At 33.9% G+C, this 72,089-nt stretch overlaps 3 protein-coding genes across 7 annotated transcripts in view; all 3 read left to right on the top strand.

Moving 5' to 3' along the window:
• The first annotated feature begins 12,544 nt into the window (after positions 1-12,544).
• Positions 12,545-36,362, top strand: LOC136202403 (pleiotropic drug resistance protein 1-like). 3 transcript variants are annotated; one of them, XM_065993001.1, is made up of 24 exons: positions 12,545-12,732; positions 14,963-15,083; positions 15,192-15,280; positions 15,404-15,488; positions 16,181-16,340; positions 16,501-16,577; positions 18,596-18,649; positions 18,730-18,820; positions 30,884-31,185; positions 31,261-31,542; positions 31,744-32,060; positions 32,150-32,310; positions 32,478-32,581; positions 32,691-32,847; positions 32,919-33,026; positions 33,101-33,264; positions 33,562-33,894; positions 33,991-34,281; positions 34,368-34,451; positions 34,527-34,660; positions 34,886-35,113; positions 35,201-35,372; positions 35,553-35,807; positions 35,904-36,362. In XM_065993001.1, the coding sequence occupies exons 1-24, from the start codon at positions 12,560-12,562 to the stop codon at positions 36,159-36,161; spliced, it is 4,200 nt and encodes a 1,399-aa protein (XP_065849073.1). In that variant the 5' UTR covers positions 12,545-12,559; the 3' UTR covers positions 36,162-36,362. The 3 variants fall into 3 exon arrangements, with proteins under 3 accessions (XP_065849073.1, XP_065849072.1, XP_065849074.1); XM_065993000.1 differs by having other exon boundaries at positions 35,553-36,362; XM_065993002.1 differs by lacking the exons at positions 12,545-12,732; positions 14,963-15,083; positions 15,192-15,280; ... (3 more) ...; positions 18,596-18,649; positions 18,730-18,820 and adding an exon at positions 30,463-30,618 and having other exon boundaries at positions 35,553-36,362.
• Positions 36,363-40,114: 3,752 nt separating this feature from the next.
• Positions 40,115-57,743, top strand: LOC136202404 (pleiotropic drug resistance protein 1-like). 3 transcript variants are annotated; one of them, XM_065993005.1, is made up of 17 exons: positions 40,115-40,201; positions 52,265-52,566; positions 52,642-52,923; positions 53,125-53,441; positions 53,531-53,691; positions 53,859-53,962; positions 54,072-54,228; positions 54,300-54,407; positions 54,482-54,645; positions 54,943-55,275; positions 55,372-55,662; positions 55,749-55,832; positions 55,908-56,041; positions 56,267-56,494; positions 56,582-56,753; positions 56,934-57,188; positions 57,285-57,743. In XM_065993005.1, the coding sequence occupies exons 1-17, from the start codon at positions 40,141-40,143 to the stop codon at positions 57,540-57,542; spliced, it is 3,411 nt and encodes a 1,136-aa protein (XP_065849077.1). In that variant the 5' UTR covers positions 40,115-40,140; the 3' UTR covers positions 57,543-57,743. The 3 variants fall into 3 exon arrangements, with proteins under 3 accessions (XP_065849077.1, XP_065849075.1, XP_065849076.1); XM_065993003.1 differs by having other exon boundaries at positions 56,934-57,743; XM_065993004.1 differs by lacking the exon at positions 40,115-40,201 and adding an exon at positions 51,844-51,999 and having other exon boundaries at positions 56,934-57,743.
• Positions 57,744-71,456: 13,713 nt separating this feature from the next.
• The window catches only part of LOC136203306 (V-type proton ATPase subunit c''1), a 2,345-nt gene continuing 1,712 nt past the window's right edge, over positions 71,457-72,089 (top strand). Inside the window, exons 1-2 of the mRNA XM_065994427.1 lie at positions 71,457-71,708; positions 71,817-71,894. Of these exons, the coding sequence (XP_065850499.1) occupies positions 71,581-71,708; positions 71,817-71,894 (206 nt within the window). The 5' untranslated portion in view covers positions 71,457-71,580. The remainder of the gene's footprint in view (positions 71,709-71,816; positions 71,895-72,089) is intronic.

Below are 72,089 nucleotides of genomic sequence, written 5' to 3'. Positions count from 1 at the left end.
CCAGATGAAACAAGAATTCTTTGATATGAAATGCTGCTCTTTGAAGAAAAAAGATCTAGACTTTCATTATCAAAGAATGGTGAAGAGGTACTACATGCTAAATGGGTATAATGATCCGAATCTTCGATACACCTACATTGCCTCTCTACCAACCGAACTCCAACCAGAGTTACAACGTCTCATCACAGCTACAGGCAGAAATTTCGCTGACATCAGCATTGGGGAAATTCACCAATTCACTCTTCTTGCTCTAGAGAAATTGTGTGAGCAACAACGCCTCTTCAGCAATATCATGTCCCAAAGAAATCTTGCTCAGAAATTTTGCAACAAATCTTACCTGCATATCAAGTGCAAGGATAGCAAATGTGACTGTCGTCCCTCAAAGAAGAAACACCACAAGAAGATCTCTAGATTATCTAAATTCCCTAATTCATATCAAGGGTCCAGACGGCAGAAACGATTCAAGTTTTTCAAGAAAAAGACCAACAGGAATAAGCGGACTGATCGGTGTTACATTTGTGGTCAAAAGGGGCATTACGCTCGTAAATGTCCAAATCAGCCACAAAAGGCTCAAAAATTGGTCCAACAACTTTCCTACAGTCTTGAAGATGCAGATGTTGAATCCTTGTACTCAGAGCAAGATGAAGCAACACCAGAAACCATCTTCGCCCTTGAAGATTATACAGATTCTTCTTCTTCAGAAGATTCTGATGATGATTTTCCAGTTTCTGATGATTTGCTTCCCATCTATTCCCTACAATCATGCTCATCAGAGAGTCTTACTCCCACTTACCCCCTGGTAAATATTCATCTACTGCCGTCCAAATATGACAGACCCATTTCTGTTATTGGTCTTATGGATACTGGGGCTCAAAAGACGATGGTTAATCCATCAATTTTGCCTAATACCTCATGGGAAACCCACTATGAGTATTTCAAGGCTGTAGATGGCAAGGTATTTTCCACTACACTCAGATCCAAAAAACCCATTGGGATTCAGTTTTTCCCTAACTGTATTATTTGGGTCAAAGTCCTCGGGTCGGCACTTCCACACAAAGGCATCTTAGTTGGATTTGATGTCTACCAGAAAGCTAAAGGGTTACAAATTCTTCCTGAAGGGATTCGTTTCAAACGACAATTAAAATTGTACACATGTGTCCCTAAGATGTACTCCCTAGCTGAAGTCTCACCAGATTTTCAACAAATTACAAAACTTCTCTTGAAGTCATGTGCTGATTCCCACTCGCAATTCTCGCATCCCTCACCACTTTAGAAAAATAAAGATTTCTTCATCAAATTGCCTTTCAAGCTTAATGAAGATGTCAATCCTACAAAGGCAACTCATCCGGGCATGACACCTGCTGACCTTCTCCTGGCAAAAGAAGAATGTGCTCAATTGTTGCAACAAGGCTTGATAGAGCCAACCACATCTCCTTGGGCTTGTCAAGCATTTTATGTCGAGAAGCGGTCAGAAATAGTTCGTGCAAAGAAAAGGCTTGTGATTGACTACAAGCCTCTCAATGGATTTCTAAGAGATGACAAATTTCCCCTTCCAATGATTAATTCCTTATTTGTCCATCTTAATGAAGCCCATATCTTTTCAAAATTTGATCTCAAAGCAGGTTTTTGGCAGATTGGGATTCATCCAGAAGACCGTTACAAGACGACATTTTGCATTCCTACAGCCCAATATCAATGGAGAGTTATGCCTTTTGGGCTAAACACAGCCCCATCTCTGTTTCAAAAGGCCATGATCAAGATTTTTGAGCCCATCCTTCATAGTGCTCTTATCTACATTGATGATATCTTACTCTTCTCAAAAGACGTCCAAGCCCATAATAGTCTTTTGGTCCAATTCCAGCACATTGTAGATCAACATGACATAATGCTTTCTGAAAAGAAGAGCACTATTGGACAAGACTCAGTGGAGTTTTTAGGCATGAGATTCCATGATGGCCAATATCAGCCTGGACCCCACATTTCTCAAGAATTATTGAGATTCCCTAATGAGAATCTTTCTGTAAAGCAAATTCAGCAATTCTTGGGAATCATCAATTACATCCGGGAATTCATCCCTCATGTCTCTGAGCACACTAGCCAATTATCAAAGATGCTGAAAAAGAATGCCCTATCGTGGAGTCATGTCCAAACTAAAGCTGTTCAGCAACTTAAAGTTGTGGCTCAAAATCCTCCAGCATTAAAGATACCTGGCACTGGAAATCGTGTTTTACAAACAGATGCTAGTGATGAACATTGGGGGTGCATTGCTTATTGAAGAAGTTGATGGAACTTCTCATTACTGTGGACATGCTAGTGGACAATTCAAAGCTGCAGAGCAACATTATCACACCACGATCAAAGAGATTCTTGCGGTAAAAAATGGTATAAAGAAATTTGAATTCCATCTCATCGGCCATCATTTCACTGTCAGAATGGATAATTCATCTTTTCCGAAAATCCTTGAATTTAAAAATAAGTCTCTCCCTAGCCAACAATTATTGAGACTTAAGGACTGGTTTGAAAAATATGACTTCTATGTGGAGCATATAAAAGGAAATCAGAACCTCATCCCAGACTTACTTTCCAGACCACAACCTTCACTTATTACCTCTATAGCCTCCCTACCTTTCATCTTCATGGCATCCTCTACTCCTAAGAATCCTGTAGCCCTTCACCCCTTTCCTCCTAGAACTAATTTCAAAAATATTTTTGAAATTCAGTGCTATGCCAAAACCCACCTGTTTGTTCACTTCAAAGACTTCCTCACTGCAAGGAACCTCCCTAAACCTGATGAATTTTACCAAGATTGCCCTTTCCTTATCCTTTTCCGTCTGAAACCCACACAAGATCTCCTCTCTTCCCAATATGGTGCATTTGGTGCTTAATGGTTCTCTATTCTATTACCATGGAAATACCAGTCTTGAAAATGTTTCATCATCTCCATGAAGAACAGTAATGTGATTCTCTGTTATGGACTTTAATGGACTGGTATGCCCCCCTTTCGTGGTGGCGAAAGGAACTCCAGAAAATAATTGAAAGACTCAAGCTCTGGGATAGTGCAACGTCCCATTTATCAACCAGTGCAGTCTTTATCATCCACAGTCCATACTTCCAAGATATGCAAGGGAAATTTTGGACTCAAAATGAAGCTTATGAGTGGAATACTTTTTTAACTCCAATACAGGAAACCAAAGGCAATGAAAAAATGGCACTCAAAAATTATCTTTGTTGCCTTAATGGTTATGATCTCAATGCTAACCAAATTCTTAGTACAACTCTGTACCCTGCCAAGCCAGTCAACATTCACTTAGTGTCAAATCGGACTCCATTTATGGCTTCACAACGACAACCAGAACCAGGACAAGCATCTTCTTCCAGATCAAGACCACCTCAAGCAACTCAAGTGCCACCTCAAGCAACTCAAGTGCCACCTCGAGCAACTCAAGCAACTCAAGTGCCACCTCAAGAACCTCAACTTCCACCTCATTACTTCCAAGATTCCCAAGACCCTTATCCGGACCCACGGGAAAGGAGAGGACCATGGTATGAATCGATGTATGGCGACATTGATTCGGACGATAAAGACTTGAAGAACTTTAATCTCTCTCCTAGTCATTATATATGAAAATATCCAAAAGACATAAGTGCCACTTGTCCAAAAATTGTGGTTTAAGAATTATGTTTGTGCTTTTCTTGTATTGTAATAATAATATTGTAGGGCTGTGCGCGGATCCTGGAAATACTGGACCGGACTGAATATCCGAGGAAAAAACTCCGGAATTGGACCGGACCGTTGACTTTTTTTGGAGAACCGAACTAGATTGGACCGTTGACTTTTTGTCAAAGAACTGGGCCGAACTGGACCAAAATTTATCCAGGACCGGACTGATAACCGGATTGGATTGGACCGAACTGAAATAACCGAAAGTTTAGCAATAATAAATTTATATTTCATACATTAACTTTATATAAAGAGAAATATGATATAATATATAGTTATATATTTTGTAAGGTTTGGTAAACTAATTACAATAATATAAATTTATAATTTATTAATAAGGTATAACATTATTATATAGTCATAAAAATTATCCCGATTAATTCCCGTTTATAAAATAAAATAAAAAATATTTACCTAATAAAATATAGACATGGAGAATCAAACACCTAACCAAATGGAACATTGTTAATCGCCTTAACCATTTGAGCCAATTCTACTTCTTGTTAACCATTTAATTAAGTAACAAATATTAGAAGTTTTAAATATTAAAATTTTTAAACATTTTATTAAATAGAAGGGTTAATTACAAAAATGGGTCAAATGGAAGGCCAATTTACATATTTAACTCATTTACTCAACCTACTACATATCTAGACTGATTTTGTGTGACTTTCCCTAAATACCCTTAATATTTACGCGAGTCTCGTTCCCTCCCGTCTGACTTCGCAGATTCCATATTATGCGAAGCCTGCGAAGCTAATGTTTGGGTTTATATGCGAAGCCTGCGAAGGCTGCGAATCTAATGTTTGGTTTACTTGATAAATTTACACGCAATATGCGACAATAGATACTTACATTTTTCGCGCTCTTCACCCTTAAAATCGACAATAACAATATGAACTGGGAAAAACGAAGGAAATAACGTAGAATAACCATTTCTTTGATGGTAACAAGAACAATGAAACCAAGTATCGAATAGGAAGATTAAGAACCATGGCTTCGTTTTCTAGGATTAGGAAGTTGCAGAATCAAGAGATGAAGAGAGGAAAAAGAGAAATTCATTGTGATTTGGCGAAATGGTGCAGATTTCGTGGAATTTAAATGAAGAAAGGAAGATCAAAAGTCTTGAAATCATTAATGGAGGAGCCAACTTTTTGCGTAACCAAGGAGATAGGGGGAGCGGTCGTTCGCGTTGTGGTGGAAAGTGGGAAGGTTAAGGGTATTATGGGAAAGTCCCACAAAAACAGTCTAGATATGTAGTAGGTTGAGTAAATGGGTTAAATATGTAAATGGGCATTTGACCTAGTTTTGTAATTTTCCCGAAATAGAATCGCGTGCTTCTTTTACCCATTCTCTCTGCTTCGATTTTTTTTAGGGTTCTATTTCCTCCACTGCACTCCATCGCGGCTACCACCTCGCACACCGCTGCTACCACCTCGCACGCCGCCACCTCCACCTTGCACAGTGCCACCTCCACCTTTTACCGATCTAAACTCTGGTAAGTTTTCTAAACTCTGAACTTTTATATTTCAATTTCTAAACTCTGTGTTGTGTACATTGTGTAGATTTGAAGTTTTATATGTTCTGTGTTATATTTGAAGTTTTATATGTTAGGGTATTAGATATAGTTCTTAATTAATTCAGAGAAGCTTCCTCTCATGGAAAATCAATTAGGAAAATTTTCTTCACCTGGTTTTTCCTCCATAGAAAATTTTCTAGACAGCCACTCCCACCTTTCCAATCTCATCACCTCTTGTTCAATCGGATATTATAAGGTCTTATAGCTAAAAAAGCTTTGCTTAATCTGCCAAGGGAGGACAACATCAATCTGTGACTGAGATACCGACATCAATCTTTGCCTACCTCATCCGCCCTTAGTTAGATAACCAAGAATCAAAGAAATTTGATCATCCAAATCTTCTGTGAATAATTAGAAAGTGGACAACTTCTCTATTAAAAGCAGATTGTTGATCACTTGTTAAGAATTCATAATTGTCAATGACATCTTGTTCTTCAAGTGATTGTGAAATATCACTGAAGAAAAGAATAGAGATTACAATAAATATCATGAAAATCCTCATAAGAGATACTATTTTGTGTGTTTATATTATGTTGAAATAATGGGAATGGAGAAAAGAGATGCAGAAAAGGTTGGTATTTATAGGGAAGATATTTGTGAATAATATTTATTTTAATTGAAGTTGGTATTTTAATTAAAGGTTGTTTGTTTTTATAGATTTGTTATTTTGTAACTTTGATTTTGTGGGTTTTTTTACCCTTGTTTTCTACCGTAACTTTTAATACTTTGATTTTGTGGTTTTTTTTAGCCTTGTTGTCTACTGTAATTTTTAATGAATGTTGTTTACTTTCTAAAAAATATCATTCATTTCAAGTTATGTAAGATAATAAAATTTTATATTCTATTATCTTGTAAATTAAATTTTTAATTTATTTTTTAGGACCACTATTAGATATTTATCCGAATCACCGAAAAATTATATTGGATTGGACCGGAACCGAATCTCCGAATCCCCGAACTGGATTGGACTGAAATTTTGGGGCAATTCAATTCTGGAGATTTATTCTTTCAATCCAATCCTGGAGATTTCCTTTTATTAATCTCCGAATTTCAATCCAATACTGGAGATTCATGAATCCCCGACCTGGACCGAACTATGCCTTATAATATTGTATAATGGTGTAAGAAAGATAAGATTCTATTCTTATCTTTCAAAAAGATAATGGTGTGGTGAGTGGTGTGTAAGCAAGATAAGATGTTATTCTTATCTTTTCTTTTTTATTTTGTCTTGTTCCTAAGGTTTTTCCTATATAAGGAAACCTTGGCTCATTTGTAAGATCATCATTTGCTTCCATTGTAAAATACTCTTTGTGTAATAAAAGTTATGGCTTTCTAAATCCTTCTCTTTATTTAGGATTTTTTTTATATCCAAATAGTAAAGTTCTTAATTTATTTTAGGGTAAATTACAATCATAGTACCTGTATAAGAGTGAAATTTGACCTTAATGGTTTTCGGAAAATGTGAATTTGGCCCTAACATAAGAAATGTATAAATTTAACTCTAATAGTTTTGAAGTAAAATTAATTTTAGTCATATGTAATCGAAAATTTGAAAAAGTTGATTTGATTGTTATTTAAATATCACGTCGAACCTTCCAAACAAATTTATCGACAAACTGAAGAAGTTTTATACATTTTTTTTTGGTTATTTGCAACTATATGAATAAAACAGTAAATATTTTAGACATTTTAACAAAAAAAAATGGTTAACTTATATGTCGGTGGATTTATCTATTAGCATTTTAACAGGTTTTTTTTTAGTAATAGCGTTAATAACATACTAAATTCTTAGACATGAATCATGATTGATGTTTGGAATGTCCGATATGACAGTTAAATAAGAGACAAACCATCATTTTCAAATTTTCTTGTTTGAAAATGTTATAATTAAATTGGTACCATTTATACGTTACAGTTAAATCTGCATTTTCGGAGAAAAAAAGAAAATGTTATCCCTAAAATAATTATTTTGAGACCATCTCCAACCCAACATCAAATTGATATTTGGAAGGAGATTTGATGATGGTTGGCTCTCCAACTATCATCAAACCATATTCTCATTTTGATGAATACGGTTTTTCTTCCACAAATTTGATGTTGTATCAAAAAATTTGATGCAATATCAAATAATATTTTATTATTTTTTTATTTACTTTTTTATATATAAATATAGGGTGTAAGCTATGGTTACTTTGTTTATGATAAAATAACTATTACTTTGTTTTTTTCACCATTGGATGAGAGATAGAAAATTAATCCAATGGTGGAAAAAAAGTCATCATCCAATGGTGGAAAAAACAAAGTAAACAAAATAGTCACAGTGTCTATATAAATATAGTATTATACATTTTGTTATATAAATATTATATCTGAAATGAATCTTTTGCTCAGAGAGGGAGAGATGAAGATGAAATGAGAAAATGTGTTAGAGTAGAAACATCGTAGTTGGTTCAGTTGCGTTCATATTGACCCTGATGACCACGTAAATTTGATCTTTCACCGTTAGATCTAGGCGGATTAAAATCCTAAGATGGAGATTCAAAACATCATCTATGTCCATGTGAACGCAACTGATAGTTAGTAATATCAAAATTGACAAAGAAAATAATATATATATATATATTTTGGTGTAAGAAAAACAATGAAATGGATTGGAAATATTCTAATAGTATTTTATATATATAAAAACTTAGGACTATGGCCCCCCGAAACAAAAGGCAAAAATTGAGAGGATGTTTCCAAACAAAAAAAAAAAATTGAGACGAAGTCCTTTTTGCCAAAAACAGAAAAATCATAATAGCCTACTTCTTTAGGGCATGGGGGTACCATGCCCTACGAAAATGAATTATATATATATATATATATAGAAAAGTTAATGGGTAAATTACACCCATGGTCATTGAACTTTACCTATTTTCATATTATGGCCACTGAACTTCATTTCTTCCCGTATGGTCATTGAACTTTACACTTTTTAACATTGGTGGCCACTTAACACCTCAAAACGCCCATTGACAGCTAAAAATAAAAAATTCAAAGCGTTAATGATATTCCAAGGAACTTTAACTCTTGAAAATTTTCGTTTTGAAGTTATTTAGAAGTTGTTTGGTTAGGAGAGAGAAAGTGAATTTTTAGAGAGAGAAAGCTTAAAAAATGTGATTTTCAAAAATAAAAATGTGGTTTCATGGTAAATGTCGTTCTGAACAACTTTAATTCTGGAATATTTTCATTTTGAGGTCGTTAACGATTATTAACGGTCATTTTGAGAAGTTAGTTAAAATTGGGTGGTCACCGGTGTTAAAAAGTGTAAACTTCAGTGGCCATACCGGGAAAAAATGAAGTTGAGTGGCCATAATATGAAAATGGGTAAAGTTCAGTGGCCCTGGGTGTAATTTACCCAAAAGTTAATTATTAAAAATTGGCCTAATACACAACTAACCCCCTGAACTTGTCCAAATGTTGCAACTTCCCCCTCCAACTTTCAATTGTAATAACTTACTCCTTAAACTTGTCCAATTGTAACAACTTACCCCTTAAACTTGTCCTATTGTAAAACACAACCTCAAATTGCTGACATGGACTGCAATTGAAGAAACACGTAAAATACAAAATCTGCAACGCTCATGAAGTATGATAATCAGATCTTTGGCGTGATACGAATCTGGGGAAACTTTTTTACGGTTGCTTCAAATACGGGGTAAAAAAATTCTCAATTTGGGGTTATGTTTTACAATTGGACAAGTTTAAGGGGTAAGTTGTTACAATTGAAAGTTGAGGGGGGCAGTTGTAACATTTGGACAAGTTTAGGGGGTTATTTATTTGTATATTAAGCCTTAAAAATTTAAAGGCGTAATATCTAGGCTTAATACACAAATAACCCCCTGAACTTGTCCAAATGTTGCAACTGCCCCCTCCAACTTTCAATTGTAACAACTTACCCCTCGAACTTATCTAATTATAACAATTTACCTCTTAAACTTGTCCAATTGTAAAATATAACCCCAAATTGCCGACATGGACTGCAATTGAAGAAACACGTGAAATGCAAAATTTGCAACGTTCGTGGAGTGTGATAATCAAATCTTTGGCATGATACGAATCTGGCGAAACGTTTTTACGATTGCTTCAAGTACGGAGTAAAAAAATTCCCAATTTGGGGTTATGTTTTACAATTGAACAAGTTTAAGGGGTAAGTTGTTACAATTGAAAGTTGAGGGGGGCAGTTGCAATATTTGGACAAGTTTAGGAGGTTATTTGTGTATTAGGCCTAATATCTATTTAGGTTCTAAAATAAAGCTTAAAGGCAATTAGAATTTTAAACTATCAAATTATCGATCAGGTCCTTAAATTAAGTATAAATCGTTAATTGAGTCCTTATCAAAAACAATTTGATTGAACAGTTTTAGACCTTTTTCCTAAAATACATTTTGAGCCAACAGATAGATTTTAAAGCATGGTTTAGGATATAATAATGACTCAACTGATAATTTTTACTTAGTTAGAGACTTAATGGATGATTTTAATATTTTAAGATTCTAATTGATTTTAAAATGTTAGTTTGAGTAAAATGAGTGTTATGAAAAATTAATAAAACTTCTTCCAACACACTTTCTTCTTCTTTTTTTTGTTGTTGTCCTCATAGCTAATTAAGCTCACAAAACAAAAAAAGACTTATCATCTAACCCAAACAAAATTAGCTGTTCAGATGACTTCCTAAATAAATTTTGATTTTGATACAATCATTAGGAAATATATGTTTTTGATATTTCATTTAGGGTTAATTACAAATAACTATCCTGTGATTTGACCGATTTGTAAATCTTTATCTGTGGTTTTTTTTTTTTTTTTTTTTGCAAACGTAACCCTATGGTTTGCAAAATTTTGCATTTGAGTTCATTTTGTCGGAATTTGATCGATAACGACTTCGAAATGAATTTTTTCAAGAGTTAAATGATATTTTAAGCAACTTTAATTCTTCAACTTTTTAGGTTTGAAGTTATTTAGGTATTGTTTTTTTATGAGAGAGAAAGATAATGTTTAGAGAGAGAAAACTCCAAAAATTATGATTTTGAAAAATTAAGAATATGGTTCCATAGTAAATATGATACCAAACAAGTTTAATTCTTGAAAATTTTCATTTTGAGGTCGTTATCGGCCAAATTTGGCCAAGTAAAAAACATGTAAAATTTTGCAACCATAAGGTTGTGTTTGCAAAAAAATACCACAGGTATCACATCGCAAATCAGCTAAACCACATGATAGTTATTTGTAATTAACCCTTTCATTTATACATTAAGTTTTTTTGGTTACATATATGTCTCTAATCAACGGGGAACACATGATTGGTCGGTTGGGCCGATTTTATACGTGCATGCATAAAAAAAAATTTACTAAATCGAATTTGTTCAAATTTTTTTCATATATATACGTGTTATAATCTAAGTGGTCAATAACTAATTTTTAAATACCAATGTAAAACTTCTAAAAAAAATGGATTTAGAGAGTGCCTAATAGTAATACGCCAAAAAAATTAGAAGTTTAGATTTATGGAGCCTCACGGGTAAAAAAAAATTAGAAAATTGGATTTTGGGGAGGGCTTAACAGGCAAAAAAAAAAAGAAATTTGGATTTAAAGAGGGCTTAACATGCTGGACCAATTTTGAGGATGCTAATTCAGCAACCCATCAATATTTCTTGGAGACAGGGGTCTGAACCACCCCTGGTCGTGGTGACCGGAGGGGCCTGGCCCACTGTCTCTAATGATTAGAAAAGTTATCTTTTAATAAAAAACTCGATTAAGCGTTTTTCAACTTTTCGGATCAACATTTAACGTTCCACTCTAAATTGCAGAGAATATAATGTTTGGTTAGGTTTATACAACAACCATATTTAGGTTTTTTTATGGAAATAACAACGTTTTAAAGCGTTTCACGAAAATCTTCGAAAAGAAACTTTTCGTGAAAAGATGTTTGTATATATTTAATGTTGACAAAATTATCCTTCTAATTTCGGAACATAGTTTATATTATGCTTATTTCTATAACAGTATTTGCCCGAAAAAAAAACAAGGTTTTGCCCCATTAAATAAAATTTTATTTTAAATTTAGTTATTTAGATTATTTCTATTAATTTGGATTGTATTTTTAAGTGGGCAAATTTCAAAAATAATTATGTGATTTTATCGATTTACGAATTGATGTATGTGGTTTTTTTTGTTACTAAAAGAGGATATGTCTCGCCATTAGCAAACTTTAGGAACTTTAAAGTTGATACTGCTGATAACTTCAAATTGGAAAATTCTAATAAATAAATTTGTTTAGAGCCATATCTATACCATGAAACTAAGGTTTTAATTTTCCAAAAATCATAATTTTCGGATCTCTTTAAACATGCACTTTCTCTTTCCTTAAAAAAAAACATGAATGATTTCAAAATTAAAAAAATTGAAGGATCAAAGATACTTATAATATAATTAATTTTTGAAATTTTCTATTTTGAATTTGTTAACCGTCAAAATTGAGAATGTCAACCTAAAAATCACTAGTTTTGTTAATAAGACCTCAATACTCTTTTTGCAATAAAAAAACATAGATATCAATTTGCAAATCAGCTACAACACATGCATTATATTTAAAAATTTGTGCTTTTTATTTTTTTATTCGTTTATTGATTATTTTAAAATATGTCTAAATTAGTCATTTTACATATTAGCTCATTATAATTTTACCAAACACCAACAATTAACCAGTTAACAATAAACGGCTAACAACAACAACTATCAGCTAACAGTTCAACCAAAAAGACCAAAAGTGTTATTTTTGGGGCTTAATATATACATTATTTGCCTCTTGAACTTGTCCAAAAAGCTTGATTGACCACCTGAACTTTCAAAAGGTCTCAATTTGTATAAATTGTTCAAATAGCCCATCAACTTGCGTAAAATATAATAATTAATCATTCGTTTATAAAAATAAAAAAAAGTAAGCTGTGTATGTGAAATATGTATTGAATCCACCTTGAGTTTTAATAGTTAAAAAGTAACTTCAGAATACATACTCAATGCACCAAAATCCAAATATTCACTGACTTCATAAATGTTCTTTTTCCCCTTTAATTTAACATATGTAAAATATACATCACATCTCAATTATAGAGAGCAAACGTGCATATATATATATATATATATAAAAGACTTAACATTATGATTGTTCTTTTTGATCGAAACCAGAAGTTGGAGAAAATAAATACTAAAGAGAAGTTATGGATCATTCAGACACATCATCTCGGCAAAAAGATGATGATGAAGAACAAAATGAGATTAATGTTAATAAACTTGGATTAGCAGAGAGGAAGAATGTAGTTGAAAGGTTACTTAAGATTCCTGAAGAAGATCATGAGATTTTCTTGCTCAAGCTCAGAGACAGAATCCACAGGTATATATTCTTCATATTTCTTTTCATTTCTTTAATCTCAATATAGCAGGATCATTTGTTTTTCGTCTAAATGTATCTCTGATTAAGGGTGTTTGTTTACTCCATTTTCTCATCCGTTTGTCTTTTCGTTTAAAAATGAGAGTTTTAGATGTTTGATTAGAAAACTACTGTTTCTATTTTATACCTGAAAAGTAGTTTATTCCAACTACAAACAACGAATGGTAACAGTAAACAACATGTAAAATAAACGGGTCTTAGGCCCGTTTGGTTTAGGTCTTTTTGGTTTACCTATAGTTTGCTGTTGGAAAAAACTACTTTCATGTATAAAACGCAAACAATAGTTCCCTAATCAAATACTTAAAACTCTCATTTTTAATATGAAAAGGCAAATATGAGGAGAAAATGGATTAACCAAACACCCCTAAAAACAATTAAACCTCTAATATCATAAATGGTATAATTATTATACCTTTAAAGTTTGCAAGTTGGACCAATTTATTCCTAATTGCATGCAATTGTACTATTTATGATGTTATAAATCTTGTTATCTCTCACATATCCATCATGTTACCACTCATCAAGTACATGTATCTATATGACAAAAATTAAACAACTTAATACATCAGTAACCTTTGACTTTGACTCAAAAATTTGATTGGCCTCCTCAACTCTAATTAGTCCACTTTAATTTGTTTAAAATGAGCTATTAGCCTCATGGACTTGCTCCAGTAATCAATTAACCCATTGAATTTGCTTAAAATGATATATATTTTATATTATCTAAAACTAATATTGTTCTAAGACGTGGACTTAAGGAGTTAATCATTCTCTTTAAACAAGTTTAGAAAGTTAATGAGGTACTTTATGAATTCAGAAGGTCATTAAATTTTTTTTTTGGCAGAGAGTTCCTAATTTATTAAGCCATTTTGAAAAGCTCAAACAAATATACTCTATACAAGTGTTCTATTCTGATGCAGAACACATATAAATTTGGGTTAATTATAAGCAGATGCCTTGTACTTTGTAAAATTTTGTATTTTTTTTTACTTTGCCAAATTTGGCCAAGAACTACCTCAAAATGAAAATTTTCAAGAATTAAAATTGTTTAGTATCATATTTACTATGAACTATATTTTTAATTTTTCAAAATCGTCTTTGAAGTTTTCTTTCTCTACACATTAACTTTCTCTCTCATGAAAAACAACACCTAAATGACCTCAGACAAAAAAAGTTGAAGAATTAAAGTTGCTTAAAATATCATTTAACTTTTGAAAATTTTCATTTTGACGTTGTTATTGGCCAAATTCTGATAACGTGAACTTAAATGTAAAATTTTGCAAACCACAAGATTGCGTTTATAAAACAAAAATACCACAGGTACCTATCTGCAAATCGGCGAAACTATATGATATCTACTTGTAATTAATCTATAAATTTTAATAACTTTTATATTTTTTTTACTTATATATACGTGTCTTTGATTTATTGCTTAATTAGTAATAATATATGACGTATGGGTGAGTAGAGATAACTAAATTTGCGATCGCTTAGAGTCCTTTGTTAATAATTAATGCAAATTGACCCAACTTTCTAAATTTAGGGGTAAAATGGCTAAATTTACAAATTTTAAGAATACAAGTATACCATTTATATTGTTAGGAATAAAAAAAATTGTTGATTGCCAACACCCCCTCATCCACGGGCGGAACCAAAGGGGGGTTAGGGGGCTCGAGCCCTGGCAGCCAGCCAGTGAATTGAGAATTTTTGTTTTTTTAGTAATGGTGTCTGGTAATATTTTGCAGAGAAATATATTGACTCTATGTAGTATTATTTCAATGTTTAAAGGTAGATGAGATGGTTAATGATACTTATTTCTATTTGAGAGGTCCTATGTTTGACTCCCTTCAACATCATTTTACTTTATTTTACTTTTTTTTTTATCACAAAAGATGCTTGTCAAATTAATTAATTAATTGAGAATATCTAATTACTCATTTTTATCTATGTTTGATAGTATTATTTTTTAACTGTTGGAAATAAAATATTTATACCATACTGTTGGGAGGTAATGAACGAAAATATCGCCAACCCATACATATAAAAAATTTAAAAAATTGGTTTTTAAATTGTTAAAAATACAAATTCCGGAATAACCCAATGTTAACCAAATTTAGGGGTAAGACTCATTAATAACTAATGTTAATTATTTTATTTTATTTTAAAAATGCAGAGTTGGGATTGATATGCCAAAAATTGAAGTCAGATTCCAGAATTTAAACATTGAAGCAGAAGCTTACATTGGAAGTAGAGCATTGCCTACTATTCTCAACTTTTCCACTAATTTGTTTGAGGTATGTGTTTATATATAATATTTTAATTTTATTTACTGGATTACTATTATTTAACTATATATTAATTACTTATAATTAATTAATTCACATTTTTTTTTTTTTAAAAAGGGATTCTTGAATTATATTCACTTGCTCCCAAGTAGAAAGAAACCATTACCAATCCTTCATGATGTTAGTGGAATCATAAAGCCTGGAAGGTAAGCATATAGTTCGTTATTATTATTATTATTTTATTTACGTAACCAAAATAATAATAATAATAATTTACCATATATTATATATATTTTTATTTAAATAGATTTATATTCTCAATTTTGCAGGATGACATTGCTATTAGGGCCACCAAGTTCCGGGAAGACCACCTTACTCCTTGCTTTGGCCGGAAAACTTGGCAAAGATTTGAAGGTAATTAAACATGTATATAATATGGATTAATAGACATGTTTATGAGTCGCTGACCGGCCCAGTTCATATTTTATAGGTTGAGTTTGAATATGTATGATTTATATTTGGCCCGGTCCAGTTTAAATCCGTTAAAATCTTGAGATAAAATGAATTTTATATTCGGATTTTTTGTTCATAATTATAATTTTTTTTGTATAATATATTAATTAGGCAGGTTGGACTAGGTTTGAGGATTAATTCTCTTAACCTGGTCTAATCCAGCCCAACCCGAAGTTGATGTGAATGAAGTGTCGGATGAGTTAAATTAAACAAGATAGTTAACCGGTTAAATCTAGCTTGACTCATGAACAAATCCAGGAATAAATATTAAATATGTTTTAACAATTTTTTTTAGGAAGTTCAAATATATATCCCTAATATATGAAAATAATCCAATATTATACCTAATGTTTTGTATTTTTATCTGTTATTACTAGTAATTATCACCAATGTTTAAACTAACTAAAATTCAATTTAAAGTAACATATTAAGGTCTAAATTTATTGATGGGATTTTTTTATATGCTGACATTATTATTTATATGAATATATATATATATATATATATATATATATATATATATATAAATTTGTATTTAATTCGTTAATGATAATGATATTAGTAAACTAATTTATTTTCTGAAATTATTTCAGTTCTCAGGAAAAGTAAGTTATAATGGATATGAAATGGATGAATTTGTAGCACAAAGAACATCAGCATATATAAGTCAATATGATACTCATATTGGAGAAATGACTGTTAGAGAAACTTTGGCTTTTTCTGCACGATGTCAAGGTGTTGGATATCACTATGGTACGTTTTAATATATGTAAAAAAATTAATTGGAAGATAATTTATTTAAATAGTATCCAATGAATTTCAAATCGAATAATCAGATAAATTATTAAAAAATAATTCTTTACAAATTTATTTGAAATTTTGCAGATTTATTAATTATATTTTTTGTTGGCAGAAATGCTAGCAGAATTATTACAAAGGGAAAAGGAAGCAAATATCAAACCAGATCCTGATATTAACATGTACATGAAGGTTAGAAAAAAAAAACTTAACATATAATTAATCCTTTTTTTGGGGTAATCGGAGGAGGGTGAAAACCCAAACAAGACAAAACAACAAAAAAACTAATTAACGACCTATCCTGTGTGAGTGTCGGCCAAGCCGATCCCCACGAAGAATAGCCTGGAGGCCTACAGGAGGCACATCACACTCGTGATGACCCAAAGGAAGTGATCATGTGAAGTTCGCCATCCAGTCAGCAGTCTGATTACCTTCACGAAATGTATGAATCAGACTCAGCTCCCAATCTCGATTCCTATATTCTTGACATCTCATCAACAACCATGCTAGTCGGTGGTGTCTGCCAGTCTCCCATTGTATCATTGTCAGTACAGTCTGTGAATCAAGCTCCACTTGGACCCTTCTGTAACCTCTATCCCAAGCCATTTTAAGCCCAAAGTAGAGACCCCAGAGTTCGGCTAATATTGTCGTACAAACGCCGAGGTTCGCCATAAATCCACATCTCCAGTGTCCCTGTCCATCCCTGATTAAGCCCCCTGCAAATGCTTGGTCTGGATTCCCTTTACTAGCACCATCAGTATTTACTTTAATCCAGGACGGGTACGGAGGGTACCACCGAATCCAAATATCCCTACTTTTAGCACATTCGACATGAACTAACAAATATAATTAATCCTTTGAACTTTGGGGTTTAATGGTAGAGTCTGTACTCATTTATTTTTCTAGATTAAGTCCCTAAATTTTCATTTTCATACAAATTGAACCCACCACTAACAGTTTCATTAGCTAAACCATTTTTTTAAATCTTTAGGTAAACCATTATTTAATGGCTCAATACGTATAAAAGTTAAGAACTTAATAAATACACGACTTTTCCTATTTTTTGAATCTACTTTAAAGAGGAAGAAGGAAGTTTGTCTTCCTCATTCCTCCTTCCACCGGTTAGATTTATTGTATCTTTTTATTGTTTTTTTTCTGTCTGTGTTTATATACTTCATCTGATCTCTTTATTCGTCTGAATTGTATCGGCTCTCCATTATTCTTTCGTTTATACCTTTTTCGAATTTAGCACGAGCGGAAGCGGTTTATCTTGTTCGTAGATCAATAGATCTGCGTGGTTGCGACAAAAGAAAGGATTCACATCCGAATGTTCAGATCGGCTTAAATGATGATGACTGGTTTGCATATGCTTTTCTATGGATTTGGAATTACGAGAAGTATATATTTTCTTGTTCTTTTTTGTTTTTAATACTTTTTATGGTTATTTTTACTATTTGTAGTTGTTTTTGTGCTTTTATGGTTCTTGTAAGGTTTTATTCCTTGTGTTTTTCTTATTGTACTTGCTTGTTCATTTATTAAAGATATAAGTGTTTCTATAAAAAAAAAAACTTAATAAATAAAAGTTATAAACATGAGGTTAAATATGATTTTTTGCTTGTGATAATAAAAAAGAGCATGAATTGGAGAGATTTAATTTATTATAATCAGCTAATATAATATAAAATTGATATATTTATTATTTATTATTATATATTTATTTGGAAGTGAAATTCTAAATTTAATTAATTCTATATTCTTTAGTTGATTTGTACTTTATCCTTAATTCAAATGATATTGTTTAACATTAGAAACACAAAATCATCTTCATACATCTTTTATTTTTCATTTCAATTTCTTTAATATTATGTATATTCAAATTTAGAAGAAAAAAGTGAAATGATTATTTATTATATTTTAAAAATAATAAAATGATTAATTAAGTAAAAAAAGGTCACAGCATGCGTCTTTAAACTTTTACGATTTCAAAGATTAAGTATTTGATCTCTAAATTTTACACAGTACTTCATTAACGGCTTGGCTAACAAATCTATCAACGAAAAGTTTAATGTGTGTAAAAATTAAATTCAAATATTTAATTTGGAAAAATAATAATTAAGAGGTCATTATTTAAAATTCTGAAAATTTAAAGACTTGTCATTTAAAGTGTTTTTTATATGATAATTAATCCATCAAGTAATTATTTTATGCAGGCAGCAGCATTAGCAGGGCAAGAAACAAATATAGTTACAGATTACATTCTGAAGGTAATATTTAATCGTGGATTAAAATTCATATATTAATCAATTAGTACATGATATTCTATTAATTAATTGAGCATTGACAGATTGTAGGACTTGAAATATGTGCTGATACGATGATTGGTGATGAAATGAGACGAGGTATTTCTGGTGGTGAAAAGAAACGACTCACTATAGGTAAATAAAACAATATATGATTAATTAAATAATATTAATTCTCATTTTGATTTTATCTTAATTAATGTGTTTTCTATTCTTATTTTGTTTTTTTCACCCATAGAATGTAAAATTCATCCAATGGTGAAAACATACAAGTAAAGCTTACTTTGTAAAAAACAAAGTAAGCATTGCCTTCTATACTTACTTTGTTTTTAACAAAATAAGTCTTATTTCGTTTTTTTCACCATTGAATGATGAAATGTAAAATTCATCCAATGGTGAAAATTTTAATATTTTTTAAATTTAATTAATCCACCCGAAGTGATTCATTATATGATTTCACTTTCAATTAAAATTCTACTCTTAAAAAAAATTTGGTTACACTGGAAAAAGTTATAAAACTAGAAAAAACCTAAAACAAAATAAAAAAGAACAAAAGTTATTTGAAGATCATCTGGGTGTAGCGGTGTTCATATGGATCTTAATAACCAAATAAATTCATTCACCGTTAGATTTAAGTTTATTAAATCTAAGTCTTAGAATGTTTTGAATCTCTAACTTAGAATTTTAATAAACCTAGATTTAACGATCCATATGAATACTGGTATCACAAATATCTTCAAACAAAATAATATGGAGGCCTGTAGAAGGCTCAACGCGCCCATAAATACTCAAAATATAATTTTTAAAATACATAGATTTCTCAACAATCCAAATTGAGAGAGTTTTCATGATTGATATCACAATCCATTATCATATTTCACTTAAATTACTCTAACTTAACGTGCTTTAATCACACATTATTTAAGGCCTCGTTTTGTTACGTGTTATTTGATGTTGCTGTTTATTGTTATGATTTGCTATTTGAATAAACTGCTTTTTCAAAAAGCAGAAAAAAGCTACATTTTAGCCATAAAATGCAAATAGGAAATGTCTAACCAAACACCTAAAACTCTGCCTTTAAAGTAAAAGACAAACATGAGGTGAAAAGTAGGTAATCAAACACCCCCTAAACAAGGGCTAAGGTGTTGTTGGATGAAGGTTATGAAAGGTTAGGGGACGTTTGTTTCAAGGGTTTAGAGTAAGGCTCTATTCTTTTTTATCGAAAAAAACTGAACTGAAACTGAAACTGAAATAATAATATAATCCTTTAAAAATAGTAATAATTAAAATAAAAAGCTTATTTTTTTTGGTAAAACGAGGAAAGAAAAAAAAAGACAGTAACAAGAGAAAAGCAAGTTAAATAACAATGTCTCTAGAAAGAGAGACACCCATGAAATCATCTCGGATAACATCCTTCAGCACAACAGGCGCAGAAGGAAAATTCAGAATCCCAGGAGGTAATGAGCGAGCCAGGCCAGTCAGGAGGTCAGCACATCTGTTCTGTTCCCTATGAATATGGGATATGGAAATCTTATCAAAACTAGGGAGGAGAGATTGAATTCCCTGAATAAGGGCCCGTGAATGGTGGTGTAACGGGCAAGCTTGATTTACAATTCTAACAGCTTCAAAGCAATCTGACTCCACAACCAGCGCGAGGCAGCGACGACTAAGAGCCAGAGTGATACCAGTATGCAACCCCCAAAGCTCAGCTTCAAAAGAGGAACCGATCCCAATACATTGGTTGAAACCTACAATCCACAAACCATTACAATCCCGTAGAATCCCCCCTGAAGTAATGCCGCCAGTTGCTTTATTATGGGAGCCATCAATATTTAACTTTACGAAATTCTCCGGCGGCTTGACCCAACACAAAAACCGTTCTTCCAAACGAAGGTAATTCCGAACAAACTCATAACTATCCCCAACACAGATGATTTGAAACAATTATAAACTTTATAAACCTGACTCTATCACCTGGGATGTCATATCCCTCACTAAACAATTCAATATTCCTCCATTTCCAAAGATTAAAAACCGTAATAGCAAATGTGGATAACCAATTCTGACACCCAAACTTCGCGTCATCAAAATAAAAAGCTTACAAAAAAAAAATAATGGTTCTAATAATAATAATAATAATTATCATTATTATTATAATAAGTAATGATAAGTTACTGAACTGAACTGAACTGATTGATACTGAACTGAACTGAACTCGGATCGGATCTCTCCGTTTATGTTTGGCCTCGATCCGTCGTTTTTTTTAATCTCTATTTCATTTGCGTTGGAGCGTTGGAATCCCAAGGCTTTCGGGTTTTTCAATGACAATTTTCTGTTTTTTTTAATGTCGACCCCCCCTCCTTTCTTTCTCTTAATTGAATTTTTATTTTTTTTTTTCCGTTTCTTATGTTAAAGACAATTATTATTATTATTATTATTATTATTATTTGCCTAATGCTTCCTCAGCTCCCTTAACTTGTTCAGATTGGTCATTTTACCTCCTCAACTCATCGAATGTCCTATTTACCCCCTTAACTCCATAAAAGTTGTATTTCTCACCCTCTCAACTTGTCCATTTATCCCCTTAACTCATAGAATGTTCTATTTACCCCATTAACTCCATAAAAGTGGTATTTTTTACCTCTTACAATCCGTTATCGAAGCCTCAATTGATAACTTTTTTAAACGTTAAACCTATATTTATGCTATTTTGTAAGTGGGACCTAAATTGATACTTCTCCAAAAATCATAGGCCTATTTTGGTACATTATCCCTACATATAATGTATTTAACTTGTTTATATTAACGTTTTTGTTATTTGTATTTTTTATTCGTTCTTTCTCTTTTCAACTTTTTTTACTACTATAAAGGGATAAGAAATACCATTTTTATGGAGTTAAGAGGATAAATAGGATCATAAGTTGTGAGAAATACCACTTTTATGGAGTTAATGGGGTAAATAGGATATTCGATGAGTTGATAAGGGGTAAAATGACAAATTTGGACAAGTTAAAGGGGTGAGAAATACCATTTTTATAGAGTTAAGGGGGTAAATAGGACGTTCGATGAGTTGGAGGGGTAAAATGACCAATTTGAACAAGTTAATGAGGCTGGAGAAGCATTAAGCCTTTTTTTTTCTTAATGATAGTTTTCTATTTTTTTAATGACAAATTAATAAGTATTTAAAAATGACATGTATTAGTAAGAATATCTCGCTTTGACGAGTTGGTATTTAAAACCGAGTAAGAATATCTCGTTTTTGACGAGCTGGTAATTGTCGGAACTAATGAGTACTCTAAGTTGGAACTATCAATGAATGAGTAAATTTTTTTCAAGATCTGAGTTACTTTGTATGGAGCTTAAGTGTTTAGTGAACTCATTTTTATGGGGCTCGAATGGTGGAGATGGCAAAGACATCTAATGGATTTCCTAGGATAAATTATGTCTTCCAAAATTTGTTGGTGGAATGAGTTTCAGAAAAATGATAGGATTTTAATTTGGCTCTGTTTACAAAACAATGGTGGATGTTTTTGAATCATCCTACTTTCCTAGTGGCCCGGGTATATAAAGCAATGAGAGGACGATATACTATGAAGGAATGATACAAAATACTCTCTGTCCAAGCTCATAATAAAAAAGCTCGAAAAAAGTGTGAAAATTAGTTTTTCCTCCTAGAGATAAAGATTTAATTTGGCGCCCTATCTCTTATTGCCTTCCAACTAGAACAACTCTAAAACCCCGACACGTTCCAGTCTCAAAGGTTTTCCCTCTATGTGGTCTCTATGATGAAAATGTTTATCATGTCTTGTTGAGTATACAACTACAAAACATGTTTGGAGTTTCTCTAATATTGGGGATATCAGCTCACTTTTTACCAATTTAGCTGATCTTTAGGCATATATTTTTTGTTATAAATCTATCTCGGACTCTGCTGTTCCGACGATTATGTGTTGGGATCTATGGCGTAATCAGAACCAGCTTGTTTGAAGTAACTTTTCTTCGACGGTGGGGGTATTTTTAGCGCATCCACCACATTTTTTTTATTTCGGTTGAACCAGTGCCATACCCATCAGCCTATTGCTTCTACTGTTCCCATCTCGACAACTCATTGGTTACCCTTTGTCCCTGGTTCGCTTATTTGTAATGTTGATGTTGATGTATTTCCATTGTCTCAACGTGTTGGATATGGTTTCATCTTGAGCAACTCTGCTGGTTTTATGTTTGCTAGAAATAGTAGGCTTCCTTACACTTATGAGGTATTGATTTTCGAAAGTCTTAGTGTGACGAAAGCTTTAAGCTGACTGAAGGCAAATGAGTTTCAAGATTTCACGCTTTAATTAGATTCTCAACTTTTAGTTTAACCTATCCATGATATTCAATCTTTATATTTTTATTTAATTGTTAATGACTCTAAAGCTCTTATAAAGGATATCTATAATTGTTGTGTTCAATTTATTAGTCGATCTGCGAATCATGTAGCTCATACTTTAGATAGAGCGACTGATTCTGAATCAGATTGTGAAATTGACGTGTTGTCCCTCTTACTTTTCTTATTTCTGTTTTGAAAACCGATCAATAATATCCTTTCCTATCTCCTAACAAATCACAAACACAATTATATTATTCATTTTCTAAAATCGAAACAAATATATACATTTTTTTATGATCACTCCCTTTTTTTCTCCTTTTGAATTATTTTATGTTACCGTCTGTTACCCCCCGTAGGCGAGGGGAGGAAGGGTATGATAAGTTTAAACTATTAACTTTACTAGTGGCTTAAAATTGGATGGTGGGTTGTAATCGAGCCGAACCGAGTAGAGTTTTGGTCTGCTTAGGTTCGGTTTGTCAGAAATTTGATGAGTTCAAGATCAACATTTTATTCATGAGCTCCTTATAAGCTGTTTGCGAGCTTTTTAACGAGTTTATTCACGAGTTTTTCTCGTTAGCAATTTGTTAATTCAGTTTATGAACTTCGCTCGCGAACAACTTATGTTAGGAGTTTTGATATACTAATCATTGAAAATCTCTTAGTTGGATGGAGCGTGTCTAGAGATCTGAATCTCCGATCGCCGCCCTTCCTCTCCTCAACCACCGCCAACGCACTGTATTCTTAGAATCAAATTGGTGATTTCAAAAGCTTGGGTTCAATTAATTCCACTTTTGAGGAATTTGATTGGCCCATATGATAATAGATTATACAAGTTTTAAAGAAAAAGAAAGAAAAAGGCAAGGCGATTGGTGAATTCAAAGGCTAGGGTTCAATTAATTCCACTTTTGGGGAATTTGATTGGTCGCATAAGATCAACCGATCAACCAAGCTCGCTAAATCGTATTGCTCCTCTAGCGAAAATCGTCTTGCTCCTCCGACGAAAATCATCTTTTGGCGTCATCTTCTTTTTTTCGCGGTGGCTATGGTCTGATGCGGTGGTTCTGTTTGGCTATCAGAGAGGGGCTCTCTCGATCAGATTTTCCCCATTCAGATCTGAGCAATTCAAACAACATATCTTATTTTAGATTTTTTTAAATCTGAGATTAAGATCGAAGTCTTTCCTCGCAGTCCCGGCCACCATGGCTGGGCCGGTTTCACCTGTTCTTCGACCTGTAGTTGATCATCGAATTGAAAAAATGTTTGCTGATTATAAAAAACGGTCTAGTTCCGTTATGAATCATAAATCATTTGCTTCTGTGGTTGCTTCATCTTCACTTGTCCCTCCGGTCTCGGAAGCTGTGATTTCCGATGATGGGGAATACAAGTCTGTGAAGATTAATCAGAAGGCTTTTGAAAAACGGATACAGTTATGTAATCACTCTTTAATTAGACGATTAAATTTGAATAAAGGAGAAACACCATGGAGACTTGACGATCTTCGTTCAAATCTAACGAAAGCATGGGGAATTTCTGTCTCATGGCGTTTGATCTCTTTAGGAAAGGGTTTTTATCATGTTTTGCTTCCCTCTGAAGAAGCTAAACAGCTGGTTCGCAGTCGTGGAATCATTGGACTCAAACCAGGAGTTTTCCGTATTCAACCATGGACCCCAGATTTTGATCCGTTATCTCAAAAAACAACTAATACTCAGATATGGGTAAGACTTTACAATCTTCCTTGGGTTTACTGGGACCCTGTGATCCTCTCGGACATTGCTCGTTGTCTTGGTGGTCTTATTAAAATTGATCGAGCTACTTTATAAGGAGATTATGGACATTTTGCTAGGATATTGTTGGATGTTGATATGGCGAGTAAATTACAGACACAGGTTGGGATTGAAAGAGATGGCAAAAAACTGTGGATTTAGGTTGTATACGAAGATTTGCCAAAATTTTGTAAACAATGTTCGACTATAGGGCATGTGGCGTATCAATGCAAACAAATCTCGGATAATAACGTTTCAAATCAGAATGATACTGCCATAGTCTCTATTACATCAAAATTTAAAAGCTTAATTGTGTCCCGTAAACGTTCCACGGCTCAATCTAAATCGGAATCAGATACTTTTGATGGACAAAAATCTAATACTCCAAGGAATAATTCAGGAGAACCAGACAACATTAAAATTTGGAAAAAAGTTCGTGATCAAAGTAATGATGATATTCCTGTCTCTGGTATTCTTAAAAATATTACTGATGCCCTTAAATAGTCGGTACATGTCCGTGACCAGGTTTCAGGAGAATACGTTATTGTTGAAGAAATTAATAGCTCTTCATCATCTGATTTAGAGGATGAAGTTGGGACGGGAAATGGTATTAAAACGATAACCAATTGGTTACCACCAATCAGTAAACGTTATAATGTTAATGTCTCTCGTCCGATGAGTATTGTTTTTACAGACTCGCCACAGAAAGCTGACATTTTATCCCCTAATAGATTTGATCTTTTATCCAACATGGATGGGAGCGCAAACAATGAACTTATTATTTCAGAGTTATCACCTTCCAACTCAAACTTTCAGAATTCAAAGCGTGTTTCATGGGCAGATGAAGATGAGGTTGTTTCTTCGGATTTAAATCATCGGTCAATTGAGATTAATGTCTCTAAATCAATGCGCCCTAAAAGAGAGCGCAAGAAACCGGGAAGATATTATCCATGATTATCCTTTATTGGAATTGTCGGGGTTTGAATAACCCTAGTACACAGTGGGCTCTTAGCCTTTATTGTTCACAAAATAAACCTGATTTTGTTTGTATTGCTGAGCCAATGGTTCAGTTCGATAGTATTCCGAATACACTTTGGAGTAGTCTGGGGTTGAAGCTGATTGCCAGGAATGTTAGAAACTTTCCCTCTTTGTGGCTATTTGCAAGAATCTCTCATCAGGTCACCATTATTCGTGAGCATGAGCAACATATCACAGTGGATTATAGTATATCGGGTTTTGTGCAGCGTCTGACCTTCGTCTATGCCAGAAATTTAATTTCTCGTCATTTATCTCTTTGGTCAGATGTTATTGGCCTATGTGATTCAGCTCTAGAGAGTTGGTTAATTATAGGAGATTTTAATGCAATCGTCGGAGCACATGAGAAGACGGGTGCCTTACCGGTTAGTTCGTCTTGTGTTGATTTTCAGTCATTCATTGACATGTGCGGTTTTTTTAATGTCGATACAGTTGGTGCAAAGTACACTTGGTGTAATGGTAGATTAGGTTCTGTAAGGGTTGAGTGCCGTTTGGATCGATCAATGGTCTCGTCAGGTTTTATGGATTTTTGGGATTCAATTTCTTGTGTTGCGCTTCCGCGACATTTATCGGATCACAATCCTCTTCTATTTTCCTGTTCTCATGGTGATCCTCATGTTTCTCGCTTCCGATTCCTTTCTATGTGGGTTACTCATCCTCTTCTACATGGGGTAATTGCTCAGCATTGGGCTGATGCACAAATCTCATTACCTCCTGCGCAACTTCTATGCCATAAATTGCGTACTTTACGTCCCATTCTTAGAAATTGGAATCGTAATGTTTTCGGGCTGCTTGATGAAAATATTCGTGTTGCAAGTGAGAAATTAGCTGCGGTTCAACATCAGCTTGAAGAAGTGGGATTCCAGACTGATCTTCATGAGCAAGAGCTTTTAGCTCATGCTAGCCTTGAATTAGAGCTTCAGAGGAAAGAATCTTTTTATAAAGAGCGGAGCAGGGTTAAATGGTTAAAAGATGGGGATCGAAACACGTCTTTCTTCCACCGTGTTGCTGCTATTAAAAAATTGCGGGTTGGAATTGATGTTATGGAAATTAATGGAGAAATTACAAACTCAATGGAAGCTATTTCTTCACATGTGGTGAATTATTTCTCCCAACTTTTTACTAGTCGTAGCACTTCAGTGGATTTAGGAGTAGTTGCAGATGTTATGCCCCAATCTGTCACAGCAGAAGACAATATTGATTTGGTGAGATGTCCTTCAAATGAGGAAATTCGGATTTCAGTTTTTAGTATGGATAAAGACAGTGCACCTAGGCCTGATGGTTTCACAGGGTTTTTTTCCAAACCTTTTGGGACATTGTTGGTTCTGATGTCTGTAATATGGTTAAAAGTTTTTTTAACAACGGTCATATTCTTCCTGGTATGAATTCTAATCTCATGGTTTTAATCCCTAAAGTCGAGGGTGCCAGCCGAGTAGATCAGTATCGACCAATTGTTATGAGTAATTTTAGTTTTAAAATTATTTCTAAAATTCTCGCAGACAGACTTGCAATTATTGCTTCTCGCATTGTTTCTGAAAACCAATTCGGGTTCATAAAAAATCGAAGTATCCACCACTGTATTTCTGCAGCTTCAGAAGGGATTAATTCCTTGGACAAACGTTGTTTTGGTGGTAATATGGCTTTGAAAATTGACATCCGGAAGGCGTTTGATACACTGGATTGGAGTTTTTTGCTTGCAGTCTTAGAGGCTTTCGGTTTTTCATTGCAGTTTAGAGACTGGATCCTTAATATCCTTTCTTCTTCTCGAGTCTCGATTCTTGTTGGGGGCCATTCTCGGGGCTATTTTACTTGCTCATGTGGGGTTCGTCAAGGAGATCCTCTATCTCCTATTTTATTTGGTCTTGCTGAGGATTTCTTTAGTCGTTGGATCACTAAATTAGAAGCAAGTGGTGAGTTTGAAAATATGTTGTTTGCCCGTGGGGTTTGTTTTCATTCACATCTGTTATATGCTGATGATATATTGCTTTTTGGCAAAGCTACCGTCCGGAATATGCGCACTATTAAAAATCTTTTTGAGTTTTACGGTCTTCTTTCAGGGCAGATTGTTAATTGGGGAAAGTCGGCTGTGTATTTTGGGAAGCATACTTCAGCCCAACGTGCTGCTTTTTTGGCGAATTTAATTGGCATATGGCTGCAGGGGTTGCCTTTCTCTTATCTTGGCGTCCCACTTTTTATCGGAGCTCCTAGGCGTTGTCATTTACAGCCTCTTGCAGATAGGTTCCTGGCTAATTTTAGTAAATGGAAAGGAACTTCTCTTTCATTTGCGGGTCGGTTAACTTTGATCAAGTCAGTGTTGACAGGGGCTTTTGTTCATTCCTTCATTATTTACAAGTGGCCAATGACGCTTTTGAAAAGGATGAATAATTGTATTAGGAATTTTCTGTGGACTGGCTGTATTGACACAAGAAAACTTGTTACTGTTTCGTGGAAAGTCTGTTGTAGTCCAATTGAGAATGGAGGTCTAGGCATAAAAGATTTGCGTCGATTTAATAAGGCTCTTCTTGGCAAGATGGCATGGGAACTACTTACTGGGAGCTCTTTAGTTTCAATTCTTTTAAAACGGCGTTTTCTTACGCGTTCTGGGCTCCCGAAAGCTGTAATTTCTAATTCTTCGATTTGGCCTTCAATCCGAGAGGTCTACTATATTCTTAGGGATCAATCTCATTGGTGGATAGGCAATAATTCAAAGCTGAATTTCTGGAGTGATTTGTGGATTAAGCCCTCGGTGGGTGAACAATTAAATCTGCCCTGTAATATCCAACGTACTCGATTTAATAGCGTTGAGGAATTTCTTAATGGAGATTCATGGATAAATCTGCAACAGCTTCCACAGGTTTTGCAACAACATATTATGGAGATTAGGCGTGGCGGTGATGATGAGGATTTCTGCGTCTGGACATATTCTTCTTCAGGTATTTTTACTGTCAAGGATTTCTATTTTTCATTAGGTAATAATGCAGCAAAGGTTCCATGGTGCAAGTTTATCTGGTCTGAAGTCATTCCTCCTTCCCGTTCGATCATTTACTGGAGGGCTTTATTGGGTTACATGCCCACGCATGACCAATTGCAAAAGCGTGGCATACCTACTGTTTCCCGTTGTATTTTATGCAAAGCGGCCTCAGAATCAATTGAACATATTCTGGTTCATTTTCCTTTTTCTCAGATTGCTTGGAGAGCGTTGGGTTCTCTTTTTGGTAAACCTATCATATTGACGGATTCTCTAGTTACTCTTATCTTGAATTGTTTAAATCATAGCTTCAGTTCTCAAGTGGGTTTGTTATGGTCAGTTGGAGTTGTTAGTTTGATTTGGATTTTGTGGTACATTAGAAATAATGCGATATTTGAGAATGAAACACCATCAATTCATCTTGTACTTCGTAGGCTTTGGATTATGATTCGTGAAGGCGGTATTGGTAATAAAGATCATATGAAAAACAATGTTGATGAGCTTCGTGTTCTTAGGCAGTTACACATTCCCCTTAGACCCCCTCGAGCTCCTAATATTGTTAGTGTTACTTGGGTTCGTCCTCCACCGGGATCGCTCAAAGTTAACACAGATGGTTCTGCAAACATTAATACAGGAATGGGGGGCGCAGGGGGGTGTTTTGTACTACTCGAGGATTTGCTCGGGGTTGTTTTGCGTTTCGAGTGGATACCCCTTCTGCGCATGTTTCCGAATTGAAAGCCGTTATTTTTGCTATTCAGATTGCTTGGGAAAAAGGATGGCACAAATTATGGGTGGAATGTGATTCTATTTATGTGGTAAATTTGCTTAGGAAGCGCTCTCTTGTTGTTCCATGGGCGTTGCGACAGGATTGGATTGCTTGTCTTCGGCATTGTTCTTCTATGGATCTAAATGTTACTCATATTTTTCGCGAAGGAAATAGAACGGCTGATGCATTGGCTAAATTTGGCGTCACAACAGATCATATTGTTTGGTGGAATTCTGCACCAGCTTTTTGCAATAGATTTATTTCTGATGATATGTATTGTTTAGAACAATTTCGTTTCTCTTAATCTTTCTCATGTATTTTTTCCTCATTTTAATAAAATCCGGGTCTGGGTTTTTGATTGGTTTTGTGAAGTTGCCAACCTATAGTTGGGATCTTTGCATTCCGATCTTAGCCTGTAACCCAACTTTTACTTAAAAAAAAAGAATTTCTTTAACATAAAATTATATAGTTTTGAAATCTATAAAATTAAAATTTATACAAAACTATGTTGTTTTACATTTCTCTTTATAAAAATTTTATTATTAAAATATAATCGAACCAAGCTTGCTCACGAGCAATGATAATAAACATTATAATTGAATTTACTCATGAACTTATTCATTAACATACAATTAAATTTGCTCGCGAGTTTTCGAGCGGAGCTTTTCCATATCCAAGCTCGTCTCTCGTCTCTCGTCTCGTTTATAAATCGAACCGAAGACGATCGAGCTTTTATTAAATAACCACTCATTAGTGGCTTTTACAACCCTAAACGGTGGTAAAGGATTTTTTTTTTTTTGGAAGGTTCGGTAAAAAAAAATATAAAAAGAAAAAAAGTTCAAAAACCTCCAAATCCCTCCAATTTTGATGGTCCATTTCACAGCCAAGGGCTTGTATTTTCCATCTTCAAACCCTCTCGCGCTAGGGCCTGTAGCCACCGGCAGTAGTGCAATGTCTTCTACCATTAAGTCGACAAATCGGAAGATTATTCTAGCTTTTGGAGAAGCTTTTGAATGCCGTAGTTACGATCGGGTATGGAATTGAACTGAACGGATCTTAAATTACAGTATTGTCAAATTGAGTGAGATATGATCTATAAAAGTCGAGTTTGATGATCCTACTGTATGTTAATTTTTTTCTGGTTATTGCAAAATTTGGAAATGAAATATGTATTTTCCCTTAAATAAATATTAAAAATGCAATGTTTTCAATCTTCGTCCTTCTCAATGCCTTTTTTCTATATGGAATCATTCCCATATTTTCAATATGTTATTATAGAGTTGTGAATTCATTGCAGGGGAAATGTTGGTTGGACCAGCAAGAGCATTGTTCATGGATGAGATATCAACTGGATTGGACAGTTCAACAACATTTCAAATTGTGAACTCACTCAGACATTCAATCCACATTCTCAATGGAACTGCTCTCATCTCACTTTTGCAGCCAACACCAGAAACTTATGGTCTTTTTGATGACATAATTCTTTTGTCAGATGGGCGAATTGTGTATCAAGGTCCACGAGAAAATGTGCTTGAGTTCTTTGGATACATGGGCTTCAAGTGTCCTGAGAGGAAAGGAGTTGCTGACTTCCTACAAGAAGTAATTTCTGTGGCAATTACTTTTTATATGCACTTTTGGACTTGTTAATGAACATTTCCTGCTGAAATTTGACAGGTAACATCAAGGAAAGATCAAGAGCAGTATTGGGATTGTAAAGATAAGCCCTATAGATTTGTTTCTGTCAAGGAATTTGCTGAAGCATTCCAGTCATTTCACATTGGGCAAAGACTAGGTGATGAACTTGCTACACCATTTGACAAGTCTAAATCTCATCCTGCGGCACTAACAACTAACAAGTATGGTATCAGCAAGAAGGAACTCCTAAAAGCATGCTTTTCCAGAGAACTTTTGCTCGTGAAGAGGAACTCCTTTGTCTACATTTTCAAATTCATCCAAGTGAGTTGCATTTTTTGTAATGGGAATAGTATTACATAATGAACTTTTCAGTAAATTCGGAAATTGGTGAATGGATATATATATGAAAGAGAAAAGATTCAATTTAGATGATCAACTTTTGAGTTCCTAAGTTATTGCAAATGTTCGCAAATTCAAATTAAAACATTGAATGTATGATTAACATTTCTTTTTCCCTTTCAGATTATTATTTTGGCTCTCATATCAATTTCAGTATTTCCAAGAACAAAGATGCATCATGACACGCTAACAGATGCTGCAACTTATCTTGGTGCTCTTTTTTATTCCATAGTTACTCTTATGTTCAATGGATTTGTGGAGCTCGCATTGTTGATTATGAAGCTCCCTGTGTTCTATAAGCAAAGGGATCTTTTGTTCTACCCTTCATGGGCATATGCTTTACCCACATGGATTCTTAAAATTCCAATCTCATGTCTCGAAGTTTCCATATGGGTGATTATTACTTACTACGTTATTGGCTTTGAGCCCAACATTGAGAGGTAAGAAAATGGAAATATCTTGAAATTGTTTTTCCTTGATTTTTGAAGATGGCATTTTGAATAATTTTGTTGAACTTGTTTGATGGCAGGTTTTTCAAGCAGTACATGTTACTTCTATGTACAAACCAGATGGCATCTGGTCTATTTCGTCTGATGGCAGCAATTGGAAGGAATATAATTGTTGCTAACACTTTCGGATCATTTGCATTAGTTGCAATACTAGTTTTAGGTGGATTCGTCTTATCAAAAGGTAATTTGACTCATGAATGCACATTTTTTATGTAACTCAAGTCAATATAAAACTCAAGACATTATTGCAACAGATTATGCATATCTTAAGTCTGTTTGTACATATCCTAATTCTTGTATGTTAGTTGAATCCTGATGCTGAAGACGTACTTTATTTTTGTGCTCCAGATGATGTACAGAAGTGGTGGTTATGGGGTTACTGGGTCTCCCCATTGTCGTATGTGCAGAATGCTATATCTGTCAATGAATTTCTTGGGGAATCATGGAGACATGTAAGCTTTGTTTCTTTGACCATTTTAATTGGAAAAAACAACATGAAAGGTTTTTTAGCACAATCCGATAAATATTTATAACAACTTTCCAGAAATATATGTGTTGCAGCCTGCTCCTTTTTCAACTGAGCCACTAGGTGTTTATTTCTTGAACAAACGTGGAATTTTTACTGAAGCACACTGGTATTGGATTGGATTAGTTGCTTTGATTGGATATACTCTTTTTTTCAATATCCTTTACACCTTGGCCCTAGAATATCTTGATCGTAAGTACCATTTTGTCACATTTTTTATGTTGGAAGTCCGACCAATATTTTAATGCCCGAATTGATTGCAGCCTTTGGGAAGCCTCAGGCAGTAATATCAGAGGAGGCCTTAGTTGAGAAAAATACAAATAGAACTGGAGGATATATTGAACTATCAACAGCGAGAAGAAACTCTTTCAGTGAGTCACAAACTTTCCTATTTTTATTAGTCTTTCTTCCATATTCTAAGTTATATCGTTATTAATCAACGCAGAAAGAGGGAATGAGAATCACACAGACATCTCATCCTGGACACAATGTGCAACCATGGGCAGCTTCGGTGATGCAATTGAGAACAAGAGACGGGGAATGGTTCTACCTTTTGAACCTCTTTCTATGGTTTTCAAAGAAATCAAGTATGCTGTCAACATGCCACGGGTACATTTTCTTTATTAATAAATCAGATTATACCTCAAGACCTATATCATAGATTTGAGAAGCCTTGATATTTTTAATGTAATGATATAAATATTCACATAATTAAGAGGAGGTCGTGAATGTCTCTCAAGTTTGAAGTTGTCATTAAATTTCCTATTTTTGAATTGTTTTAGCGTTGTCATAGGCATTTACTTTCAATAATCATTCTGTGACTGCAAACTGCAAGAGCATGCATTAATTTTATTGTCATACAGTTTCTAAATATGCCCCACTTTTTTAATTTTGTATTACTTACAGGAGATGAAAGCTCAAGGTGTTCTAGAAGCCCGCCTAGAACTTCTGAAAGGTATTAGTGGTGCATTCAGGCCTGGAGTCCTAACTGCTCTAATGGGTGTTAGTGGTGCTGGCAAGACCACATTAATGGATGTCTTGGCTGGAAGAAAAAGTGGTGGTTACATTGAGGGAAATATCTCAATATCTGGATATCCAAAAAAGCAAGAAACATTTGCTCGAATATCAGGTTACTGTGAGCAAACTGATATCCACTCCCCTAATGTTACTGTCTATGAGTCATTGCTCTATTCTGCTTGGCTTCGATTATCGCCCGAGGTTGATTCTCATGCAAGAAAGGTACATGTCACGAGCAACTCTGTTATTATAAAATCAGTTTTGCTTACTAGTCATGCTTTAGATTATTGAGGAGTAAGGATGATTGATGGATTTCAGATGTTCATTGAGGAAGTAATGGAGCTTGTGGAGCTGACCTCTTTAAGAGGAGGACTTGTTGGATTGCCTGGTGTTGATGGTCTTTCAACTGAGCAGCGGAAGAGGCTGACAATTGCTGTTGAGCTTGTTGCAAACCCATCTATAATTTTCATGGACGAGCCAACATCTGGCCTTGATGCTAGAGCAGCTGCCATAGTTATGAGAACTGTTAGGAACACAGTAGATACTGGGAGAACTGTGATGTGCACAATACACCAACCAAGCATTGACATTTTTGATTCTTTTGATGAGGTGATACATGTTTCTGGACATGGAATTCCTGATCTTTATCGATTCCTATCTTAGGCAGTACTGAATAATGTTTTATGACATTACAGCTAATTTTATTGCAAAAAGGAGGTGAAGAAATTTATGTTGGTCCAATAGGAAGGCATTCTAACATTCTAATAGAATATTTTGAGGTTAGCTTTTCAGATGCATGATAAATTAAATTATATAAGTGTTTCTCCTACTTACCGCAAGACATCTACTTTAAGGATATTCACGGAGTTCCAAAAATTAAGGATGGGTACAACCCAGCAACTTGGATGCTAGAGATCACTTCAGCAGGACAGGAAGCAGCTCTTGCAATTGACTATGCTGATATCTACAAGAGTTCAGAACTATACAGGTCAGGGGAAAATATCTTGTTACTATTTTGGTCAGATTTTTGTAGTGCCAATATTTCATGGGAAAGCTGGAACAGTCATAAACTTATTAGAGTAGTATATTGAAATGTAGAAATATAAGATTGCATCACTACTTAATGACACCTAAATAAATTTTCTTCTTATCGAAAAGTAAAAGAAAAGAAAAAATGAAAGTTTCTGATGTATTGTATCGTTGAATAATTTAGGAGAAATAAAGCCCTGATCGAAGAACTAAGCACGCCTCAACCAGGTTCTAAGGATTTATACTTCCCTACTCAATACTCACAGCCTTTCTTGAACCAATGCATGGCTTGCCTGTGGAAGCAACATTGGTCATACTGGCGAAACCCACCATATACTGCAGTGAAACTCTTCTTCGCAATAGTTATAGCTTTGATGTTTGGAACTATATTCTGGGATTTGGGCTCTAAGAGGTATAAAGGATTGCAACACACTATCTAAAAAAGGCTACAATCTTTTTTCATGGAACTTTAAGTTTTGTCCAATGTTCATGATTGCAGAAGAAGGCAGCAAGATATTTTCAATGCAATAGGTTCCTTGTATGTTGCTCTCCTTTTTATTGGAATACAAAATGCTGTAGCAGTGCAGCCTGTTGTGGCAATTGAGAGGACGGTTTTTTATAGAGAAAGAGCAGCTGGAATGTATTCTGCATTACCTTATGCCTTTGGACAGGTAAAACTGATTCTTGAATCTCTCTTATATATTCTGAGAGAAGTTAGCATTCAGATGGTTAAATAATTTAAGCCTTTTCAGTTACTTACGGATTAAAGGTGAAACGTGAATAAAAACTTTATAATTTCTGAGAATTTGATTCTAATTGGTTCTTCATCTGATTATTTGTTCTCCTTGCAGGTTATGATTGAAGTCCCTTATGTTGCTATTCAGACTATTATCTATGGCGTTATAGTATATGCCATGATTGGTTTTGAATGGACAGCAAACAAGTTCTTTTGGTATATATTCTTCATGTTCTTCAGCTTCTTATACTTCAGTTTCTATGGAATGATGACTACAGCCATTACCCCCAATCCCAACATTGCTGCTGTAGTTGCATCTGCCTTCTACGCAATCTGGAGCCTCTTTTCGGGATTTATCATACCTCGACCAGTAACTTTTGTTCTCTATCCTTTCGCTAATATTTCGTTTCCAATAGAGATTGATGAGTTAAAACTAAGCATTGTAATTTGTAAATATCAATCACAGAGGATTCCTATCTGGTGGGCGTGGTACTATTGGTGTTGTCCAGTGGCTTGGACTTTGTACGGATTGGTTGCTTCACAATTTGGTGACGTAAAGGATACAATAGATACTGGTGAAACCGTGGAAGATTTCTTAAGGAGTTATTTCGGGTTCAGACACGACTATGTTGGCATTTGTGGTATCGTTGTAGTTGGATTCTGTCTGCTCTTTGGCTTCATCTTTGCATTCGCTATCAAGACACTGAACTTCCAGCAAAGATGATTCCTTCAACTGTATTATTATTTTGATCAAATATGGAAGTCTGACAAATGTACAAGTTTATACATATTGTCAAGTGTTCTGCAAAGGTTACTATTCATTTCTTTTGCTATATATATATATATATATATATATATATATATAACTGCTTCTTTTCATTTGAATAGATATGGTTCTAAATTTCTGACTTGTATCAAACTATTGAACAAGAGGATTAAAGATTGAAAATTCTTTTAAGGTTCCTAGCTCAACCATAAATAGTTTTACTAGTCCTACTTGCATAGCTAATGTCTCATAAACTAGAAAGAATTTAGACTAACTTTCAGCCATTTTTGCCATGATCCCATGATTTCTTTTCTCTCCCCAGTTTTCTGGTTTCTTCTACATTTAATTGTCAAAAGTCCAAATTTTTCTCACACACGTTTCCCTCAAATTTTTGCCTTTTACCCTGGTTGTGTACCACGTTTTGCAGTTCAAATTTTGCTTCTATAGACTTCTAATTTCTACTTTTATTTCCAATTAGAAGGATAATCTCCCTTCGTTTCGAAAAAAGAAAGATAAATTACATCTATGGTCTCTCAACTTTGTCCTTAAAATCATACATGAATTTTTGCCTTTACTAACATAAAATTCCCTTGACCTTTAATCACTTCAATTACAAGTAACCCTTCATTGTAATGTTGCACATTTTCGTTTTTCTTAGTTTTTCCTCTTTTTGTTGAACACTTTTATTTTTCTATATATTTATTGGATTTTCTATATATTTATATGATGGTTCATGTTAGCCAACCCCGAATCATTTCGGGACTAAGGCTTTGTTGTTGTTGTTGTATATTTATTGGGTTTTGCTGGGCTAGGTGTCGGGTGTACCAACCTCGTTGGGATGTGTGTCGCCTAGCCTTGCACCGTCCCAGCTCTTATTATAAAAAACCCCTTCATTGTAGAGATGTCGGAAATGTCATTCTAAGCAAATTTTTTATTCTTGTACTTTTTTGTATTTGAGGTCATTCATGTGTTGTTCAGTTAGGAGAGTATAAGTGGTTGTTTAGGGAGAGAAAACTCTGAAAAAAGTGATTTATGAAAATCGAAAACGTGATTTCATGACAAATGTGATTTAAACAACTTTATTTTTAGACTTTTCTATTTTGTAGTGATTTACTTTCACGAGGGGTTTTATGTTAGTAAATGTCAAAGTTTAGGCGGTTTTGAAGTTCAACGACCAGATTTGAGAAGCCATGAGTGTTATATACCCGAAATTAAATGAATCTAAAACATTTTAACGCATCCAAACTAAAATCATGAAAATTTGCAAGTTTGCAATTTAAAGAAAAGGAAGTAGTAAGTTACTTGACTTGTTAATCTCTATTTAGAATTTTCTAATTAGAAATAGAAATAGTTGATCTCTATTTAATACTACTAGTCTTTCTTATCTCAACATATGTTCAAAAATTGCATTCTTACTGTGATTTTTCTCAGGTTCTTCTCTACTACAGAATATAAAACAGTTGAGGATGCTGAATAAGTTGATGGACAGATGGGTTTTGATGTTTTCCTTCTTCAAATTAGAAACAATCTTGATCACTTTAATTAATATATAAAAAAAGTGATCTTGTATTCTGCTAATGGACTTGAAAATGCAATACTTGTTTCGTCTTCAACAACCAGTGATTCTGTACTTATATTTGAAAAGTTAGTGACAATATGATAAGTCCTTACGCTGTCTTGAGACTTTCCTCAACTTTGAGTAGGATGTAAATGGGGCGGATTCTCCGTTCCCATCGTCCCGACGGGGAATGGAGAATCCTCGATAAGGATCCAATGGGATGGGGATGGAGATAAATATAATTTTATCCCCCGTGGGTGGAGATGGAGAAAGGTATTCCCGCCTTGTTAATTCCCGGCGAGAATCCCCGATTATTCTCATGATAACTGATTTTTTTTTTTATGATTTAAGTACATTTTAATTAGGTGATGAGTTGTTTTCAATTTTTAGTTTTTAGTGGTTTGGAAAATTTGAGGATGATAGTTAATACTTGGTATTATTAGCTATTATTTCTTAAATATTTTAGTCTTTACTAATTTTTTTTAATATAAACGGCGATTCCTCGCGAGAACGGGAAATGAAAATAAGGTTTTTAGAACATCTATAAACAGAGAATGAAGATTCCACGCAGGATGGGGTCCAGATAAATTTGTTCCTATCTAGTTCGAGAGGATGGGGACGGGAATTCCCAACTAGTTGGGACACAGGGATGAGAAATGCATCCCTCACCGCGCTCTGTTTTGTTTACATCCCTAACTTCGAGCTTGAGAAGGGTTTAAATTGTTTACTTGCTCACATCCCACCACTTTGTTATTTGGGATAATATCTAAATTTATCCCTAATATTTTGGTGAAATGTAGATATGCTCTTAATGTAAGTATTGGTAAAATTTTGTCTTTTTAACTTTAAGCAATTTTGGACCTAATACATATGTTGTCCCTGAATTTGATTTAAAATTTCAACTGTTCCCTAAACTTTCAAAAATTTCAAATGATACCATATTCTTATTGAGTTACAATCAATAACCTCATTTCTGCATAGAATTTGTTGGATGCTGAGAAAGTGAAGAACTTAATAAATACGTATAAAAGTTAAGAACTTAATAAATACACGACTTTTCCTATTTTTTGAATCTACTTTAAAGAGGAAGAAGGAAGTTTGTCTTCCTCATTCCTCCTTCCACCGGTTAGATTTATTGTATCTTTTTATTGTTTTTTTTCTGTCTGTGTTTATATACTTCATCTGATCTCTTTATTCGTCTGAATTGTATCGGCTCTCCATTATTCTTTCGTTTATACCTTTTTCGAATTTAGCACGAGCGGAAGCGGTTTATCTTGTTCGTAGATCAATAGATCTACGTGGTTGCGACAAAAGAAAGGATTCACATCCGAATGTTCAGATCGGCTTAAATGATGATGACTGGTTTGCATATGCTTTTCTATGGATTTGGAATTACGAGAAGTATATATTTTCTTGTTCTTTTTTGTTTTTAATACTTTTTATGGTTATTTTTACTATTTGTAGTTGTTTTTGTGCTTTTATGGTTCTTGTAAGGTTTTATTCCTTGTGTTTTTCTTATTGTACTTGCTTGTTCATTTATTAAAGATATAAGTGTTTCTATAAAAAAAAAAAACTTAATAAATAAAAGTTATAAACATGAGGTTAAATATGATTTTTTGCTTGTGATAATAAAAAAGAGCATGAATTGGAGAGATTTAATTTATTATAATCAGCTAATATAATATAAAATTGATATATTTATTATTTATTATTATATATTTATTTGGAAGTGAAATTCTAAATTTAATTAATTCTATATTCTTTAGTTGATTTGTACTTTATCCTTAATTCAAATGATATTGTTTAACATTAGAAACACAAAATCATCTTCATACATCTTTTATTTTTCATTTCAATTTCTTTAATATTATGTATATTCAAATTTAGAAGAAAAAAGTGAAATGATTATTTATTATATTTTAAAAATAATAAAATGATTAATTAAGTAAAAAAAGGTCACAGCATGCGTCTTTAAACTTTTACGATTTCAAAGATTAAGTATTTGATCTCTAAATTTTACACAGTACTTCATTAACGGCTTGGCTAACAAATCTATCAACGAAAAGTTTAATGTGTGTAAAAATTAAATTCAAATATTTAATTTGGAAAAATAATAATTAAGAGGTCATTATTTAAAATTCTGAAAATTTAAAGACTTGTCATTTAAAGTGTTTTTTATATGATAATTAATCCATCAAGTAATTATTTTATGCAGGCAGCAGCATTAGCAGGGCAAGAAACAAATATAGTTACAGATTACATTCTGAAGGTAATATTTAATCGTGGATTAAAATTCATATATTAATCAATTAGTACATGATATTCTATTAATTAATTGAGCATTGACAGATTGTAGGACTTGAAATATGTGCTGATACGATGATTGGTGATGAAATGAGACGAGGTATTTCTGGTGGTGAAAAGAAACGACTCACTATAGGTAAATAAAACAATATATGATTAATTAAATAATATTAATTCTCATTTTGATTTTATCTTAATTAATGTGTTTTCTATTCTTATTTTGTTTTTTTCACCCATAGAATGTAAAATTCATCCAATGGTGAAAACATACAAGTAAAGCTTACTTTGTAAAAAACAAAGTAAGCATTGCCTTCTATACTTACTTTGTTTTTAACAAAATAAGTCTTATTTCGTTTTTTTCACCATTGAATGATGAAATGTAAAATTCATCCAATGGTGAAAATTTTAATATTTTTTAAATTTAATTAATCCACCCGAAGTGATTCATTATATGATTTCACTTTCAATTAAAATTCTACTCTTAAAAAAAATTTGGTTACACTGGAAAAAGTTATAAAACTAGAAAAAACCTAAAACAAAATAAAAAAGAACAAAAGTTATTTGAAGATCATCTGGGTGTAGCGGTGTTCATATGGATCTTAATAACCAAATAAATTCATTCACCGTTAGATTTAAGTTTATTAAATCTAAGTCTTAGAATGTTTTGAATCTCTAACTTAGAATTTTAATAAACCTAGATTTAACGATCCATATGAATACTGGTATCACAAATATCTTCAAACAAAATAATATGGAGGCCTGTAGAAGGCTCAACGCGCCCATAAATACTCAAAATATAATTTTTAAAATACATAGATTTCTCAACAATCCAAATTGAGAGAGTTTTCATGATTGATATCACAATCCATTATCATATTTCACTTAAATTACTCTAACTTAACGTGCTTTAATCACACATTATTTAAGGCCTCGTTTTGTTACGTGTTATTTGATGTTGCTGTTTATTGTTATGATTTGCTATTTGAATAAACTGCTTTTTCAAAAAGCAGAAAAAAGCTACATTTTAGCCATAAAATGCAAATAGGAAATGTCTAACCAAACACCTAAAACTCTGCCTTTAAAGTAAAAGACAAACATGAGGTGAAAAGTAGGTAATCAAACACCCCCTAAACAAGGGCTAAGGTGTTGTTGGATGAAGGTTATGAAAGGTTAGGGGACGTTTGTTTCAAGGGTTTAGAGTAAGGCTCTATTCTTTTTTATCGAAAAAAACTGAACTGAAACTGAAACTGAAATAATAATATAATCCTTTAAAAATAGTAATAATTAAAATAAAAAGCTTATTTTTTTTGGTAAAACGAGGAAAGAAAAAAAAAGACAGTAACAAGAGAAAAGCAAGTTAAATAACAATGTCTCTAGAAAGAGAGACACCCATGAAATCATCTCGGATAACATCCTTCAGCACAACAGGCGCAGAAGGAAAATTCAGAATCCCAGGAGGTAATGAGCGAGCCAGGCCAGTCAGGAGGTCAGCACATCTGTTCTGTTCCCTATGAATATGGGATATGGAAATCTTATCAAAACTAGGGAGGAGAGATTGAATTCCCTGAATAAGGGCCCGTGAATGGTGGTGTAACGGGCAAGCTTGATTTACAATTCTAACAGCTTCAAAGCAATCTGACTCCACAACCAGCGCGAGGCAGCGACGACTAAGAGCCAGAGTGATACCAGTATGCAACCCCCAAAGCTCAGCTTCAAAAGAGGAACCGATCCCAATACATTGGTTGAAACCTACAATCCACAAACCATTACAATCCCGTAGAATCCCCCCTGAAGTAATGCCGCCAGTTGCTTTATTATGGGAGCCATCAATATTTAACTTTACGAAATTCTCCGGCGGCTTGACCCAACACAAAAACCGTTCTTCCAAACGAAGGTAATTCCGAACAAACTCATAACTATCCCCAACACAGATGATTTGAAACAATTATAAACTTTATAAACCTGACTCTATCACCTGGGATGTCATATCCCTCACTAAACAATTCAATATTCCTCCATTTCCAAAGATTAAAAACCGTAATAGCAAATGTGGATAACCAATTCTGACACCCAAACTTCGCGTCATCAAAATAAAAAGCTTACAAAAAAAAAATAATGGTTCTAATAATAATAATAATAATTATCATTATTATTATAATAAGTAATGATAAGTTACTGAACTGAACTGAACTGATTGATACTGAACTGAACTGAACTCGGATCGGATCTCTCCGTTTATGTTTGGCCTCGATCCGTCGTTTTTTTTAATCTCTATTTCATTTGCGTTGGAGCGTTGGAATCCCAAGGCTTTCGGGTTTTTCAATGACAATTTTCTGTTTTTTTTAATGTCGACCCCCCCTCCTTTCTTTCTCTTAATTGAATTTTTATTTTTTTTTTTCCGTTTCTTATGTTAAAGACAATTATTATTATTATTATTATTATTATTATTTGCCTAATGCTTCCTCAGCTCCCTTAACTTGTTCAGATTGGTCATTTTACCTCCTCAACTCATCGAATGTCCTATTTACCCCCTTAACTCCATAAAAGTTGTATTTCTCACCCTCTCAACTTGTCCATTTATCCCCTTAACTCATAGAATGTTCTATTTACCCCATTAACTCCATAAAAGTGGTATTTTTTACCTCTTACAATCCGTTATCGAAGCCTCAATTGATAACTTTTTTAAACGTTAAACCTATATTTATGCTATTTTGTAAGTGGGACCTAAATTGATACTTCTCCAAAAATCATAGGCCTATTTTGGTACATTATCCCTACATATAATGTATTTAACTTGTTTATATTAACGTTTTTGTTATTTGTATTTTTTATTCGTTCTTTCTCTTTTCAACTTTTTTTACTACTATAAAGGGATAAGAAATACCATTTTTATGGAGTTAAGAGGATAAATAGGATCATAAGTTGTGAGAAATACCACTTTTATGGAGTTAATGGGGTAAATAGGATATTCGATGAGTTGATAAGGGGTAAAATGACAAATTTGGACAAGTTAAAGGGGTGAGAAATACCATTTTTATAGAGTTAAGGGGGTAAATAGGACGTTCGATGAGTTGGAGGGGTAAAATGACCAATTTGAACAAGTTAATGAGGCTGGAGAAGCATTAAGCCTTTTTTTTTCTTAATGATAGTTTTCTATTTTTTTAATGACAAATTAATAAGTATTTAAAAATGACATGTATTAGTAAGAATATCTCGCTTTGACGAGTTGGTATTTAAAACCGAGTAAGAATATCTCGTTTTTGACGAGCTGGTAATTGTCGGAACTAATGAGTACTCTAAGTTGGAACTATCAATGAATGAGTAAATTTTTTTCAAGATCTGAGTTACTTTGTATGGAGCTTAAGTGTTTAGTGAACTCATTTTTATGGGGCTCGAATGGTGGAGATGGCAAAGACATCTAATGGATTTCCTAGGATAAATTATGTCTTCCAAAATTTGTTGGTGGAATGAGTTTCAGAAAAATGATAGGATTTTAATTTGGCTCTGTTTACAAAACAATGGTGGATGTTTTTGAATCATCCTACTTTCCTAGTGGCCCGGGTATATAAAGCAATGAGAGGACGATATACTATGAAGGAATGATACAAAATACTCTCTGTCCAAGCTCATAATAAAAAAGCTCGAAAAAAGTGTGAAAATTAGTTTTTCCTCCTAGAGATAAAGATTTAATTTGGCGCCCTATCTCTTATTGCCTTCCAACTAGAACAACTCTAAAACCCCGACACGTTCCAGTCTCAAAGGTTTTCCCTCTATGTGGTCTCTATGATGAAAATGTTTATCATGTCTTGTTGAGTATACAACTACAAAACATGTTTGGAGTTTCTCTAATATTGGGGATATCAGCTCACTTTTTACCAATTTAGCTGATCTTTAGGCATATATTTTTTGTTATAAATCTATCTCGGACTCTGCTGTTCCGACGATTATGTGTTGGGATCTATGGCGTAATCAGAACCAGCTTGTTTGAAGTAACTTTTCTTCGACGGTGGGGGTATTTTTAGCGCATCCACCACATTTTTTTTATTTCGGTTGAACCAGTGCCATACCCATCAGCCTATTGCTTCTACTGTTCCCATCTCGACAACTCATTGGTTACCCTTTGTCCCTGGTTCGCTTATTTGTAATGTTGATGTTGATGTATTTCCATTGTCTCAACGTGTTGGATATGGTTTCATCTTGAGCAACTCTGCTGGTTTTATGTTTGCTAGAAATAGTAGGCTTCCTTACACTTATGAGGTATTGATTTTCGAAAGTCTTAGTGTGACGAAAGCTTTAAGCTGACTGAAGGCAAATGAGTTTCAAGATTTCACGCTTTAATTAGATTCTCAACTTTTAGTTTAACCTATCCATGATATTCAATCTTTATATTTTTATTTAATTGTTAATGACTCTAAAGCTCTTATAAAGGATATCTATAATTGTTGTGTTCAATTTATTAGTCGATCTGCGAATCATGTAGCTCATACTTTAGATAGAGCGACTGATTCTGAATCAGATTGTGAAATTGACGTGTTGTCCCTCTTACTTTTCTTATTTCTGTTTTGAAAACCGATCAATAATATCCTTTCCTATCTCCTAACAAATCACAAACACAATTATATTATTCATTTTCTAAAATCGAAACAAATATATACATTTTTTTATGATCACTCCCTTTTTTTCTCCTTTTGAATTATTTTATGTTACCGTCTGTTACCCCCCGTAGGCGAGGGGAGGAAGGGTATGATAAGTTTAAACTATTAACTTTACTAGTGGCTTAAAATTGGATGGTGGGTTGTAATCGAGCCGAACCGAGTAGAGTTTTGGTCTGCTTAGGTTCGGTTTGTCAGAAATTTGATGAGTTCAAGATCAACATTTTATTCATGAGCTCCTTATAAGCTGTTTGCGAGCTTTTTAACGAGTTTATTCACGAGTTTTTCTCGTTAGCAATTTGTTAATTCAGTTTATGAACTTCGCTCGCGAACAACTTATGTTAGGAGTTTTGATATACTAATCATTGAAAATCTCTTAGTTGGATGGAGCGTGTCTAGAGATCTGAATCTCCGATCGCCGCCCTTCCTCTCCTCAACCACCGCCAACGCACTGTATTCTTAGAATCAAATTGGTGATTTCAAAAGCTTGGGTTCAATTAATTCCACTTTTGAGGAATTTGATTGGCCCATATGATAATAGATTATACAAGTTTTAAAGAAAAAGAAAGAAAAAGGCAAGGCGATTGGTGAATTCAAAGGCTAGGGTTCAATTAATTCCACTTTTGGGGAATTTGATTGGTCGCATAAGATCAACCGATCAACCAAGCTCGCTAAATCGTATTGCTCCTCTAGCGAAAATCGTCTTGCTCCTCCGACGAAAATCATCTTTTGGCGTCATCTTCTTTTTTTCGCGGTGGCTATGGTCTGATGCGGTGGTTCTGTTTGGCTATCAGAGAGGGGCTCTCTCGATCAGATTTTCCCCATTCAGATCTGAGCAATTCAAACAACATATCTTATTTTAGATTTTTTTAAATCTGAGATTAAGATCGAAGTCTTTCCTCGCAGTCCCGGCCACCATGGCTGGGCCGGTTTCACCTGTTCTTCGACCTGTAGTTGATCATCGAATTGAAAAAATGTTTGCTGATTATAAAAAACGGTCTAGTTCCGTTATGAATCATAAATCATTTGCTTCTGTGGTTGCTTCATCTTCACTTGTCCCTCCGGTCTCGGAAGCTGTGATTTCCGATGATGGGGAATACAAGTCTGTGAAGATTAATCAGAAGGCTTTTGAAAAACGGATACAGTTATGTAATCACTCTTTAATTAGACGATTAAATTTGAATAAAGGAGAAACACCATGGAGACTTGACGATCTTCGTTCAAATCTAACGAAAGCATGGGGAATTTCTGTCTCATGGCGTTTGATCTCTTTAGGAAAGGGTTTTTATCATGTTTTGCTTCCCTCTGAAGAAGCTAAACAGCTGGTTCGCAGTCGTGGAATCATTGGACTCAAACCAGGAGTTTTCCGTATTCAACCATGGACCCCAGATTTTGATCCGTTATCTCAAAAAACAACTAATACTCAGATATGGGTAAGACTTTACAATCTTCCTTGGGTTTACTGGGACCCTGTGATCCTCTCGGACATTGCTCGTTGTCTTGGTGGTCTTATTAAAATTGATCGAGCTACTTTATAAGGAGATTATGGACATTTTGCTAGGATATTGTTGGATGTTGATATGGCGAGTAAATTACAGACACAGGTTGGGATTGAAAGAGATGGCAAAAAACTGTGGATTTAGGTTGTATACGAAGATTTGCCAAAATTTTGTAAACAATGTTCGACTATAGGGCATGTGGCGTATCAATGCAAACAAATCTCGGATAATAACGTTTCAAATCAGAATGATACTGCCATAGTCTCTATTACATCAAAATTTAAAAGCTTAATTGTGTCCCGTAAACGTTCCACGGCTCAATCTAAATCGGAATCAGATACTTTTGATGGACAAAAATCTAATACTCCAAGGAATAATTCAGGAGAACCAGACAACATTAAAATTTGGAAAAAAGTTCGTGATCAAAGTAATGATGATATTCCTGTCTCTGGTATTCTTAAAAATATTACTGATGCCCTTAAATAGTCGGTACATGTCCGTGACCAGGTTTCAGGAGAATACGTTATTGTTGAAGAAATTAATAGCTCTTCATCATCTGATTTAGAGGATGAAGTTGGGACGGGAAATGGTATTAAAACGATAACCAATTGGTTACCACCAATCAGTAAACGTTATAATGTTAATGTCTCTCGTCCGATGAGTATTGTTTTTACAGACTCGCCACAGAAAGCTGACATTTTATCCCCTAATAGATTTGATCTTTTATCCAACATGGATGGGAGCGCAAACAATGAACTTATTATTTCAGAGTTATCACCTTCCAACTCAAACTTTCAGAATTCAAAGCGTGTTTCATGGGCAGATGAAGATGAGGTTGTTTCTTCGGATTTAAATCATCGGTCAATTGAGATTAATGTCTCTAAATCAATGCGCCCTAAAAGAGAGCGCAAGAAACCGGGAAGATATTATCCATGATTATCCTTTATTGGAATTGTCGGGGTTTGAATAACCCTAGTACACAGTGGGCTCTTAGCCTTTATTGTTCACAAAATAAACCTGATTTTGTTTGTATTGCTGAGCCAATGGTTCAGTTCGATAGTATTCCGAATACACTTTGGAGTAGTCTGGGGTTGAAGCTGATTGCCAGGAATGTTAGAAACTTTCCCTCTTTGTGGCTATTTGCAAGAATCTCTCATCAGGTCACCATTATTCGTGAGCATGAGCAACATATCACAGTGGATTATAGTATATCGGGTTTTGTGCAGCGTCTGACCTTCGTCTATGCCAGAAATTTAATTTCTCGTCATTTATCTCTTTGGTCAGATGTTATTGGCCTATGTGATTCAGCTCTAGAGAGTTGGTTAATTATAGGAGATTTTAATGCAATCGTCGGAGCACATGAGAAGACGGGTGCCTTACCGGTTAGTTCGTCTTGTGTTGATTTTCAGTCATTCATTGACATGTGCGGTTTTTTTAATGTCGATACAGTTGGTGCAAAGTACACTTGGTGTAATGGTAGATTAGGTTCTGTAAGGGTTGAGTGCCGTTTGGATCGATCAATGGTCTCGTCAGGTTTTATGGATTTTTGGGATTCAATTTCTTGTGTTGCGCTTCCGCGACATTTATCGGATCACAATCCTCTTCTATTTTCCTGTTCTCATGGTGATCCTCATGTTTCTCGCTTCCGATTCCTTTCTATGTGGGTTACTCATCCTCTTCTACATGGGGTAATTGCTCAGCATTGGGCTGATGCACAAATCTCATTACCTCCTGCGCAACTTCTATGCCATAAATTGCGTACTTTACGTCCCATTCTTAGAAATTGGAATCGTAATGTTTTCGGGCTGCTTGATGAAAATATTCGTGTTGCAAGTGAGAAATTAGCTGCGGTTCAACATCAGCTTGAAGAAGTGGGATTCCAGACTGATCTTCATGAGCAAGAGCTTTTAGCTCATGCTAGCCTTGAATTAGAGCTTCAGAGGAAAGAATCTTTTTATAAAGAGCGGAGCAGGGTTAAATGGTTAAAAGATGGGGATCGAAACACGTCTTTCTTCCACCGTGTTGCTGCTATTAAAAAATTGCGGGTTGGAATTGATGTTATGGAAATTAATGGAGAAATTACAAACTCAATGGAAGCTATTTCTTCACATGTGGTGAATTATTTCTCCCAACTTTTTACTAGTCGTAGCACTTCAGTGGATTTAGGAGTAGTTGCAGATGTTATGCCCCAATCTGTCACAGCAGAAGACAATATTGATTTGGTGAGATGTCCTTCAAATGAGGAAATTCGGATTTCAGTTTTTAGTATGGATAAAGACAGTGCACCTAGGCCTGATGGTTTCACAGGGTTTTTTTCCAAACCTTTTGGGACATTGTTGGTTCTGATGTCTGTAATATGGTTAAAAGTTTTTTTAACAACGGTCATATTCTTCCTGGTATGAATTCTAATCTCATGGTTTTAATCCCTAAAGTCGAGGGTGCCAGCCGAGTAGATCAGTATCGACCAATTGTTATGAGTAATTTTAGTTTTAAAATTATTTCTAAAATTCTCGCAGACAGACTTGCAATTATTGCTTCTCGCATTGTTTCTGAAAACCAATTCGGGTTCATAAAAAATCGAAGTATCCACCACTGTATTTCTGCAGCTTCAGAAGGGATTAATTCCTTGGACAAACGTTGTTTTGGTGGTAATATGGCTTTGAAAATTGACATCCGGAAGGCGTTTGATACACTGGATTGGAGTTTTTTGCTTGCAGTCTTAGAGGCTTTCGGTTTTTCATTGCAGTTTAGAGACTGGATCCTTAATATCCTTTCTTCTTCTCGAGTCTCGATTCTTGTTGGGGGCCATTCTCGGGGCTATTTTACTTGCTCATGTGGGGTTCGTCAAGGAGATCCTCTATCTCCTATTTTATTTGGTCTTGCTGAGGATTTCTTTAGTCGTTGGATCACTAAATTAGAAGCAAGTGGTGAGTTTGAAAATATGTTGTTTGCCCGTGGGGTTTGTTTTCATTCACATCTGTTATATGCTGATGATATATTGCTTTTTGGCAAAGCTACCGTCCGGAATATGCGCACTATTAAAAATCTTTTTGAGTTTTACGGTCTTCTTTCAGGGCAGATTGTTAATTGGGGAAAGTCGGCTGTGTATTTTGGGAAGCATACTTCAGCCCAACGTGCTGCTTTTTTGGCGAATTTAATTGGCATATGGCTGCAGGGGTTGCCTTTCTCTTATCTTGGCGTCCCACTTTTTATCGGAGCTCCTAGGCGTTGTCATTTACAGCCTCTTGCAGATAGGTTCCTGGCTAATTTTAGTAAATGGAAAGGAACTTCTCTTTCATTTGCGGGTCGGTTAACTTTGATCAAGTCAGTGTTGACAGGGGCTTTTGTTCATTCCTTCATTATTTACAAGTGGCCAATGACGCTTTTGAAAAGGATGAATAATTGTATTAGGAATTTTCTGTGGACTGGCTGTATTGACACAAGAAAACTTGTTACTGTTTCGTGGAAAGTCTGTTGTAGTCCAATTGAGAATGGAGGTCTAGGCATAAAAGATTTGCGTCGATTTAATAAGGCTCTTCTTGGCAAGATGGCATGGGAACTACTTACTGGGAGCTCTTTAGTTTCAATTCTTTTAAAACGGCGTTTTCTTACGCGTTCTGGGCTCCCGAAAGCTGTAATTTCTAATTCTTCGATTTGGCCTTCAATCCGAGAGGTCTACTATATTCTTAGGGATCAATCTCATTGGTGGATAGGCAATAATTCAAAGCTGAATTTCTGGAGTGATTTGTGGATTAAGCCCTCGGTGGGTGAACAATTAAATCTGCCCTGTAATATCCAACGTACTCGATTTAATAGCGTTGAGGAATTTCTTAATGGAGATTCATGGATAAATCTGCAACAGCTTCCACAGGTTTTGCAACAACATATTATGGAGATTAGGCGTGGCGGTGATGATGAGGATTTCTGCGTCTGGACATATTCTTCTTCAGGTATTTTTACTGTCAAGGATTTCTATTTTTCATTAGGTAATAATGCAGCAAAGGTTCCATGGTGCAAGTTTATCTGGTCTGAAGTCATTCCTCCTTCCCGTTCGATCATTTACTGGAGGGCTTTATTGGGTTACATGCCCACGCATGACCAATTGCAAAAGCGTGGCATACCTACTGTTTCCCGTTGTATTTTATGCAAAGCGGCCTCAGAATCAATTGAACATATTCTGGTTCATTTTCCTTTTTCTCAGATTGCTTGGAGAGCGTTGGGTTCTCTTTTTGGTAAACCTATCATATTGACGGATTCTCTAGTTACTCTTATCTTGAATTGTTTAAATCATAGCTTCAGTTCTCAAGTGGGTTTGTTATGGTCAGTTGGAGTTGTTAGTTTGATTTGGATTTTGTGGTACATTAGAAATAATGCGATATTTGAGAATGAAACACCATCAATTCATCTTGTACTTCGTAGGCTTTGGATTATGATTCGTGAAGGCGGTATTGGTAATAAAGATCATATGAAAAACAATGTTGATGAGCTTCGTGTTCTTAGGCAGTTACACATTCCCCTTAGACCCCCTCGAGCTCCTAATATTGTTAGTGTTACTTGGGTTCGTCCTCCACCGGGATCGCTCAAAGTTAACACAGATGGTTCTGCAAACATTAATACAGGAATGGGGGGCGCAGGGGGGTGTTTTGTACTACTCGAGGATTTGCTCGGGGTTGTTTTGCGTTTCGAGTGGATACCCCTTCTGCGCATGTTTCCGAATTGAAAGCCGTTATTTTTGCTATTCAGATTGCTTGGGAAAAAGGATGGCACAAATTATGGGTGGAATGTGATTCTATTTATGTGGTAAATTTGCTTAGGAAGCGCTCTCTTGTTGTTCCATGGGCGTTGCGACAGGATTGGATTGCTTGTCTTCGGCATTGTTCTTCTATGGATCTAAATGTTACTCATATTTTTCGCGAAGGAAATAGAACGGCTGATGCATTGGCTAAATTTGGCGTCACAACAGATCATATTGTTTGGTGGAATTCTGCACCAGCTTTTTGCAATAGATTTATTTCTGATGATATGTATTGTTTAGAACAATTTCGTTTCTCTTAATCTTTCTCATGTATTTTTTCCTCATTTTAATAAAATCCGGGTCTGGGTTTTTGATTGGTTTTGTGAAGTTGCCAACCTATAGTTGGGATCTTTGCATTCCGATCTTAGCCTGTAACCCAACTTTTACTTAAAAAAAAAGAATTTCTTTAACATAAAATTATATAGTTTTGAAATCTATAAAATTAAAATTTATACAAAACTATGTTGTTTTACATTTCTCTTTATAAAAATTTTATTATTAAAATATAATCGAACCAAGCTTGCTCACGAGCAATGATAATAAACATTATAATTGAATTTACTCATGAACTTATTCATTAACATACAATTAAATTTGCTCGCGAGTTTTCGAGCGGAGCTTTTCCATATCCAAGCTCGTCTCTCGTCTCTCGTCTCGTTTATAAATCGAACCGAAGACGATCGAGCTTTTATTAAATAACCACTCATTAGTGGCTTTTACAACCCTAAACGGTGGTAAAGGATTTTTTTTTTTTTGGAAGGTTCGGTAAAAAAAAATATAAAAAGAAAAAAAGTTCAAAAACCTCCAAATCCCTCCAATTTTGATGGTCCATTTCACAGCCAAGGGCTTGTATTTTCCATCTTCAAACCCTCTCGCGCTAGGGCCTGTAGCCACCGGCAGTAGTGCAATGTCTTCTACCATTAAGTCGACAAATCGGAAGATTATTCTAGCTTTTGGAGAAGCTTTTGAATGCCGTAGTTACGATCGGGTATGGAATTGAACTGAACGGATCTTAAATTACAGTATTGTCAAATTGAGTGAGATATGATCTATAAAAGTCGAGTTTGATGATCCTACTGTATGTTAATTTTTTTCTGGTTATTGCAAAATTTGGAAATGAAATATGTATTTTCCCTTAAATAAATATTAAAAATGCAATGTTTTCAATCTTCGTCCTTCTCAATGCCTTTTTTCTATATGGAATCATTCCCATATTTTCAATATGTTATTATAGAGTTGTGAATTCATTGCAGGGGAAATGTTGGTTGGACCAGCAAGAGCATTGTTCATGGATGAGATATCAACTGGATTGGACAGTTCAACAACATTTCAAATTGTGAACTCACTCAGACATTCAATCCACATTCTCAATGGAACTGCTCTCATCTCACTTTTGCAGCCAACACCAGAAACTTATGGTCTTTTTGATGACATAATTCTTTTGTCAGATGGGCGAATTGTGTATCAAGGTCCACGAGAAAATGTGCTTGAGTTCTTTGGATACATGGGCTTCAAGTGTCCTGAGAGGAAAGGAGTTGCTGACTTCCTACAAGAAGTAATTTCTGTGGCAATTACTTTTTATATGCACTTTTGGACTTGTTAATGAACATTTCCTGCTGAAATTTGACAGGTAACATCAAGGAAAGATCAAGAGCAGTATTGGGATTGTAAAGATAAGCCCTATAGATTTGTTTCTGTCAAGGAATTTGCTGAAGCATTCCAGTCATTTCACATTGGGCAAAGACTAGGTGATGAACTTGCTACACCATTTGACAAGTCTAAATCTCATCCTGCGGCACTAACAACTAACAAGTATGGTATCAGCAAGAAGGAACTCCTAAAAGCATGCTTTTCCAGAGAACTTTTGCTCGTGAAGAGGAACTCCTTTGTCTACATTTTCAAATTCATCCAAGTGAGTTGCATTTTTTGTAATGGGAATAGTATTACATAATGAACTTTTCAGTAAATTCGGAAATTGGTGAATGGATATATATATGAAAGAGAAAAGATTCAATTTAGATGATCAACTTTTGAGTTCCTAAGTTATTGCAAATGTTCGCAAATTCAAATTAAAACATTGAATGTATGATTAACATTTCTTTTTCCCTTTCAGATTATTATTTTGGCTCTCATATCAATTTCAGTATTTCCAAGAACAAAGATGCATCATGACACGCTAACAGATGCTGCAACTTATCTTGGTGCTCTTTTTTATTCCATAGTTACTCTTATGTTCAATGGATTTGTGGAGCTCGCATTGTTGATTATGAAGCTCCCTGTGTTCTATAAGCAAAGGGATCTTTTGTTCTACCCTTCATGGGCATATGCTTTACCCACATGGATTCTTAAAATTCCAATCTCATGTCTCGAAGTTTCCATATGGGTGATTATTACTTACTACGTTATTGGCTTTGAGCCCAACATTGAGAGGTAAGAAAATGGAAATATCTTGAAATTGTTTTTCCTTGATTTTTGAAGATGGCATTTTGAATAATTTTGTTGAACTTGTTTGATGGCAGGTTTTTCAAGCAGTACATGTTACTTCTATGTACAAACCAGATGGCATCTGGTCTATTTCGTCTGATGGCAGCAATTGGAAGGAATATAATTGTTGCTAACACTTTCGGATCATTTGCATTAGTTGCAATACTAGTTTTAGGTGGATTCGTCTTATCAAAAGGTAATTTGACTCATGAATGCACATTTTTTATGTAACTCAAGTCAATATAAAACTCAAGACATTATTGCAACAGATTATGCATATCTTAAGTCTGTTTGTACATATCCTAATTCTTGTATGTTAGTTGAATCCTGATGCTGAAGACGTACTTTATTTTTGTGCTCCAGATGATGTACAGAAGTGGTGGTTATGGGGTTACTGGGTCTCCCCATTGTCGTATGTGCAGAATGCTATATCTGTCAATGAATTTCTTGGGGAATCATGGAGACATGTAAGCTTTGTTTCTTTGACCATTTTAATTGGAAAAAACAACATGAAAGGTTTTTTAGCACAATCCGATAAATATTTATAACAACTTTCCAGAAATATATGTGTTGCAGCCTGCTCCTTTTTCAACTGAGCCACTAGGTGTTTATTTCTTGAACAAACGTGGAATTTTTACTGAAGCACACTGGTATTGGATTGGATTAGTTGCTTTGATTGGATATACTCTTTTTTTCAATATCCTTTACACCTTGGCCCTAGAATATCTTGATCGTAAGTACCATTTTGTCACATTTTTTATGTTGGAAGTCCGACCAATATTTTAATGCCCGAATTGATTGCAGCCTTTGGGAAGCCTCAGGCAGTAATATCAGAGGAGGCCTTAGTTGAGAAAAATACAAATAGAACTGGAGGATATATTGAACTATCAACAGCGAGAAGAAACTCTTTCAGTGAGTCACAAACTTTCCTATTTTTATTAGTCTTTCTTCCATATTCTAAGTTATATCGTTATTAATCAACGCAGAAAGAGGGAATGAGAATCACACAGACATCTCATCCTGGACACAATGTGCAACCATGGGCAGCTTCGGTGATGCAATTGAGAACAAGAGACGGGGAATGGTTCTACCTTTTGAACCTCTTTCTATGGTTTTCAAAGAAATCAAGTATGCTGTCAACATGCCACGGGTACATTTTCTTTATTAATAAATCAGATTATACCTCAAGACCTATATCATAGATTTGAGAAGCCTTGATATTTTTAATGTAATGATATAAATATTCACATAATTAAGAGGAGGTCGTGAATGTCTCTCAAGTTTGAAGTTGTCATTAAATTTCCTATTTTTGAATTGTTTTAGCGTTGTCATAGGCATTTACTTTCAATAATCATTCTGTGACTGCAAACTGCAAGAGCATGCATTAATTTTATTGTCATACAGTTTCTAAATATGCCCCACTTTTTTAATTTTGTATTACTTACAGGAGATGAAAGCTCAAGGTGTTCTAGAAGCCCGCCTAGAACTTCTGAAAGGTATTAGTGGTGCATTCAGGCCTGGAGTCCTAACTGCTCTAATGGGTGTTAGTGGTGCTGGCAAGACCACATTAATGGATGTCTTGGCTGGAAGAAAAAGTGGTGGTTACATTGAGGGAAATATCTCAATATCTGGATATCCAAAAAAGCAAGAAACATTTGCTCGAATATCAGGTTACTGTGAGCAAACTGATATCCACTCCCCTAATGTTACTGTCTATGAGTCATTGCTCTATTCTGCTTGGCTTCGATTATCGCCCGAGGTTGATTCTCATGCAAGAAAGGTACATGTCACGAGCAACTCTGTTATTATAAAATCAGTTTTGCTTACTAGTCATGCTTTAGATTATTGAGGAGTAAGGATGATTGATGGATTTCAGATGTTCATTGAGGAAGTAATGGAGCTTGTGGAGCTGACCTCTTTAAGAGGAGGACTTGTTGGATTGCCTGGTGTTGATGGTCTTTCAACTGAGCAGCGGAAGAGGCTGACAATTGCTGTTGAGCTTGTTGCAAACCCATCTATAATTTTCATGGACGAGCCAACATCTGGCCTTGATGCTAGAGCAGCTGCCATAGTTATGAGAACTGTTAGGAACACAGTAGATACTGGGAGAACTGTGATGTGCACAATACACCAACCAAGCATTGACATTTTTGATTCTTTTGATGAGGTGATACATGTTTCTGGACATGGAATTCCTGATCTTTATCGATTCCTATCTTAGGCAGTACTGAATAATGTTTTATGACATTACAGCTAATTTTATTGCAAAAAGGAGGTGAAGAAATTTATGTTGGTCCAATAGGAAGGCATTCTAACATTCTAATAGAATATTTTGAGGTTAGCTTTTCAGATGCATGATAAATTAAATTATATAAGTGTTTCTCCTACTTACCGCAAGACATCTACTTTAAGGATATTCACGGAGTTCCAAAAATTAAGGATGGGTACAACCCAGCAACTTGGATGCTAGAGATCACTTCAGCAGGACAGGAAGCAGCTCTTGCAATTGACTATGCTGATATCTACAAGAGTTCAGAACTATACAGGTCAGGGGAAAATATCTTGTTACTATTTTGGTCAGATTTTTGTAGTGCCAATATTTCATGGGAAAGCTGGAACAGTCATAAACTTATTAGAGTAGTATATTGAAATGTAGAAATATAAGATTGCATCACTACTTAATGACACCTAAATAAATTTTCTTCTTATCGAAAAGTAAAAGAAAAGAAAAAATGAAAGTTTCTGATGTATTGTATCGTTGAATAATTTAGGAGAAATAAAGCCCTGATCGAAGAACTAAGCACGCCTCAACCAGGTTCTAAGGATTTATACTTCCCTACTCAATACTCACAGCCTTTCTTGAACCAATGCATGGCTTGCCTGTGGAAGCAACATTGGTCATACTGGCGAAACCCACCATATACTGCAGTGAAACTCTTCTTCGCAATAGTTATAGCTTTGATGTTTGGAACTATATTCTGGGATTTGGGCTCTAAGAGGTATAAAGGATTGCAACACACTATCTAAAAAAGGCTACAATCTTTTTTCATGGAACTTTAAGTTTTGTCCAATGTTCATGATTGCAGAAGAAGGCAGCAAGATATTTTCAATGCAATAGGTTCCTTGTATGTTGCTCTCCTTTTTATTGGAATACAAAATGCTGTAGCAGTGCAGCCTGTTGTGGCAATTGAGAGGACGGTTTTTTATAGAGAAAGAGCAGCTGGAATGTATTCTGCATTACCTTATGCCTTTGGACAGGTAAAACTGATTCTTGAATCTCTCTTATATATTCTGAGAGAAGTTAGCATTCAGATGGTTAAATAATTTAAGCCTTTTCAGTTACTTACGGATTAAAGGTGAAACGTGAATAAAAACTTTATAATTTCTGAGAATTTGATTCTAATTGGTTCTTCATCTGATTATTTGTTCTCCTTGCAGGTTATGATTGAAGTCCCTTATGTTGCTATTCAGACTATTATCTATGGCGTTATAGTATATGCCATGATTGGTTTTGAATGGACAGCAAACAAGTTCTTTTGGTATATATTCTTCATGTTCTTCAGCTTCTTATACTTCAGTTTCTATGGAATGATGACTACAGCCATTACCCCCAATCCCAACATTGCTGCTGTAGTTGCATCTGCCTTCTACGCAATCTGGAGCCTCTTTTCGGGATTTATCATACCTCGACCAGTAACTTTTGTTCTCTATCCTTTCGCTAATATTTCGTTTCCAATAGAGATTGATGAGTTAAAACTAAGCATTGTAATTTGTAAATATCAATCACAGAGGATTCCTATCTGGTGGGCGTGGTACTATTGGTGTTGTCCAGTGGCTTGGACTTTGTACGGATTGGTTGCTTCACAATTTGGTGACGTAAAGGATACAATAGATACTGGTGAAACCGTGGAAGATTTCTTAAGGAGTTATTTCGGGTTCAGACACGACTATGTTGGCATTTGTGGTATCGTTGTAGTTGGATTCTGTCTGCTCTTTGGCTTCATCTTTGCATTCGCTATCAAGACACTGAACTTCCAGCAAAGATGATTCCTTCAACTGTATTATTATTTTGATCAAATATGGAAGTCTGACAAATGTACAAGTTTATACATATTGTCAAGTGTTCTGCAAAGGTTACTATTCATTTCTTTTGCTATATATATATATATATATATATATATATATATAACTGCTTCTTTTCATTTGAATAGATATGGTTCTAAATTTCTGACTTGTATCAAACTATTGAACAAGAGGATTAAAGATTGAAAATTCTTTTAAGGTTCCTAGCTCAACCATAAATAGTTTTACTAGTCCTACTTGCATAGCTAATGTCTCATAAACTAGAAAGAATTTAGACTAACTTTCAGCCATTTTTGCCATGATCCCATGATTTCTTTTCTCTCCCCAGTTTTCTGGTTTCTTCTACATTTAATTGTCAAAAGTCCAAATTTTTCTCACACACGTTTCCCTCAAATTTTTGCCTTTTACCCTGGTTGTGTACCACGTTTTGCAGTTCAAATTTTGCTTCTATAGACTTCTAATTTCTACTTTTATTTCCAATTAGAAGGATAATCTCCCTTCGTTTCGAAAAAAGAAAGATAAATTACATCTATGGTCTCTCAACTTTGTCCTTAAAATCATACATGAATTTTTGCCTTTACTAACATAAAATTCCCTTGACCTTTAATCACTTCAATTACAAGTAACCCTTCATTGTAATGTTGCACATTTTCGTTTTTCTTAGTTTTTCCTCTTTTTGTTGAACACTTTTATTTTTCTATATATTTATTGGATTTTCTATATATTTATATGATGGTTCATGTTAGCCAACCCCGAATCATTTCGGGACTAAGGCTTTGTTGTTGTTGTTGTATATTTATTGGGTTTTGCTGGGCTAGGTGTCGGGTGTACCAACCTCGTTGGGATGTGTGTCGCCTAGCCTTGCACCGTCCCAGCTCTTATTATAAAAAACCCCTTCATTGTAGAGATGTCGGAAATGTCATTCTAAGCAAATTTTTTATTCTTGTACTTTTTTGTATTTGAGGTCATTCATGTGTTGTTCAGTTAGGAGAGTATAAGTGGTTGTTTAGGGAGAGAAAACTCTGAAAAAAGTGATTTATGAAAATCGAAAACGTGATTTCATGACAAATGTGATTTAAACAACTTTATTTTTAGACTTTTCTATTTTGTAGTGATTTACTTTCACGAGGGGTTTTATGTTAGTAAATGTCAAAGTTTAGGCGGTTTTGAAGTTCAACGACCAGATTTGAGAAGCCATGAGTGTTATATACCCGAAATTAAATGAATCTAAAACATTTTAACGCATCCAAACTAAAATCATGAAAATTTGCAAGTTTGCAATTTAAAGAAAAGGAAGTAGTAAGTTACTTGACTTGTTAATCTCTATTTAGAATTTTCTAATTAGAAATAGAAATAGTTGATCTCTATTTAATACTACTAGTCTTTCTTATCTCAACATATGTTCAAAAATTGCATTCTTACTGTGATTTTTCTCAGGTTCTTCTCTACTACAGAATATAAAACAGTTGAGGATGCTGAATAAGTTGATGGACAGATGGGTTTTGATGTTTTCCTTCTTCAAATTAGAAACAATCTTGATCACTTTAATTAATATATAAAAAAAGTGATCTTGTATTCTGCTAATGGACTTGAAAATGCAATACTTGTTTCGTCTTCAACAACCAGTGATTCTGTACTTATATTTGAAAAGTTAGTGACAATATGATAAGTCCTTACGCTGTCTTGAGACTTTCCTCAACTTTGAGTAGGATGTAAATGGGGCGGATTCTCCGTTCCCATCGTCCCGACGGGGAATGGAGAATCCTCGATAAGGATCCAATGGGATGGGGATGGAGATAAATATAATTTTATCCCCCGTGGGTGGAGATGGAGAAAGGTATTCCCGCCTTGTTAATTCCCGGCGAGAATCCCCGATTATTCTCATGATAACTGATTTTTTTTTTTATGATTTAAGTACATTTTAATTAGGTGATGAGTTGTTTTCAATTTTTAGTTTTTAGTGGTTTGGAAAATTTGAGGATGATAGTTAATACTTGGTATTATTAGCTATTATTTCTTAAATATTTTAGTCTTTACTAATTTTTTTTAATATAAACGGCGATTCCTCGCGAGAACGGGAAATGAAAATAAGGTTTTTAGAACATCTATAAACAGAGAATGAAGATTCCACGCAGGATGGGGTCCAGATAAATTTGTTCCTATCTAGTTCGAGAGGATGGGGACGGGAATTCCCAACTAGTTGGGACACAGGGATGAGAAATGCATCCCTCACCGCGCTCTGTTTTGTTTACATCCCTAACTTCGAGCTTGAGAAGGGTTTAAATTGTTTACTTGCTCACATCCCACCACTTTGTTATTTGGGATAATATCTAAATTTATCCCTAATATTTTGGTGAAATGTAGATATGCTCTTAATGTAAGTATTGGTAAAATTTTGTCTTTTTAACTTTAAGCAATTTTGGACCTAATACATATGTTGTCCCTGAATTTGATTTAAAATTTCAACTGTTCCCTAAACTTTCAAAAATTTCAAATGATACCATATTCTTATTGAGTTACAATCAATAACCTCATTTCTGCATAGAATTTGTTGGATGCTGAGAAAGTGAAGAACTTAATAAATACGTATAAAAGTTAAGAACTTAATAAATACACGACTTTTCCTATTTTTTGAATCTACTTTAAAGAGGAAGAAGGAAGTTTGTCTTCCTCATTCCTCCTTCCACCGGTTAGATTTATTGTATCTTTTTATTGTTTTTTTTCTGTCTGTGTTTATATACTTCATCTGATCTCTTTATTCGTCTGAATTGTATCGGCTCTCCATTATTCTTTCGTTTATACCTTTTTCGAATTTAGCACGAGCGGAAGCGGTTTATCTTGTTCGTAGATCAATAGATCTACGTGGTTGCGACAAAAGAAAGGATTCACATCCGAATGTTCAGATCGGCTTAAATGATGATGACTGGTTTGCATATGCTTTTCTATGGATTTGGAATTACGAGAAGTATATATTTTCTTGTTCTTTTTTGTTTTTAATACTTTTTATGGTTATTTTTACTATTTGTAGTTGTTTTTGTGCTTTTATGGTTCTTGTAAGGTTTTATTCCTTGTGTTTTTCTTATTGTACTTGCTTGTTCATTTATTAAAGATATAAGTGTTTCTATAAAAAAAAAAAACTTAATAAATAAAAGTTATAAACATGAGGTTAAATATGATTTTTTGCTTGTGATAATAAAAAAGAGCATGAATTGGAGAGATTTAATTTATTATAATCAGCTAATATAATATAAAATTGATATATTTATTATTTATTATTATATATTTATTTGGAAGTGAAATTCTAAATTTAATTAATTCTATATTCTTTAGTTGATTTGTACTTTATCCTTAATTCAAATGATATTGTTTAACATTAGAAACACAAAATCATCTTCATACATCTTTTATTTTTCATTTCAATTTCTTTAATATTATGTATATTCAAATTTAGAAGAAAAAAGTGAAATGATTATTTATTATATTTTAAAAATAATAAAATGATTAATTAAGTAAAAAAAGGTCACAGCATGCGTCTTTAAACTTTTACGATTTCAAAGATTAAGTATTTGATCTCTAAATTTTACACAGTACTTCATTAACGGCTTGGCTAACAAATCTATCAACGAAAAGTTTAATGTGTGTAAAAATTAAATTCAAATATTTAATTTGGAAAAATAATAATTAAGAGGTCATTATTTAAAATTCTGAAAATTTAAAGACTTGTCATTTAAAGTGTTTTTTATATGATAATTAATCCATCAAGTAATTATTTTATGCAGGCAGCAGCATTAGCAGGGCAAGAAACAAATATAGTTACAGATTACATTCTGAAGGTAATATTTAATCGTGGATTAAAATTCATATATTAATCAATTAGTACATGATATTCTATTAATTAATTGAGCATTGACAGATTGTAGGACTTGAAATATGTGCTGATACGATGATTGGTGATGAAATGAGACGAGGTATTTCTGGTGGTGAAAAGAAACGACTCACTATAGGTAAATAAAACAATATATGATTAATTAAATAATATTAATTCTCATTTTGATTTTATCTTAATTAATGTGTTTTCTATTCTTATTTTGTTTTTTTCACCCATAGAATGTAAAATTCATCCAATGGTGAAAACATACAAGTAAAGCTTACTTTGTAAAAAACAAAGTAAGCATTGCCTTCTATACTTACTTTGTTTTTAACAAAATAAGTCTTATTTCGTTTTTTTCACCATTGAATGATGAAATGTAAAATTCATCCAATGGTGAAAATTTTAATATTTTTTAAATTTAATTAATCCACCCGAAGTGATTCATTATATGATTTCACTTTCAATTAAAATTCTACTCTTAAAAAAAATTTGGTTACACTGGAAAAAGTTATAAAACTAGAAAAAACCTAAAACAAAATAAAAAAGAACAAAAGTTATTTGAAGATCATCTGGGTGTAGCGGTGTTCATATGGATCTTAATAACCAAATAAATTCATTCACCGTTAGATTTAAGTTTATTAAATCTAAGTCTTAGAATGTTTTGAATCTCTAACTTAGAATTTTAATAAACCTAGATTTAACGATCCATATGAATACTGGTATCACAAATATCTTCAAACAAAATAATATGGAGGCCTGTAGAAGGCTCAACGCGCCCATAAATACTCAAAATATAATTTTTAAAATACATAGATTTCTCAACAATCCAAATTGAGAGAGTTTTCATGATTGATATCACAATCCATTATCATATTTCACTTAAATTACTCTAACTTAACGTGCTTTAATCACACATTATTTAAGGCCTCGTTTTGTTACGTGTTATTTGATGTTGCTGTTTATTGTTATGATTTGCTATTTGAATAAACTGCTTTTTCAAAAAGCAGAAAAAAGCTACATTTTAGCCATAAAATGCAAATAGGAAATGTCTAACCAAACACCTAAAACTCTGCCTTTAAAGTAAAAGACAAACATGAGGTGAAAAGTAGGTAATCAAACACCCCCTAAACAAGGGCTAAGGTGTTGTTGGATGAAGGTTATGAAAGGTTAGGGGACGTTTGTTTCAAGGGTTTAGAGTAAGGCTCTATTCTTTTTTATCGAAAAAAACTGAACTGAAACTGAAACTGAAATAATAATATAATCCTTTAAAAATAGTAATAATTAAAATAAAAAGCTTATTTTTTTTGGTAAAACGAGGAAAGAAAAAAAAAGACAGTAACAAGAGAAAAGCAAGTTAAATAACAATGTCTCTAGAAAGAGAGACACCCATGAAATCATCTCGGATAACATCCTTCAGCACAACAGGCGCAGAAGGAAAATTCAGAATCCCAGGAGGTAATGAGCGAGCCAGGCCAGTCAGGAGGTCAGCACATCTGTTCTGTTCCCTATGAATATGGGATATGGAAATCTTATCAAAACTAGGGAGGAGAGATTGAATTCCCTGAATAAGGGCCCGTGAATGGTGGTGTAACGGGCAAGCTTGATTTACAATTCTAACAGCTTCAAAGCAATCTGACTCCACAACCAGCGCGAGGCAGCGACGACTAAGAGCCAGAGTGATACCAGTATGCAACCCCCAAAGCTCAGCTTCAAAAGAGGAACCGATCCCAATACATTGGTTGAAACCTACAATCCACAAACCATTACAATCCCGTAGAATCCCCCCTGAAGTAATGCCGCCAGTTGCTTTATTATGGGAGCCATCAATATTTAACTTTACGAAATTCTCCGGCGGCTTGACCCAACACAAAAACCGTTCTTCCAAACGAAGGTAATTCCGAACAAACTCATAACTATCCCCAACACAGATGATTTGAAACAATTATAAACTTTATAAACCTGACTCTATCACCTGGGATGTCATATCCCTCACTAAACAATTCAATATTCCTCCATTTCCAAAGATTAAAAACCGTAATAGCAAATGTGGATAACCAATTCTGACACCCAAACTTCGCGTCATCAAAATAAAAAGCTTACAAAAAAAAAATAATGGTTCTAATAATAATAATAATAATTATCATTATTATTATAATAAGTAATGATAAGTTACTGAACTGAACTGAACTGATTGATACTGAACTGAACTGAACTCGGATCGGATCTCTCCGTTTATGTTTGGCCTCGATCCGTCGTTTTTTTTAATCTCTATTTCATTTGCGTTGGAGCGTTGGAATCCCAAGGCTTTCGGGTTTTTCAATGACAATTTTCTGTTTTTTTTAATGTCGACCCCCCCTCCTTTCTTTCTCTTAATTGAATTTTTATTTTTTTTTTTCCGTTTCTTATGTTAAAGACAATTATTATTATTATTATTATTATTATTATTTGCCTAATGCTTCCTCAGCTCCCTTAACTTGTTCAGATTGGTCATTTTACCTCCTCAACTCATCGAATGTCCTATTTACCCCCTTAACTCCATAAAAGTTGTATTTCTCACCCTCTCAACTTGTCCATTTATCCCCTTAACTCATAGAATGTTCTATTTACCCCATTAACTCCATAAAAGTGGTATTTTTTACCTCTTACAATCCGTTATCGAAGCCTCAATTGATAACTTTTTTAAACGTTAAACCTATATTTATGCTATTTTGTAAGTGGGACCTAAATTGATACTTCTCCAAAAATCATAGGCCTATTTTGGTACATTATCCCTACATATAATGTATTTAACTTGTTTATATTAACGTTTTTGTTATTTGTATTTTTTATTCGTTCTTTCTCTTTTCAACTTTTTTTACTACTATAAAGGGATAAGAAATACCATTTTTATGGAGTTAAGAGGATAAATAGGATCATAAGTTGTGAGAAATACCACTTTTATGGAGTTAATGAGGTAAATAGGATATTCGATGAGTTGATAAGGGGTAAAATGACAAATTTGGACAAGTTAAAGGGGTGAGAAATACCATTTTTATAGAGTTAAGGGGGGTAAATAGGACGTTCGATGAGTTGGAGGGGTAAAATGACCAATTTGAACAAGTTAATGAGGCTGGAGAAGCATTAAGCCTTTTTTTTTCTTAATGATAGTTTTCTATTTTTTTAATGACAAATTAATAAGTATTTAAAAATGACATGTATTAGTAAGAATATCTCGCTTTGACGAGTTGGTATTTAAAACCGAGTAAGAATATCTCGTTTTTGACGAGCTGGTAATTGTCGGAACTAATGAGTACTCTAAGTTGGAACTATCAATGAATGAGTAAATTTTTTTCAAGATCTGAGTTACTTTGTATGGAGCTTAAGTGTTTAGTGAACTCATTTTTATGGGGCTCGAATGGTGGAGATGGCAAAGACATCTAATGGATTTCCTGGGATAAATTATGTCTTCCAAAATTTGTTGGTGGAATGAGTTTCAGAAAAATGATAGGATTTTAATTTGGCTCTGTTTACAAAACAATGGTGGATGTTTTTGAATCATCCTACTTTCCTAGTGGCTCGAGTATATAAAGCAATGAGAGGACGATATACTATGAAGGAATGATACAAAATACTCTCTGTCCAAGCTCATAATAAAAAAGCTCGAAAAAAGTGTGAAAATTAGTTTTTCCTCCTAGAGATAAAGATTTAATTTGGCGCCCTATCTCTTATTGCCTTCCAACTAGAACAACTCTAAAACCCCGACACGTTCCAGTCTCAAAGGTTTTCCCTCTATGTGGTCTCTATGATGAAAATGTTTATCATGTCTTGTTGAGTATACAACTACAAAACATGTTTGGAGTTTCTCTAATATTGGGGATATCAGCTCACTTTTTACCAATTTAGCTGATCTTTAGGCATATATTTTTTGTTATAAATCTATCTCGGACTCTGCTGTTCCGACGATTATGTGTTGGGATCTATGGCGTAATCAGAACCAACTTGTTTGAAGTAACTTTTCTTCGACGGTGGGGGTATTTTTAGCGCATCCACCACATTTTTTTTATTTCGGTTGAACCAGTGCCATACCCATCAGCCTATTGCTTCTACTGTTCCCATCTCGATAACTCATTGGTTACCCTTTGTCCCTGGTTCGCTTATTTGTAATGTTGATGCTGATGTATTTCCATTGTCTCAACGTGTTGGATATGGTTTCATCTTGAGCAACTCTGCTGGTTTTATGTTTGCTAGAAATAGTAGGCTTCCTTACACTTATGAGGTATTGATTTTCGAAAGTCTTAGTGTGACGAAAGCTTTAAGCTGACTGAAGGCAAATGAGTTTCAAGATTTCACGCTTTAATTAGATTCTCAACTTTTAGTTTAACCTATCCATGATATTCAATCTTTATATTTTTATTTAATTGTTAATGACTCTAAAGCTCTTATAAAGGATATCTATAATTGTTGTGTTCAATTTATTAGTCGATCTGCGAATCATGTATCTCATACTTTAGATAGAGCGACTGATTCTGAATCAGATTGTGAAATTGACGTGTTGTCCCTCTTACTTTTCTTATTTCTGTTTTGAAAACCGATCAATAATATCCTTTCCTATCTCCTAACAAATCACAAACACAATTATATTATTCATTTTCTAAAATCGAAACAAATATATACATTTTTTTATGATCACTCCCTTTTTTTCTCCTTTTGAATTATTTTATGTTACCGTCTGTTACCCCCCGTAGGCGAGGGGAGGAAGGGTATGATAAGTTTAAACTATTAACTTTACTAGTGGCTTAAAATTGGATGGTGGGTTGTAATCGAGCCGAACCGAGTAGAGTTTTGGTCTGCTTAGGTTCGGTTTGTCAGAAATTTGATGAGTTCAAGATCAACATTTTATTCATGAGCTCCTTATAAGCTGTTTGCGAGCTTTTTATATAAATCAGCAATCAAGTCCCTAAACTATGCAAAATTCTCCTATCAAGGACAAACTAACCAAAACTATATCTAACTAAATGACATCTCTCTTTGTGTCTCTCTCTCAATCAATACTAACTAAGTTCATTACCCCCTTGTACGGACAAAATAACAATGAAAGAGAATTTCTGCTATCTCTTTTGTCTTCCTCTATGGTGCCGGAAAAAAATGTCTTGTAACTTTCCTTGATTCCATTCTCTGTTTTCCATCACGAGCCAATAATTTTGATTGGAACATTTAGAGTAGGAAGAACATTTACTAAAAAGTTTGTCTCTTCAAATTAACCCATTTGTTGCTTAAATACTAGCAACAAAAACATCATCACATCTTTTCCATTTTTACTAATCAGCCCATTTCTTGAAATGTTGGAAGCAGATTAAATAGTTTTAATCAAAAAGAGTTTCATGATGGCTTGTAATATAGTACATTCTAGGGGTGAGACAGTATAAATTTTATCTGTTGAAAAGAGATATACAGACACAAAGAGAGAGTTGGGGTTCAGTTACTGTTTGGTTAGATTTATTAGTTTGTGCTTGATTGGAGAGTTTAACATAGTTAGGGACCTTATTGTTGATTTATGTAGAATGGGGCCTAATTGATTTTGACTCAATAGTTTAAGGGGCCAAATGAGCTTTATGCGAAAAAAAAAAAAAAAAAAACCAAAGTTTCATTACTTTCATAGTTCACTAATTTTTTTCTTTGTACCTAAATAATAAAAAGTTTAACTTTGAAATACTAAAAGTTTGATGCGAAAATTGTGATAATCGGACTAAAACATGGTGGTAATGAATCTATAGAGTTTATTAGGTTCCAATTAGATAAAAACAATTCAATTTTCTAAATGATGTATATTTAGTTTATAAAAAAGGAAATTTTTGGCTCCACTCCAACAAAAGTGTAAAACACCCCAAGTGACCATCAATGAGAGAATCAGCCTGACAACTCATCTCCAACAGGTTAAGCTCGGGAGAAGTGGCCACAATATCGATGAGCTCATTGGCAGTCATGGTGGACGAATACTCTCAAACTTGAGGATTAGTTTGTTTAGGAGTAGTTGTTTTTTCAATATTTGTTTTGGATTTTTATCTTCTAGGAAAGCCACGGTTGTCTTGCGAATATTAACAAAAGAAAAAGGAATACATTCCTCTAAGATCTCAACAACATGAGATTTTTTGAAATTCTTGTGACGCAATGTTTCCATAAAACGAAAGAAACAAAAAAAAATGAAGGCAACAAATACTTATTAAATTATGGACAGAAAACTTAAAGAAGGCTTGAAGAAAACAAGCAGATTTGGAAAATATCTCGTCGAGTATTCAATTTCCATTTTATAGACTTTAAAAAGAGATATTGAAAATACGGACTTAAGAAGCAATTAATAACTATCACATCATTTTGAAAAAAACTTCAGAATATAAATGACATCTAAACAAGTTCATTAATTGCATTGATTAGAAGAAGAAGAAAGGCACACCAATCAACATCTGGCCGGAATTCGGAACAGAAGCCGTCAAAATAGGAGGGTGACGTCATGCCCCGATCTCACGTGATGTGTCAGCATAAAAAATCACACCCTCATGCATTTAATATTTCCATTACATACTTTAATTAGAAAGTAAAACACATGCGCTGAAAAAATCATAAAAATCACAAAGACGATCCAATAGGAGGATTGCTTCGTCTTATGCATGGACTTAATCATTGTTTCGTCTCATGCATAAACTGAAGCTTGATACAGATTTCTAAACCACTTCGGGTCTCTAACTTCGGTGTCGAATGAGAATAACCTCTCTTGGACCTGTCAAGGAGGACTGCTGGGTCATGCACATTCAACTCTTAGCCTCTAGCATGATAAAACTGCTTAATTTTCTATATGTCAATGTTGATTTCTTAAACTAAGACACCTACATTTTCGTCGAGATTTAAGGGGTTTGAACCCATGACCTTTTACATCAAAAAAAACCTCTTAACCAACCCAACCACCTCAACATAATGTTATAGTTTTACAAACACGCATTAATATAATATAATTACGGAGGGCTATCAACTACCGAGCAAAATTTACTCAAGGGCGGAGCCGGCGGCCGGAGGGGCCGGAGCCCCCCCGAGCCCTGGCTGGATCCGCCCCTGGGTACAACCATTTCAACATGGGGTGAGCATCGGTTGTCAACAAACCTCTTCCACTAAGCATCTGACACGTCGATTCCAACTCTTCTATCACATAGAAAGGTACATAGTGTAAAAGAATAAAATAAAAAATAACATTCGAATTGCATATTTAGATTATATACTCTTCATTATGCTTTTCTCATTTAGCTTTGTTAACTTAAATATCAGAATGAAGTTGTCGATTCTTGATCCGTTTTTAATTCATTTTCTGTTTTATTTCAAGTGCTAAAAGAAATTGAGAAAGCATTTAAAAAAAAAAAAAAAAAGAAAGCTTATCTCATTATCTCACATGAATAGGTATGAATTGTATATTTAATTAAGAATAAATTGTTGAATATAAAATGTATATGAATTTTAACCATATCAAGTAAAGTAGAACTAAAATTCTCAATTTGAATATGTGACTCATCCTAAGAATCTCAAATTTCCAATATTTTAATAATAGGATTGTTATAATATAAATCGAATATCGTTATAAAGTACCATGCTTATTTTTAAAGTCGTATAATTGTTGAAGAGAATTTTATTAGGCTTTTTTCTTGAAGTAAAAGTTAAAAAAAAAAAAAAAATTACTATTGCTAAATTTTTATTTAATTTAATTCACCGCACATAAAAAAACTTTAACATAACAATTAGGCTTAATAGGCACCCAGCCCCCTAAATTTATAACTTTTTTTTATCTGGCTCCCTCAACTTAGGGGACAACCTCTCAACCTGTCGGAGATTAATATAAGATATATGAATAGGCCTTAACTATAAGCTCGAGCTTTTAGTTCAATCGGTTCCATGACATGATATCAGAGCCGCTAGGACCAAACGGTCGGGGGTTCGAGTCCCGGCAACCTCATTGAAATGAGGAAATTATAAATCATTATTCTTGAATTTTGGAATTTAAATGTGTTTTAAATTAGCTCCTCTAAGATTTTGTTAAAGGAAATACTAATAATTAATTAAGTGGTTAATTAATTATTATTATATATATTTATAATAATAATATAATATAATATAATATAATTAATTATTATATATATATAAAATAAGATTTATTTTTATTATTATTATATTTAATATTAATTAATTAATTATTATTATTATTAAATTAAAAATAAATAAAAAAGGTTGCATGCACTAGGACACGTGTATGTCCTAGTGCATACCTTAGTATGGTTTGAATTTAGAATTCAATCCATACGAATATATATACAAAAACTATATAAAGTTTTGTATATATAATATATGATATTGGAAGATATCAGTATGTTCAACTTTGAGCAAGGTGAATTTCTGTAAGGCTTGATCTAATCGATTTAGTGGACGGACTAGAGGCTTCACCGTTAGAAAAGTTTTAATACCCGATTGGAATCTACAAGAGGTATTTATTCCAATCTCGTAGTATAAATATCAATTTGATTATTAAAGAACTTAATGATCTTGGTTAAGGATTTGATGTCAGATATCAGATGTTTGACTGTTTATCAGAGTGATTGGATCATACTGATTGTTTGTTTAGGGAAATTTTTTAAAATTCGTCTTCTAAATATCAACATGCTTCCGCTTCAAATCCTTCAACGTGTCACTTTTTTATTAAATTTTTCCAAAACATAGGAGTGTAAGGGGTTGTATGTGATGTTTTTGGAGAGTTGAGGGGGTTGAGAGGTTGTCCCCTAAGTTGAGGGGGCTAGGTGAAAAAAAGTTACAAGTTTAGAGGGCTGGGTGCCTATTAAGCCTAACAATTATCTTTCAATATTTGCGTACAATGCGCTCACGTTTAAATAAGAAAGAAAAATTCTCACCCCGTACGGATGTGATTTGAACTCATGACCTCCGTAGTTATAGATATGCTCTCAACCACTAGACTAGGAGCTTCACCATAATTTTTAGAACATTATTAATAAAGCACTTTATGCCGTTATAAATTTTGTTATCTCCAATGTGTGTCATGTTATCATTCATTATTAGTAAATCAAAGGCACGTGTATATAGATAAATTTTTATAAGTTAAAATTTTTAATCTCGTGTTATACACTAGATTAAAGACACTTGTTGTACATATACTATATATTTTTCGAACTTATTAAACAAAATCCATATAGGTACACATCTTTGATTTATTATGTGATAACGCATAATTTAAGCGAAAAATTAATAATAAGATTTATGACATCATAAAATATAATTATAATTATGGATAAAATTGATCAATCCGTAAATTAGCAAATTGAATTTTTAATACATCATTCGTCACTTGAACGTGTCCAAAAAGGTCCAAAAAGGTTTATTGTCCCTTAACACTTTTAAAATGTTATGATAACTCTCTTAACTTTCATAAAATATTCAGTTAGCTCTCTGAACTTGCGTAAAATGTAATTAATTCATCAATCAGTTGCAAAAAAAAAAAAAAACATGTGGAAGATATATTGCACGTACCTTAGAATATTATTACATCACATAATATATTAAACTAAAACATATTAAAAATGAAGTTCTTACTTGATCAACTATAAAACTTGTCTTCTCTAATATTAGAATTGTATATCCCGACTTTAATTGTTTTATTTTTGTTCAGACGTGTACAACACATTGTCCGCATCTAACTTTTTTTTTACAATTAAGTAATTAATTGATTACATTTTATGCAAATTTGAAGGAAACTAACTAAATATTTTATACAAATTAAAAGAGTTATTAAGACATTTTAAAAGTTGAAAGGCGAATCAAACTTTTTGGATAAATTAACGCGACAAATGATATATTAAGCTTTGAATTAACCAATCTAATGGTTAATTAGACTTTCACAGTTTCACCCATCACAATTTTGAGTTCTATTCCGATATTATTCATCATAATTCGCACGCGCGAGTAGCACGTGTTATATCCCCAACAATCTCCTTTCCTTCACATAATCGAAAAACCAGATCAGAGAACCACCGATATCTCCTCTCCCACCCATCGGATCAGTTCAGCATCAAAGACAACCACTAGAAATCAATAATCGGAGAAGAAACAATGTCCGGCTACTCCATGGTGGGAGATTCAAGCTCTTGGTCACGTGCGTTGGTGGCGATCTCGCCCTACACATTCGCTGCCCTTGGCATCGCCATCTCTATTGGCGTCTCTGTCCTCGGCGCCGCTTGGTACTCTCTTCTCTTCAATTCAATCGCACATCAATATGTATTAATCATTAAGACGTGCTGATTTTGATCTTTTCTCTAAAAGACGGGTGCTTATAATTGGTTTAACAGGGGGATTTACATAACTGGAAGTAGTTTGATCGGAGCTGCGATTAAAGCACCCCGCATTACTTCTAAGAATCTCATCAGGTAACCTAGATTAGGTTTTTCGATACATCCGTTCTGTGTTATTTGGATTTTGAATTTTTTTGTTTAATTGATTCAGTGTCTTATCTCTTCAGTTGTTCATCTGCGTTTTTTTTATGGATATATAAGCGATTCGTATCCTACTGATATTTAAAGTTCTATGCTGATATAGATTGAGTAATTGCAATTAATCATGAA

This window comes from Euphorbia lathyris, chromosome 8 (assembly GCF_963576675.1).
Source record: "Euphorbia lathyris chromosome 8, ddEupLath1.1, whole genome shotgun sequence".
In the NCBI taxonomy this organism is placed as follows: Eukaryota; Viridiplantae; Streptophyta; class Magnoliopsida; order Malpighiales; family Euphorbiaceae; genus Euphorbia; species Euphorbia lathyris.
The sequence above is the reverse complement of the archived record's forward strand: the minus strand, read 5'-3'. Positions and strand labels throughout refer to the sequence as shown.

Excerpts from the sequence above, each read along its gene's own strand:
- LOC136202403 (XM_065993000.1), top strand. The coding sequence starts at position 12,560 with ATGGATCATTCAGACACATCATCTCGGCAAAAAGATGATGATGAAGAA. Across the intron at positions 12,733-14,962 it reads CTCAGAGACAGAATCCACAG|AGTTGGGATTGATATGCCAA; the intron begins GTATATATTCTT and ends TTAAAAATGCAG. Across the intron at positions 34,661-34,885 it reads AAGAGTTCAGAACTATACAG|GAGAAATAAAGCCCTGATCG; the intron begins GTCAGGGGAAAA and ends TGAATAATTTAG.
- LOC136202404 (XM_065993003.1), top strand. The coding sequence starts at position 40,141 with ATGATTGGTGATGAAATGAGACGAGGTATTTCTGGTGGTGAAAAGAAA. Across the intron at positions 54,408-54,481 it reads AGCGAGAAGAAACTCTTTCA|AAAGAGGGAATGAGAATCAC; the intron begins GTGAGTCACAAA and ends TAATCAACGCAG. Across the intron at positions 55,276-55,371 it reads TTGATTCTCATGCAAGAAAG|ATGTTCATTGAGGAAGTAAT; the intron begins GTACATGTCACG and ends GATGGATTTCAG.